The 72,089-nt window shown below is 35.5% G+C and overlaps 2 protein-coding genes across 2 annotated transcripts; one reads left to right on the forward strand and one right to left on the reverse strand.

Annotated features, from left to right (window-relative positions):
* Window positions 1–37,238: 37,238 nt before the first annotated feature.
* LOC143577844 (ABC transporter G family member 22-like) lies at window positions 37,239–43,634 on the reverse strand. Its single transcript, XM_077061570.1, has 11 exons — window positions 43,545–43,634; window positions 42,580–42,956; window positions 41,579–41,646; window positions 41,205–41,440; window positions 40,178–40,333; window positions 39,909–40,092; window positions 39,433–39,735; window positions 38,788–39,075; window positions 38,408–38,692; window positions 38,226–38,333; window positions 37,239–37,638 (listed from the first exon to the last, which is right to left on the reverse strand). The coding sequence occupies exons 2-11, from the start codon at window positions 42,947–42,949 to the stop codon at window positions 37,426–37,428; spliced, it is 2,211 nt and encodes a 736-aa protein (XP_076917685.1). The 5' UTR covers window positions 42,950–42,956; window positions 43,545–43,634; the 3' UTR covers window positions 37,239–37,425.
* Window positions 43,635–55,229: 11,595 nt separating this feature from the next.
* LOC143578784 (uncharacterized) lies at window positions 55,230–55,943 on the forward strand. Its single transcript, XM_077062264.1, has one exon. The coding sequence runs from the start codon at window positions 55,230–55,232 to the stop codon at window positions 55,941–55,943; it is 714 nt and encodes a 237-aa protein (XP_076918379.1).
* The last annotated feature ends 16,146 nt before the right edge of the window (window positions 55,944–72,089 follow it).

A 72,089-nucleotide genomic window follows, 5' to 3' on the forward strand; every position in this document is an offset into this window, starting at 1 on the left:
TATAAGCTTTTAAAAGTTTTTTTGTCAAAAAAACCCATAAATTGTAAGTACTTGATTTTTTTGTTTTGTGCTTTTCCCCACTAGGTAGGATCCAAAAACATATTATTTTTAAGAGGATCAGGGGTGTTCAGATTTCGATTCGCATTCGAAACATTCGAAGTTCGATTCGATTCGATTCAAATTCGATTATTAAGATTTGAATTCGGTTTTAAAAAAATTCGATTCGATTCGTATTCGAGTATATTAATCAAATACGAATCGAATAAGAATTTATGATTTATTATTCGATTTGATTCGAAATTGGAATTCAAATTATATATACATATACATATATGTATATATATTATTTTTTTATTCGTGTCAAATACATAATAAGTGTCAATTACAAATTAAATAAACACAGTAGGTCATATTATTGTTTCTTAGCCCATACAAATATATATGAGTGTTATTTACTTCTTGTTTTGAATATTTTGAATTTTAGACTATTTGTACTTTAGTTTTAAATTTATTATCATGTGGTATTGCAACTACTCTAAATTTATATGCTTGTTTTGCAATTATGATTATTGTTTTCAAAATTTTGGCATAGGTAAACTTGAATTAGATTGAATTTATTCGAATTAAAATCGAACTTATTCAAATTCGAGTTTCAAATACGAATTCGAATCGAATTTCGAATTGGACATATAATACGAATATGAATCGAATAGTTCAACTTTTAATCGAATACGAATACTGGCAAAAAACAATTATTCGGATTAGTCAATTCAATATATCATGAAAATTCGTTATTGGATTCGATGAACCCTTCTAAAGAGAAATACATGCAAGTCATACAACACCACCACTAGGACTAGCAAAATCAAAGTACAAAGTTATATACAACGCTTTTAAAATGGGGATGGGCCTCAAATTTTGTGGGCCAGACTTCAACTCATTGTACATGTGGGCCGGGCCTGTTTTGATAAGTCTGCGAATCCCCCCACACTTGCTTCTTATAATGCATCATAAAATACACAAACTAAAGATATGAATATGATCTACAACAAGCATACCAAGACAGTCTTTAAAATAAACACAACGTGTGCTATTTTCTAGTATCAAATGGACATTGCGATGTACTGGAGTATGCCTTGCATGTAACATGTTATAACATACTAAAAATCAAGAAATATCGCACCAAAAAGGATCCAGATTAAATTTTTAACATTTGAAAAATGTTTTATAGCATATTAAAGAACAGTGTATTTGATATATCATGGCATAAAAGATATTTTAGATATCACAAAAAAACCCTGACAATAACGGAAAATGAGTTGGTGTAGTTCTGGTTATTACCCTGCACTTGAGGGACAAGTAAAAATTACCCCTAACTAGGACCGACTTGGGTTTAAAGAACTCTGCATCGAAGCTGATAGGCTGATATGAACCGTCGTCCTTAATAGTAATTGTAAAGAATCCGACAATAATAAGTGATACGTGACTTGAAGACGTTTAATAAGGCTTGGGCGATTGGCCCACTATCTATGAGCCCAATACATAATGGCCTATATATAAGCCACTAGCCCATGTATCTCCATATATATAAAAGAAGATCACATCAACTTCTTTTTTACCACTAGTTTTCAATTACATACCATTTATGTATATTACTAGAAGTTAAAATAAAATAAAACATCTTAATTTTGAATAAAGACAGCTTTCTTCACCTCAAGATTACATTACATTTCGTATTACATATAACCAAGTCTGCCCGTCTATTGAGCGTGTTAAGTACTTAAGTGTTGAAATATCGGTGTCACCTTCGCGACAGATTGCACAACATAAAATGCTTAATGTATTATAGAAAACATATATTCTGCTTGGCCATTGTAACTTTGATTCAATCATGACCATGTTGGGTTCGGGGTGGTGTTCGAGTAGTTTATTGGCCCGGATACCAGTTGGAGCCCCTTCGAACTTGTTTCACATGTGAACACACATTTATAAGATAAATTCACCTTGAATATTTTCAACTAATAATAAAAAACCAAGACAGTTAAAACAAACTCAACAACCTTTTATAATAATTCTTTGCCAATAGCTTCTCTTTCTTTGACTTTTAATTCGAAAATAAATCCAAAGGTAAAGTTTGCAAAGCATTTGAGCTAACATGGATGGTAATTGGACGGATTTAGGTATTTCTAAACCCATACCGGATTATTAAAGCCCGTCCTAAACCTATTGATATTTGTCGGGTAATTACCCTTCGGGGTATCGGGTATACCGGCGGGTTTATTAAAAATATCCATAAGGTATACCCGGCTCAAAAGATGATCAAGTAATATAACTAATCAAATAATTAAACATTTCGTGGATCTAAAGATGATCAAGTATTCACTAAAACCGAACCATCTTTTCATGCTAACTACAAGGTGTAATGGCAACTTTCTTATCATTACCATCTTTCATTAGTCCTAAAAGGCTAAAACACAAAAACAATATAGTATCAACCACAGAAACAAATAATAAATAACAAAAGATTATTATTCAAACAAAAAAAAAAACAATAAAGAGCTCTTATCACTTGTATATCTATGCATAAAAAGGCTGGGATCAACAGGTTTCTGTTTAAAGGGATGGTCTTGTTGGCTCAACAACTTGCAAAATGCAAAGTTGTAAATACATAGTTCCCAACTCGTAACTACAAATATAAAGTTATTTGATTCAAAAGTAATCCCGGCCTTTAGGTATTGATTAGGCTAAGTACGGATTACATTAGTATTTGATTAGGCTTAAAATAGTCGGGTGTCACATTTAAAGTATCTCATAACAGTTAAAACTTAAAGAACACCAAATGGTTTTAATTCCCCTTCATAAATTGGTACTACTTGAATCTGGCAGGTTATCATTCAAAAAAATACAATAGAAACACACAAATATAACGACCATTTAAGGTCTTAAATTTAATATATAGAATGTTGAATTGGTACAATTTAAGCAAATCATAACACCTAAGTTTGTTTAATGCAAGATTCTTGAATTAAAAAAGGGGGGGGGGGGGGGGGGGTTATGAAGCAAGTTAACATTAGCACCAACCTTGAATAAAATATTTTAAGAAAAAAAGGAAGCAACAAGTTAACATTAGCGCCAGCTTGGTTCAATCCAAGCATGAGGGCTGAGTATATATTTTGTTCCTAGGAAATCCCTAAAACTTTCTTCTTCGACCTTTCTACCATCGAACGTGTGATACCTGGATGTTTCAAGAGAATATAACACTATCTTCATGTTCTTGGAGTGTAATCGTGGAAAATAAATCTTGTTCTCCATTTTTGGTGTTTTCGCTTCCAAGCACAAACATGTTGCACCACAATTATATATCATACGCCTTCCTAAACCATATACTATCTCCCATTCTTGTGCTGTCTGACTCAACTTGAACACCTCAACCGATTCTCCATACTCATCCACTCGTACTAGTAAAAGACGATGTTAATCACATTTCACTAGAAAACATTGTGCTTCTGAAGGACAACCACTCGGGGCTTCGACTACAACTTCCCAAAACCTATCCCCTTCCTCCCTTAACCTGTAAAGATCAAGTCTTCCCCCCGCCTCTAAGACATACACATCATAGTTATCAAATAATACTGGAAAAGAAACGGAACATGGAACGACTTCATCAAAATCCATATATGTCCCGGCCCAATCCGGTCTCCAGTTTACAAAGTGAACGAAAGCACCTACCGTGCGTTTTGCTGTGAGTCCAAAAACCATACAGTATTGGGAAGTTGGTGACGCTGAGAAGCAAATGCTTTTTATGTAACCATGTTGCGGAAACATATGGATATCATTTGTGAAGGGGTTAAACAGCATCATAGTGTGTGGAAAGTGCGAGAGATTATAGACCAGCAACCACCCATATATGGAACAACGTATTCGAACATCGCCAATCAGTTCTTGAGGTGTTTTCATAAAGTACTTGTCACCAGACGTCGGATCTGTAAAAGTGATGACGCCTTGCAGTGTGTCAAACATTATCAGCCATGGTGAAAGCAGTGAGTATGAGTGCAATCTCCTTAGTGATGTCCCGTTACTCCACTGAATCATAGGTGCTGCAAATTTACAACGTCTACATGTAGCACGAAAGTTAAGGTATTCGACACCAACACAGAGCTCCATAATCATCTTCAGAACATCACACGGGATATTGAAAAGGGGTGAATTCCTTGTGCTGTTAATATCAACCCTAGCGATGATCTCATCTTCTTTATCTTCTTCTTCTTTAGCTCTAGACAATAAATGATTGCTAAGATCTTAACTATTGTCATGCTAGCTAGAATAACACATACAATAAATAAGAACATACCTGCATTCCCACAATGGCAGATAGTTTTTTGGCACTAAACATGGCATTGAAGATAGGAATACCGTGTAATCTTTGAAGTTGTAGGAGGATATTACTTTGTCCACTTTGCCAAAAATGTGAATATGACCGCCTAACTCTGAAGAAAGTGTAGATCTGTGAAATAGCCAACCACTATGAGCAAAATCAATGAAAAATATCGTGTTAATGAGGTCTCCTGGTCTTCCCCAAGTCATACTAATGTCTAATTTAAACAAATGCACATCAGTAAGCGTTCCCATTGCTTCCGAACGAACAACTGCTATAACGAAGAAAAGCTCTGTACCTCCCTTCAGAAAAGGCCCAACGAAGAAACGCGTGTTGTGTGACATAATATTATCAGAGGGGGTATCTACAAATGGCAATAGAGTTATCACAACTTCTTTATCCTTAACCACAATGTCAACCTGTATAAGAGCACCGTAAAGGAGACTGCTGCTCAAGGCATATACCTTGCCATTGCAACAAGTTAAGGATTTTAAGAAACCATCTCTGTCGGTTATGCTCTTGAGCTGTCTAGCGTATGTCAGTTCCGTCCATCGTAACCTCTTTCTTTTATGGTCTAGCCGACAAAAAACAAAGGTCCGTTGTTTGGCTCTATTTAACAAAAGGACCGAACCGGTATCCTCTGGAGGGGACGGCAAACAACAATCTCCACCGATCGATTCATAGTCCCCGTCTTTCAAAACCAAAGGAGGAAGATATATGGTCTTTAAAGTCACCGGGTTCCAAAGATACCACATGACACCGTCCGGATGGCTGGAGAGAATCACCCAACCATGGAAACAACCTCGGATACGTCTCCCCATCAACGCAGGGATTCGACATGGATAATAACAAAGCGGGTCGGTGTCGACCTGGTATCCGTCTTCTTGCAGCCATGGATATTTAGCAGCCAATGGAAGCAATCGGTCACATACTATAAAAGAAGATATCTGCAGCTTCTGTTCCATCTAAAAGATTTAAAATCAGCATCCAGTTAATGAAATTGAGTGACGATTTTTATTATAATGTGAAGAAAGACTCAATTATTATCATAAACAAGACGCATAGATAATACCAGTAATCCTAATTGACTGAACAAATACGATCTTCGTGAAAGACTGGATTTTAAAACAAGAACCAAACCTGACTGACTATCAATATCATGAGAGCAAATCATACCATTAATTTAAACTTAAAATAGAATTCATGTTGGCAATTTCGAATGATCTTCCTTGAAGTGCAAGACAAGTAACTCGGCGAGGAAGGCACAAGTTATTTATAGAATATATATGGATCCTAATACTTCCTAATACATGTCGGTTTAGGTTGTTAGGTTTATTTAATTGTTTATTAAATTACATAATGTTTACGAATTCTAGTTAGACTCAAACGTGTCTAGGTTTGGTCTATATAAACCGTGTAGGGTTTCATCATTGTTATTGAGTTTTGAGTGAGTTTCTCAATAAAGGTGTTTGGGTGTTTAGCCAAATAGTAGGAAAAACCCCATACGAGATGTTCAAGAAAATGAAACCGAACCTCGAACATCTTCGCGTATTCGGGTGTGTTGCTTATGCTAAAATTGAAGCTAACCACTTGGAAAAATTAGATGATCGATCGAGGCATCTCGTTCACCTCGGAACCGAGCCGGGTAGCAAGGCGTTCAGGTTATACGACCCAAGAAACCGGAAAATTATCGTGAGTCGAGGCGATAATTTTAACGGAAAAATGGGGTCAAACGGGGATAAAACGACTGATATCAAGCTTGATGAAGAACTGGGTATGTTTGTGGTCATGTGGGGCAATATAACGAATATCGGGTCTGAACCAGTGACACCGAAATCAGCCGATACAAGCTGTAGCAACAGTAATGGGCCTGCAGAAAACTTCATCTGGGTTAAATTTAGCATACAATAACAACAGCGACACAACTGTCGCAAACAGCAACTACAGCAGCAGAACTGTCGCTAAATGTGTCGCTAACAGCAGAAGCTTTGTCGCAAACTGCAGAATTGTAGCTGTGAAGGACGATTTGCAAACCCCGGTTAAACTTTTTACTCGCCGTTCGGTCGTACACGTAAAATTTGGTGATTATGAGTTAAAGTCCAATGAAGAACTCGAAGAACTACTATCGAATGATGAGTCGGGTAGTTTTAATGAAGCCAAATTGAAACCCGAGTGGATGAGAGCGATATGGGTCGAGATCGTTTCAATCGAGAAAAACGAAACGTGGAGTTTAAAGATGTTACCAAAAGACGTTAAACCAATCGATTTAAAGTTGGTATTTAAAGTGAAAAGGAATGCCGACGGATCGGTGAATAAACACAAGGTGTGGCTTGTGGTGAAAGGATACGTGTAGCATTTCGGGATTGACTTTGACGAAGTTTTCGTCCTGGTAGCACGAGTCGAGAAGATACCGTTTTCAGTTGCTCTCGTGCGGATTAATTTCAAGGAGACGCGACTTGTGAGATTTTTTAAAGATGGAGGACCCACCAAGTACAATTCTGAAATGGGGGGGGGGGGGGGGGTGAATGTTGACAATTTCGAATGGTCTTCCTTGAAGTGCAAGACAAGTAACTTGGCGAGCAAGGCACAAGTTATTTATAGAATATATATGGATCCTAATATTTCCTAATACATGTCGGTTTAGGTTGTTATGTTTATTTAATTGTTTATTAAATTATCTATTGTTTAGGAATCCTAGTTAGACTCAAACATGTCTAGGTTTGGTTTATATAAACCGTGTAGGGTTTCATTATTGTTATTGAGTTTTGAGTGAGTTTCTCAATAAAGGTGTTTGGGTGTTTAGCCAAATACGGGTTATATTCATCGCGTTCCGGTACCAATTCTCTTTAATTCATACCTCAAATTTTACTTCAAATCCGGCACAATCAAAACTTAGGGTTTATGCCATAGGCATTTTTCAGAGACGGGAAGAGTTTCAGAACATCGGTGAATTATTTGTTTGGTCCTTTCATTTTTCATTCTTTTATTCCTTTTTTTTTGTTTTATTTATTAAAAAAAAAGTTTACCGACCCACGTCAGCTTAGAAAACGTTATCCGGTGGACCCTTTTGAAATATTTTGAGAGCACTCGTGGTGAAAAAATGACGTGGGTGGTAGGCTGACTTTTTAAATTTTTGTATTTTCATGTTAAACTATTATACACTTTAGTAGGTTTGATTTTTTAATTCTAAACGAAGTGACTGCGTAACTAGTTGTTCGTTTGTCTGTCGTTTTATTGTAGTATTTTGTGTTTAATGAGAAAATTTTATTTTCTTAAACAAATAAAAACCTATATGACAGTGAAATGACAAGAGATTTTTACTTTTTATTGAAATCATTATGGACATTGTATTCGACATTAATGTTATAGATGATTTAGTTTTAAATACGTATCAATATTGGTATAACACTATAATGTTAAATATTGATTACACGTGATTTGGTCTTAAATAATGAAACAAAATATTAAAAAGTTTAAAATAAGAATTTAATTTATTAAAGTTACTTATTTAACAAAATTGTGAAATTTGAAAATAATTTTGAAGTGGACAATTTGAATCACTAAATATTAGACACTTAAAATATAACTCATTCCAAACTTAGGGTGTGTTTGGAATTGCTTATTTAAGTGAAAACAGTTATTAACTTACGAATTTTTTAAAAGAAGTTTTTAAAAAAATGTTTAGATTATATGTTAAGAAAAACCAAAATGATTAAAAATGACACTCTTTTTTAAAAGGAGTGTAATATGTTTTGAGGGTTATAAGAGTGTAATAAGTAAATCAAATTCATTGAGTTAATATAAGTTACACTCAAAACGCTTTTATTTTGTCTTCTCCATAAGTTAAGATCTATAAGACCTTATAGTTTGTCAAACACTTTATTAACTTTTCAAAAAGTCTGTAAGTTATAAGTTGATGAAAATAAGGAATCTCAAACACTCCGTTAAAGTAGTATCAAAACCTCAACAAATCCACTTAGAAGCTTATTATAAGATAAACTCAGTTTTTATCAAAGTTTATTTATTTTTTATTTTTCTTAAATGTAACACATAAGATGGCCGGTGTCATGATGTGTAATAGCAAAATAATTCAATTGACCTAAGCGATCGTTTTATTGAAACTTCCCAAAATGCCACGTGTATTAGAAGCTAAGAAAGACTCAGTTTGTACTTATTAGTTTCTGGAACGTTGTTTTAATTAATATTTTAAAACAAGTCACTCATAGAACAAAGTGTTAACCTAGCTAGTTGGCTAGTTGGCATGCTAAGAGGAACAGCTATATTCTTGTAACAACCAAACTATATATATGGCATGTGGTAAACTGAAATGGCCGTTAGGAGGGGTTGAATGTAACTTTTGGGGCAAACTTGAAGAGTAAGTTTAAGATTGATCAAAGCCCTATTAACTCAAATAACGGCTGTTCAAATGAATCTTCACCGTGTTCGACGGCGGAGCAAACGAAATCAAGGGTTGTTTATTGTGGCATGGCGTGTTCGTCAAAACATATCGATAATCTTTTATAACTTGTGGATGCTTTGGACTAATGGAATAAATATTTGGGGGTTCAATTCCCATCAAGTTTTCAAGCTACATAATCTGGAGTTGTTAAGTTATTTTTTATACTTTGGCAGCGTATCTACTTTTACTCGTTGAATCTATGATCATGTATCACATAATATTATTGATGGGAAAAGGTCACACACAGCAAAAATTAATGATTTGTTTTTGACGTGTATGGCAGATTAAATAAATTGGTTATTTTTATGATTTCCTTTTTAATTTCAAATTAGTATTTCGACCCCCGACGCTACGAGGGGTTACAAAACCATAGCCGAAACTCAAGATTTTTGTGATCGAGAGTCAATGAATTTTCTCGACTTTGATTATCATGGCTTTGAAAAATGACAAAGTAATTCAAGGTTTTTGTAACTCTTCAACTAATAGAGTATAATGTAGGTTATAATTTATATTGTTGAAAAAAAAAACAATTTTATTATTCAACCATAGTGCATGCATATATACAAAAGGTTGAAATATTCAAATAGGAAATAAGTTTTAAGAATCCTTAATCAAGTGATCTATTTTCTTGTCCCGGAAGCTTCATCTTTGCAAATGCCTTAGTGAACAGCTTCATGCTTTTTAAATCCATTTGTACAATACAATGCATATGGTAGGATCAATCCAGCCCGAACTGACTTATTACAACATATGCCAAAAAAAATGCTCATCTTTAAACTGCCCATTTTACTTGTTGTCGATCAATCAGCATACCTTAAGAGGGCCTCCAGCAAGTAAAGCAAGTATGAGTTCTTTTATTTTAGAACATCCATATAACTGATGGCATTTTTTTCCTAGTATTCTTCTTCTAAAGCAGAATCTAACCGCAAGAAACTGTAATTGGTTAATCCAACTTCTTTTAATTTATTGGTGATTATTCGGTTGAAACCAAGTTTATCTTATTATCATTATTTAGTTGCTATGGTTATATTTATTGTTATTCCGATTATTTGTCAAGAAAATTTGGTTGGATTAAAAAGGATACAGTCAAGGAAATTTCTTAAGTGTGCTCGGGCTAAGGCTGTTTGGAGGGTGGTCTGCCTTTGGTGCTGTTGGACGTGACAATCTTTGACCCTCTTTTGCAGCTTTTTGAGGGGGAAGGTGAGCTGCTAATTCGTCCAGGAGAATTTTAAATGCCACCATACATTATTTGGTGCATTTGGAAACAAAGGAATGCGAGAACATTAGATAAGAGCTTATTTTTGGGGGAGGTAATGACGAGTGTTTATGGTTGGTTTAAGTCTAGGTCCTTGTTTAAAGAGATTGTTTAGCCACCCCCCTCCCAAAATACAAGTTTTGATCCCGCTATAAGTCCGGGTTAGATTATCCTAATTATTTTAAAAGAATCATAAAAATAACTATGTATGGTAATTGGTCTTAATGGGATCAATGAGTTGCAACCGGACCTAATAGGCCAAACATACATCATTAACAACTATGACGATTAAATAGTGTAGGTCCTCTAAATGGATCTCAAGACTTGACTCGGATCAAGCCGTGTTGTTGGTTAGCGGAAATCACCAACGACACTCGGATCTCGGATCTTTGTTTGTTTATGTAAAAGAGAGAAAAAGTGGAGATGGAGAGAAAGAAACTTTATTTCCCTTTAGTTTCTCTTGAATGAGAGTGTTGTGAAAGAGTTAGAAAGGTGGAGAAATGGGTAAGTGGCCCTTTATAGGGTCCCATTTTTCCAATACATACAAAATAAACGTACAAACTAAACGTACCGAGTACGTACTACACCGACTAAAAGCAAACTAAAACGACATATACAATCCTAAAAAACAATATAGAATATTGGCCCTACAATCTCCCTCTAGGATTGAGTATGTCGAGGAACCTTCGTCAAGTTCTTTGCTTCGTCTTTATTTCTTGAAACTTAGTACTTGTCTTGATCCAGGATCTTGAACCAGATTGGATCTTGAACAGTTCTTTATTTTCCAGTTCTTATCTTATTTTCTGGGAAGGATCGGCAACAGCAAATTTTAGAAACATCAAATGCGGGAGGCTCGACATCTAATTTTCTTTTGTTGACTTTCTTGAGCCGACTGGTTTCTTTCCTTGTCTTTAGATACAATCACTTCCTTTTTAGGTTCAACCACCAACTTTCACGTTCTCGTTTTCTTTTAAGTGCTTCAACATCTGCAATTCCAAGCAGACTTGATCTTGATCTACATGTCCATGTATAACTGCACAAAACTTAGAACGAATAAGATTCGTTCACAGACCCTCTCGAGGGTTAAAGAAGAATTTGTTCACAGACCCTCCCAATTTCATTCTCTCAACTTGTAAATGATTTGTTTAAGTCCCAGATTTCCAACGAACTTTGCATGAACGACCTTGACAACAAAACACATGATTTTGAATGAAATAAAGTTTAACAAAATATGTACGAACATAATAAAAGTTTAAAATCTTTTTGGCATTTTCATATATTTTAAAAATAACGAAAATATATACATAACATTTTGAAGTTGAAACTAAAATAAAACAAAATCAAAATAAACAATAAAAGATAGGAGTAAAGATGAAATTAATATTATATATCAATAATATTTACAGAATTTTCTAACGATTTTAATATTTTTGTGAGAAAGATCACAACATGGAATCATATTGATTTACAAAGCCCTAGATCGCGTTTCCATTTTGATATTATTATGTCACAATTCATCACAGACTGTAGATATCGTCCATTTGTTTAATCCGACAAGTGTTTTGATGCTAAAGTGATACGTTTAAAGTACAATTAGGCACGGTGCTTATGTGGTCCCCACTTAATCAGACATGTTACTGATTCCATCATATCTCGGGCTTACTTTGTGTTGACATATCACCTCAACTTGACTTAAACCTTTCTTATTTGATCACAGTACTCTTATTAATATACTTGACACTTTATGCTTTATTTTTGCACACTTGACTCAATTTAGAAAGATTAAAAGAAAGCAGAAGATTCAGGGCCATAACAATCAGGTCTTGTATGACTACAAACAGAGAAAGTCCAAGGCTTGAATCAAAATAAATGAAGAAATAAAGCAGAAGTTAAAATCATAAGATAGACTCTTTTTCTTAATTTTTCTTTTGTTTTTTTGTTTTTCTTTTTCTTTTCTTGACTCGTTTTCTTTTCTTTTTTTTTTTTTGACTCAAAGAGAAATTAAAAATTGACACATATTTCATAAGACAACTGTGATCAGGTAAAGAGAGGCTTGGGTATGACATGTATAATTACATTTCTGCCTTCATGAATATGACTTCACAGAATCATGCAACCGCTTCATAATCGTATATCCACTAGTACCAGCATGAATTTAGGTTTATATCACCCGACACTTACTTGTTTGTCAAGCCTATCTACACATCTGTGAGTGATTTTGTAGACTTTTGATATACTCTTTTCATGCGCTAGGATCATTGCATATCAATGTACTATCATTTTCCAATGGTTGGATCAGTTTCTCAAATTTTGAAAATTTTAATTATCTGACTCCCTCTAAGCAGGAGCTCCCTCTAAACGGGACAATTCCTTTTAGATTTTCTTAAAAGTAATATAAAATCTTTTTGGTAAATTAAATGATTTGTTTTTGCTTTTCTTAAGATGAATTGAAAATCTTTTTGGTGAGTTAAACTTAACTCATTTTCTCCCTCTAAAATTGTGACATATTTGAAAAATATTTACAATTTTAAAACAAAAGGATAGATAGGTTGTTTTAATCAAAATTGATCATGCCAAGCGATTCGACCAGAAATTAAAACCGGGCATGATCGATGGCTTTAATGAAAAGGTCAGCAAAGTTGTTGTCAGATAGACTATCTTAAGCATGCATTATCACATTGTATAACAAAGTTGAAGAGATTCAAACCGAGATCCAACAGCTGATGCTGGATTCATCACTTGAGAGAAGCAGTTGGACAAGGTTGGTTTGAGAAACGCTCGAAAAGTTGTTGTTGAACCATTTAAACAAGGCTTCCCTTCCATGGAGTTTGTCCTGCCATGTCGCTTATGAAAGACTCGAATCCGCCATCAAATGGTTTAGCATCAAATAGCAAGGGTCCGTCTCCCATCATATGCCGGGTGCAATCACTATCTAAGTACCTAATACTATTGATAGTCCTCCTTGATTGACCCTGCATGCACTAAGCGTTCAAATAGACATGGGTTCCCGGGATACTTTTATCCCGGGAAGGTCAACCGTAAATCGACCAAACTTGATTTTATTTCCTGAAAACCATTTATTGCTTGGTGGAGCCTCACTTGATGAAGAACAGTCCTTAGGAATCCAAGCAAAAACTTTTTCATTGGTTTTGGAAATTTTGGACTTTTCTTTTCTTGATTTTAAAACTGTTTTTGGTGAATCCTCAGACTTTACAGTCTTAGGATCCTTTTTGATTTTATCCTTTTTGGTTTTTCAAAAAGGTTTATTTGTGTTTTACTTTATTTACTTTGGATCTCACATCCATTTCACTGGGTTCACTATCAGCTTGATCAGTCCTTGAATCAGGGCTACTAAAAGCTCCTTTTGGGGACTGACTAAGCCGCCTTTGAATATCAAGCTGTTGCTTGAACCAGTGCTTGCAATGTCTTGCAAGGTGAGAAGAGTGACCACACACAAAACAAAACTTTCTCCTGGGAGTGCCAAAGAACTCATCTGAACTATAATGTGGTTGGTGTGGTGGGAAAGGTGATCCTTGGAAAGGAACATGATTATAAAACACATTTGTGTAATATGGATCAACAAAATTTTGTTGATAATGACCATAGTAGTTGTTGTCACAGAAGTTGTATGGCTGAGGATTTCTAAATTGATTGGTTGTTTGAGAAAATGATCATTTATTTGGTGGAACATATTTACAAGAAGTACTTGTCTTTTCATTTTAAAAAACTTTGCTTTTACTTGAATTATCCTCAATCTCACAACTTGATAATGAACAACTTGATATGTTCACCTGAACAAGCCTACTTTCGTTGACACATTTTTCAACAAAAGTTTCATCACAAACGGTTTCATAATCACAACTCGTGTCTGTTTCCACCGACCCACTTTCTTCTACACAACCAGCTTCAAAAGATACATTGATGTTAGATTTATGAGATGATTGAACTGGAGCAACAGTTTGTGGTACTGCAGGATCAAATTTCACAGGTTTTGGTATTTTACCAACCCCATATGACATTTCTTCATCGGGAGAAGTATTATAGCTAAAGTGGGGCAAACTGTTGTAGTTATCATTAAAAGGTGGTGGTACGACAGTGAATCGTACCCCAGCCTCGCTTTCACTTTAGTACTTCTCTGGGCTCCAATAAGATCATCCAATTTCTCATATGATGCTTCAAATCTTTCAACTTGTTTTTCTTTTTCCCTTTTATCAGAAGCATCAAGTTTCAACTTTTCAATTTCATCTTTTAAATCATTAATTATGTTTTTATAATATATAACGTCACGCTCCTTTTGAAAAATTTTAAGTTTAAGATTTGCCACATCATTACGATGAGTTTGAATCTTCTCAACGTAAATCTTGTCAGCCTTTACATATTCAGCATTTAACTCACGAAGTTTTGCATTTTTTTTCAAAACTTCATTCTGATGGTATCTATAATATGTGACCTTGTTAATGCAAGCTTGAGAACATAAATTGTTGTATACCTCATCAGCATGTGATGTGTCGGGAATGATAGGACATGCACGATTGCTTTCACCTGCAGCACTTGTCCCAACTTTATTTTCTTTGGACTGATTGTTCATTTGGAGCTTATCTTCCATTATTTCAAAAGATTTGATGGTAGAAGCCAACTTTGAGAGTGTCATGGTATACAGGTTTGTGGTTCTCTTTATGGTAACAATATTGTCGCTCCATGTATAAGGCAGTGAATTCAACAGCATGTGGTTGATTTCAGAGTTCGTGATGTTGACACTAGCAGCTCTGATTCTTACCATCAACTTTTCAAACCTTTTTACCAAGCCCAACACATTTTCACCTTGACGATGGTTGAACATATTGAATTCTTCTTTTAGCAGAGCCTTCTTGTTTTCTCTAATCTCAGCATTTCCCTCAACTTTTTCAACAAGTGCATCCCACAAACCCTTTGCACTTTTGTGTTCACGTAGAGTTTCAGTAATTTCATTTGAAAGACAAACAGTTAAAGTGAGGTATGCCTTATTATCTTGCTCTATTAATGTCTTATCATTTTTTATCATAATTTTTTTTTGCTACAGTACCGAGTCGCTACAGTGTTTCGAATGAGTTGCTACAGTACCGATTTGCTACAGTGTTTCGCATGAGTTGCTACAATGCACGCGGAATCCTTTTTTTTCGCATGAGTTGCTACAGTGCCGAGTTGCCCCCCCCCCCCCCCCCCGCCCCGTGATTGCTACAGTACCTCGGAAGCGACTGCTACAGTACCCGATGCGATTTTTTTTTTTGAGAATATAACACCCAACTTCCAAAAAGTCAAAAAGACTTTAGTCTAAAAATCAATAAATCGGCCTAGATCTGAGTTTTTAAGCCGAATCTGAGCTCGGACACAAAAACTTAGATTTGGTGATTCTCGTGTATTTCCAAGGTGTAAGGGACTCCAAAAGAGATGAGTAACACGAAATCAACCTCAAATCCAACAAAAACTAAGATCAAAACCCGAAAAGTTTGACCTGAAAACCATAAAAAGTCGAGCCGAAAGCTCTAATACCACTTGTAGGTTCTCTAAATGGATCTCAAGACTTGACTCGGATCAATCCGTGTTGTTGGTTAGCGGAAATCACCAACGACACTCGGATCTCGGATCTTAGTTTGTTTATGCAAAAGAGAGAAAAAGTGGAGATGGAGAGAAAGAAACTTTATTTCCCTTTAGTTTCTCTTGAATAAGAGTGTTGTGAAAGAGTTAGAAAGGTGGATAAATGGGTAAGTGGCCCTTTTATAGGGTCCCATTTCTCCAATACATACAAAATAAACGTACAAACTAAACGTACCGAGTACGTACTACACCGACTAAATGCCAACTAAAACGATATATACAATCCTAAAAACAATATATAATACAAACTAAACGTACCAAGTACGTACTACACTGACTAAATGCAAACTAAAACGACATATACAATCCTAAAAACAATATATAATATTGGCCCTACAAATAGTGTTACTTGATGAGCCCACTAACACATTGGAAACCTAACAAGGCCCAATAGCGATGAAATCATGAGAAGAAGTTTGTTACAGCATTTACAATATGAAATCCTCGTCCTAATTAAAAACATTAATTTATATTTATCTATTAATTATGTTCACCTTTAAAAAATCTCTAACATCCGATCCTCATCATGTATATTTATAATCAACTAAATAATACATTTTTCTACTCACAACTACATTAAAACATGAGATATATAGGAGATAAATAATGAACCCATTAGAGTTCACATAATTAGTTTTTGATGTTTCAGGGTATGGGCGCTAATGTGGACTCCAATATAGGAATGATAACGAACAAAATCTCGTATTGTTCATATAATTTGTGTACGAAGAAGGAGATGAAGTCTCCATTGCTAGTGCTCTTAATACGCATTTGGTGTTTTTAAAGTTGTTCTAACATTCATGAGCATGCGTATTTATTTAAAATAAGTAAGTACATAAATGTATAATGATTATTGAAATTTGATTATTTAGATTATCAAAAATGAAATATTAAAATATAATGATTAATACTGTTTTCGTGGCTCTTATAGAAATTATACTTTTGGATATTGCTTTTTGGATAGTTTAGGATGGTACATTTTTGTTTGTTTTGAACTTTTGCTCATCATCCTTGCATATTAACTTTTGATAATCCTTGTTTGCCACAACTACACATTTTTTTCGTAAACAACTTTCTGGCCTACTGCCCAATGCTCTACGAATACAAACGAACAACCACCCAAGTAGTTACGCCGTGTAAATATGTAGTCATAAAAAAAAATTCTTTAATTAACATAAGTTTTTATCATATCATGTATTGTATCCCCTCTTATTTTTAATGTTTATGAGTATGATATGCAATTCAAAACAATCTCTATAACAACATTTCTTTCTCAATCTGAGACACGATTCTACTTTTTCTCTTCAAACCGATTTTAGAAAAGTTGGCCTTTTCCTACACAATAGACCTTTTCTATTTTTGTTCCATTGCTGCAAGCTTTACTGAACATTAGTTCTCATAAACATAGAATTACAAAAGCTGTCAAACCAGAGGTCGTTCCAACAAACTGAATGAGACGAACAAGACTTATTAATGCTCATTCTTTTTAGTTCAACGTCTGAGCAAACATGACTGAACAAATTATTTTGTTCCCATGTACCACCAATAGTTTAGTGAGAAAATATAAAACATAACACTTTGAACAATATTTCTAATCAATAGTAAAACTAGAATCGATGTGGCTAGTGTATTTGAGTATTAATTACTTCATTGTTCATGATTGTTGAATACTTATACATAATTTAATTTTATGCTTTCTTTTAATCATGCATTTTCATTGTTTGGAACCTGATAGATCGATCGACCGATGATCATCAGATGATATATCATCTGTCATCACATACTCAAAAGATTTATTTCAAAATTACTTCATAAAATTATGGGAAAAAGTGATCAGTTTACAGTTTTGCAAGTTATTTAATACAGTAGCTAGATAGGGAGATTAGCATGATCAAAAAGTTGTCTAATGAGATCCAGTTCAATATATCCACAACCTGAACAAGAGACGAGATCGAGCATGGCTTAATAGTTTAAATTCAACCGATCGGTCGGACAAACAAGCATCAACACACAAACGATCAAATATATAATAAGTAGGCTTCTCATTTATATATATATGCTTTTCATTTAATTTACAAACCACACTATAAGGATCTATATATGCTCCTATATACAATAATAATCAAACCAAACCATATCCATGATCATGCTTCTTCTATATACAATATAACCAAACCAAACCAAAACAACCCATATCCATGATCATGCATGTATATATTAATATGTATATATATGCTTCTTGTAGATACCTTGATAACCTCCAAGACTGATCACTGACGTGCATCATTAAGGCCGGCCGCTGGTGGACGGGGCATAGCTGTCGTCGTCTTCGTCGTCACCGTCAGTGTCGGACCCAGGATTTTTTGACAACGGGGTCCCGTTATTTTTGGCGTTCAAATTTTTGGGTCCGTCGTTGGTCGGGTCGGGTCGGGTCGGGTCGAGTCGAGTGGAGAAACATAATAGAAAACAATATCATTATAATAAAACACACACAATACGATGTCATTCGAAACGATAAGAGAAAACATTACAATCATGATATGAACAAGTTACATGCTTCTATCTGCAAAATCAAAGCTTTGCCATTACGAAATAGAAAGTAAATAAATACGGGCTCCAAATATTTCTTTTGCTACTAATTTAACATGACTAAACCCATTTTAGATATTTACCGCATTTCTCACAAAATTCTTCATACTCGTAAATAGCTAGACCATCTAAGTTATGCTTAATTAACTTATTATGTTACAACTCTATTCAACAAGAGTCTAGTGGTCAAAGCCAGTTTCGACCTGAACAAAATTAAAATTTTGAAAAAAGAATCGTTTTGACCCGAGCCAAATTGAAACACTCTTAAATGAACCGTTTTTGCACGATCTAAACTGTGCTACTCTCCTCAAACCCTAACTCCATAGCATGGCTCTTCTCTAAATCTATAATATATATATGTGTATATATATATATATATAACAATACCCCATCTTCAAACCCTTTTCCTATTCTTTTCAATGATTCTTGCATAACTAACCTTAAAATTAAGTTTTTGACATAACAAAGTCGTAATCTAACAATAATATACAACATACAGTTACTAATCTAAGTAAATAATTGCATAAAATCAATCAATTGGATATCTTTATTTTATGGAGTAAGTGTTTAAAATTACCTGAAAGTTGTGGCAAAATCAGAAATCAATGAAGACAGAGGAGCGCCAAAGGGATGGATGGTGGCTGAGAAGGGCGGCGGCGGCAGGTGGTGGGTTGGTGGCGGTCTTGCGGAGGCTTGAGCAGTGTTGAGGAGTTGAGGTTGAGCAACAACGTTCAGATCTGTTATGGTTGATGTTATAAACTTAAAAAACCCTAATTATTATATTGACTATTTGACTAAAAAAGAAAATAGCAAAAACATAGAAAAAACGGATTGTTGATGAGACTTGAACCTGGGACATTCCACACCCAAAACAAGGATCTTTCCCAGCAGAGCAGATCTGTAACATTGTTATGGGGTCCAAGTGATAATTTATATGGGGTCCTTCAAAAATTTTCTATATCGCTTCTAAATAAATTTTAAAAAACATTGGTGTCCCAGGACCCCGACGGCTACTATGTAGGTCCGCCCCTGGTCACCGTCTCCTTTCTTCTTTTTCTTTTCCTCCTCCTTCTTTTTGAGCTCCTCATCCTCCTTCTTCTTTCGTTCAAGCGCGGCGATCAACTCTTCCAGTTTTGCGGACAGTCTTCGTCTACCTTCGGGACAAGCTAGCACGTGAGCGTGAAGTGCTCTGACGCACCGGTTAGTATAGGGGCACCCAATGGCATGAAAGTTCCTCAGAGGAAGACATTCTTGATCGTATGATCTTTTGTTGTGTGATTTCGAGCTGAAGTGAAGTAGTAATTAGGTTGTGGAAATGTGTGCCAAGTGCATCTGTTTATATAGACACTGGAGGAGCTTCATGCTTTATCCATTTTTAGTAGTAACCAGCTCTAGTTGCTTAGTGAACAAGAGAAAGTAACTACTTAAAAAACCCTAGTTTGATCTTTGATTTTTTTATAAATATATAATTAATAAAATTATTTAAATTTCACTTAATTAATTATACCTAGGTAAATCAAATTGTGTTACTTTTTTTTAACTTTACCATCTCCTTTATTTCTAATTTCTAACACCCCATTATAATTTGGAAGCAATATATGAAACATGCAATTCTTATCAAGTAATATCCAAAGATGTTATTTGTATGTAGGATTTTGGTTTCATAACCCAATCATTAAAGATCATGTGTTACAGGCGTCAAGTGCAAGTATTTTAAATTATGAGTACACTAAAAATATGCATGCCTAACTTGTTTACCACATATATATATTCCATTAAAAAACAACCAACCGATTTACAATGAAGTGACAGATAAGCGGGCAACAAGCTGCGCCGTAACCCTCTTTTGTAATAACCAAACGTACACCAACTAGTTGGGTTTTGGGTAATTAGTACTTATAATCAAAATGTTAACAATAAATAAATAACGCTTATTTGGTTTTTGGGTAAGTCACAAATCCAAAACCGAACCATTGAATCGATTGTTTATTTAGTTTCACCTAGCTAATTATAATAACCAAACTAACATTGTATAACTTAATATGAATAGCTACATAGTAAATAAATGTGTATTTAATTATCCCAAATAACAAACACACCCGGTATATATAGTATAATAAATGTTCCTTTTTTCCTTTTTCTTTTATCTCTTTGTAATTTTTTTTTAAAGACAACTTCTTGTGTCTTAGACTCTTACGCTATCATACTCTTCAAAATTGGAGAGCCATGTTGCCCCACTTCAGCCATACTATGTTGTCTTAACCAGACTCATGTTGGCTTCAGAGTTTTAGCTTGAATGTTTCTCCTGGGAAACTATACCGCCGGCTGTCACTTGACAATCGTTGTACCGTCACAAGAGCAGAACTTTTTGGCGTAACACACGGTGGAACGAAAACAAAGGTAGGTTGGGATTCAAACTGATAACCTTTGCAAAAGGCCTAATTAACTCAAATCATTATTGTCATATATAATCCACAAAAAGTAACACAAGTGGGGATCGAAGAATTTCGATCTCCGCTAAAGAACCCAAGCCTCCTACCAGTAACGCAGAAGTAGTGTTTTAGATAAACAATTTGTTTATCATAACTATGTAGAAAAAAAAAACATAATAACGTTTTTTTAACATAACAAATTATAATAACCGAAATAAATATAACAGGTATTGTATCCCATGATATGCAATTTCAAGCTAAGCAGTTAATGCGGAAAAATATCGGATATCGGTCAAGGACATATATCTGAGATATCTGTTATCGCAGTGAGATATCGGTGGAATATCGGCAATTTTAATATAATGTAAGATTCATATATATAGCAATTTAACACTAATAATTTAGTATAGTCTTCTACCATTAATAAATTAACCTTTTGCAAATTGCAAAACACTAACAATCGTAGCAAGTAAGTGTAAGACCAAAAATGTGACTTGCGATATCAAAGTATGAAACCCGTTATATATTTATGGTCAAGAAAATAATGTCAACGAGAGATCCGGACACGAGACGAGAGCTTCGGGCACGCGTTTAGCTTCAACGGAAGGAAATCTTTTAGAATATTGTTTTTGCTATATATATGTGTCACATGTTGCATATATGTGTGTTTTTTTTTTGTGTAAACAACCACCCAAGGGGAGCTCACCTTGGGTGGGATCGGTTCGTTTAATATTATGAATCTTTTGTACCGGTTACGAGACCGTTCCTTGATTTAATCGTTATATTATTTATGTTCGGTCGTTTGTTTCACCGCACCCGTCTCAAGCAAAATTATCAAGAACAAAGCCGTTCGTTGTCGGATCCGATTTCGGGACTTACAATTGTCGAATCTTATGATTTAACTTTGTTCTTGATATTCGGGTTCTATTTCCGCTATTACCCGAATTGAGACGTTAATTTTGTTGAAGATTTGGAAATAAAATTTGATGTTTGGAAATAAAGTTTGAAGATTTGGGAAATAAAGTGCTCGAAGTTCGTCTCGTGTTTCCAGATCTGGATTCTCAGCTAAGTTTGAGGTTCATTTTTATGGTTTTTCTGAAGGTTTTTTTTGGGTTTTTAAGATGAACACGAAGAACAGTGGGTGTGTTCGAAAGAGTCGATACTGATAAAAGTCAGATCTGTTGGTTATGCTTTAAAATGACAAGAAAAAGGGGTGTTCAATGATGGGTGTTGGCCGGAGAACAATTTTCCGGCCAGAAAGGTTGCTGTTGGAGTTTGGTGACGACGGCGCACGGCGGTGGTCACCGAAATTCATTTTTCGGTGGCTGAAAATAAAATGAAAGTGTGATAACGGAGGCCGCTGTGGTTATGTGGTGGCGGAGGTGACAGGTGGTTATGAAGGAGGCAGCGATGATGGTGGAATATGGCGATGGCGGCGGCGGCTGTAGTGGACGGTGGCTGCGTTTAACGGTGATGGCCGGCCACCACCAATCTTGGTCGTGGTGTCTGTTATGTAGGAGGTGGTTATGGTGGCGGTTGATGGCCGGAACCTCATTTTTTCGGTCGGGGGTGACATGTGATAGCGTTGGTGATTGTCGGAATACGGTTTTCTTTTCCTGCAGAGGATGTCCGTGACCATGTAAGTGTATAACGGTGGTTTATATATGGTGGCCGGCGACCACTGATGAGAATGATGAAGCAGTCGGATATTACGATTTTCCGGCGAGCTGTTGTATCCTGGCGGCTACATTGATGGCAACAAAGTATTTCTTTGTTTTTGTTCAACGTGCCCTAATCTGCCATAATTGTAATATGGAGACTTGGGCCTGGGCTAATTGAATATATTAAGAAATGGCTACCAAATGTCTAAATGTCGGCTGCTGGGTTTTGTCTATTATGGGCCAACTGGGTTCATTTTAGATTTGGGCTGTTTAAAATATTTTTGGGCCGAGTAAGTCGTTTACTTATGTTCGGGTTGACCAAAATGAAGAAAGTCAAATTGTTTGGGTTTCGTCTTGTTTAACCGTGTTCAAAGCTCGTTATTTAAGGCGTTCGAGAAGTTAGATCCGAAAGGTGAACTTCGAACAAATTAATAAGCTTTGCCATTTGATCGTTGTCCCCAGTATTTCGTCAAGCTCTTCTGAACCTATATTGCTTAAGATCCGAGATGGATAAAGAAGCGAGAACGTCTTCATGAATGAATTAGGTGGATCATACCTTGAGGGGGTGATTGAAGAAGCTTCGGTTATCGGGTTGATTTGCGAAAATGAGAGACACGATTCGACGATGTTTTGAGATCACAAGTCAAGGGGGTGATTGTAAGACCAAAAATGTGACTTGCGATATCAAAATATGAAACCCGTTATATATTTATGGTCAAGAAAATAATGTCAACAGAGGTCCGGACACGAGACGAGAGCTTCGGGCACGCGTTTAGCTTCAACGGAAGGAAATCTTCTAGAATATTGTTTTTGCTATATATATGTGTCACATGTTGCATATGTATGTGTTATTTTTGGTGTAAACAACCACCCAAGGGGAGCTCACCTTGGGTGGGATCGGTTCGTTTAATATTATGAATCTTTTCTACCGGTTACGAGACCGTTCCTTGATTTTATCGTTATATTATTTATGTTCGGTCGTTTGTTTCACCGCACCCGTCTCGAGCAAAATTATCAAGAACAAAGTCGTTCGTTGTCGAATCCGGTTTCGGGACCTACAGTAAGAATTGATTAAGACTGAAAACACTAACATTTAACACTAAAAGTTGATAATTAAGACTAAAAATACTGATATCGGGAATATCGGTGATATATCGGTCAAATATTAGTCCAATATCGTTGTATTATCGGTACCGATATTCTGACTGATGTATCGCCAATTGACCGATAACCGATATATCACTAATATATCGGCGATATATCGACGATATCGACCGTATACATTACTTACTTTTTTTCTCTTCAAACCTTTAGCTATTTGTTTGTACCATGGTTGTTGCAATCTTTACTTTACATTAACCACTAGAAAATCGACGTGGCAAGCTAGTCATATGATATAGTTAATTACTTCCTTGTTAATGATTGTTAAATTCAGTCATTATATATAATTGTTTTATGCTTTCTTTTAATCACGTTCATTGTTTGGACCATGGCCCGATTCGTGAAAATGAGAGTATACTTAACCCCATGATTTTTGTATACAGATGACTTACGAGAGTGACTGTTATTGAGCTAAAAAGTAATTTAAAAACCCTAGTTTCATTGTTCATTTTTGATATTTTATAAACAATTAATAAATCATTCTAATATCACTTTATACCTAGCTAAATCATATTTGTATCTGTATTAATTAATTAGGATATATTTTGGTTTCATAACCCAATCATTAAAATGTGTCACAGGCCTCAATTGTGCAAGCATTTTAAATTATAAGTGCACAAAAAATATGCATGCTTTAACTTGTTTTACTATAAATTCAGCTAGTTGGGTTATATATTTAAATTTAGTTATCAAATTAAACGCATGTTTAAGATCCAGGAAATAAGCGCTTCTTTGGGTTAGTCACAAAATCCATAAAACAACTGAATCGATTGCTGCGATTGCAAGTTTATCTAGCTTCATCTTAATTAATAACTAGTAGTTTTGTCTAGTGGCAAAGATGTATGTCTTAATTTTACAACCTAGTAGTTGTGAGCTCTATTTAATTTCACTTGAGACATGAGTGAAAGGTGGAAAAAATTAGCCTTTCAAAAAAATAAAAATAAAAAGTAAGTAATAACTAATTAACTATCATTATATATGAATATATAGCTCATAGTAAATAAATGTGTATTTAATTATTAGTTAACCCAATTAATAAACATGCCGATAAGCTAGGCTATTTATTTTAACGACTAACGAATCCTCTAAATGAGTCACTAGCTAAATTCACTATATGGAGAGACACTCGTCTTTGATCCGTGAAGAACCCTCACCTAAGACCAATGTCCGTGAACACTCATCCGAAAGCACGACAGTGTTGTGAGATAAATCTCGTTCAGTTCAAGGATCCAACTAGTGAACGTCATCTACTCGCTTAATCTTCCATCATCACCCGGTACTATCGAAATTAAATGATGAGGTCAGTAATAAGCAACATGTAATTAACACTAACTTTTATTCCTTACCTTGTCAATTTTCATCACCCACTCTACGACCAATTAACTCATTGAACCATAAGCTAGGCCATACATTGAATTATGAAGAATTTGTAAATACTAAGTCTTTTACATCATATATAATTTATGTGTTACTTTCTCAAATTTGTGCATTCAATGACATCACAATATAACCAATGGACTGTAGACAGAGAGGCCGGGCCGAGGTTGCGTCTAGATATTAATTGAGGATGCTTATTCTTATTGATCTTGATTCTAAAATATCATTAAAAACAATATTCCCTCTCAAATTATAAGACTCATTTTCAACTTTAATAATAATCAAAAAAATTATTCATTTTTGTTTTACCAACTAAAATTGGCTGACGCCTATTTCTCTATACATTGGATCGTTAGTTTAACATTCTTTTTACCAGTTGATATATTGTAATTGGATGCGATAATATATACATAACTTGGTTCAACCCAAAAACCGAAGATGTAATTTAAATACACTTTTATTGGTTTACATTTGGTAAATTAAAATAACTTAATTTTGATCAAAGTGAGTTTGTGTCAAAACACGGTTCTTTTTTTGTTTTTTTCTTTTAAAGTATCAATGTATTCATTATGAAATTAGTCGTTTTAAAAGAAGTTAAAACTTTTAAACTAATTACTAAAACTTTTTAACTAAGAAAAAGTGTGTTCAAAAAGGAAACATTTTACATATTCATACAAATTAATTAAAAAAAATGATTTTAATTTTCACATGATAATGATTTAATGATGCAGTGGCACATGATCTCTATTTATCCTCTCTTTATCATGTCTTAATTCCCCTCTGACATTGTTTGAAAAAATCGTCCTCCGTAATGATGACACTTTTGTAATACATCCATTTTGAGGAAGTAATATGAACAACCTTATCATTTCCAAAAGAGGAAAAGCTTACTAATAATATAACCAACCTATTAATTTATACAATACATTATAGAACTACAACATTCTTGTTTATAAACAAGAGCCACGCAACCTAATTGGATTAACATTTTATACAAATTGATATTTGTACTAATTAACAAAACGAAGTGAATAACTTTTGTGCAAATCATCAAGCTAAAATTTAACTTAACACTATGTAATTGTAGTTGTATATTACATCTTTTATAATTTAACTAACCATGAGTCTTTAACCCTTACCGCTAGGTAAAAAGCACTTTGCTAATTATCAAAGTAAATGAAATAATATATTTATATACATTAAACACAATAAATTGAAATAAGATTGTAGTAATCAAGCAAATTATTCAAAAGAAAGAAAAAGAAAAAAAAACATGCGTAAGCAAATTATTATTATTATTATTATTAATGTAGATTTTTTTATATAGTTTTGAAATTAATATAACATAGGAGACTTTGATTTAGACTAAGGGTAGTGGGGCTTGATCCAAGCACAAGTGATCCAATATATTTACGACACGTAGGCGCTGACGTGGCACAGGATCAAGCCCTAGGATCAAGCCCCAGAGGGTGTAGTGGTCCAGGTGATCCGAGGCTTGATTGATTTTTTTTTTGTTAAACACAAAAATACTAAATTAAAACATTTCATTAAAACATAAATAAAAGGAAAATAAAAACATAAATTTAAAATGCAACAACCTCTAAAAAAATACATAAAAATTGCCGTTTTATTTTTTTTCGTTAATTCCTTCCGAATACGATCTTTTTCTTCCTCCATTATCGCTTGGTCAGATGGCGGTAGGTGGCTAGAGTCTTTGGATAGAAAAGCCAAACTCTTGAGCCGGTTTTTTGTATGTCGAGCTTCACCAATCGAGAAGAGACCACTTGACAATTCCTTAATTTCCTTTTTAAAGTCGTCATCACCAACCGGTTTTTTCCCACGTTCCCTACCCGGGGGGCAGCTACAACCTTGGTCTTTCAAATGACATTCGGACAAGTTTAGGTCGAATTCAATTTGATTCTCCGACCCGCTCGAAGAGACGTATGTGCCGGACGAACTAGTTTTCGTACGTTTTGCCCCTTCGCCAAAGTCATCCGCACATTGTTGCATCCATTTCGAGCACCTCCTTAACAACTCCCACAAGTAGCCCTCGTCAAACGTCTTCACCATCCCGTACCTCCTACATTCATCACAAGTGAATTGGTAAGCCGAGAGATCATCAGTCCCACTCGGCTGCATTCGGACCGCATTTCGGTTATGTAGGTTGGTAAACAATCCTACAAATTTACGAATATTGGTCCACCGACCCGATATCATATTTACGGTACGATCCGTACTCCCCACTTGCTTATAAAAACATTCCCGAACCTTGGCCCAAAAAACTCGATGTCTTTGAAAGTCGGCTACAAAATAAATAACAAAAATTGTAATAATTGCATACAAAACTAAAAAGATATATTGAAAAATAAAATTCGAAAAATAATTTACCCGCATTCCGATCTTGGGATATTTCAATCCAAGCATTTGCCAACGCGAGTTTCTCTTCTTTAGACCACGGAGTAACCTTCCGCTTAACCGGTGCTGATGAACCACCCGCTTCTCCGGTTTTCTTCCCCTTACCTTTGTGAGATCGTTTTGCGGGTTTAGCCGGCACCGGTTCCGGCTCCGGCTCCGGCTCCAGTTGTGTGTCCGGGACCTAATATTCGGATTGTGACATATCGGAGAACACGAAATCTTGAAACGATTCGTCGTCCAAGTAGTTCAATCCTTCGGAAAATTGAGGGTCGTTGATGTTACCGAAACCCGAACCCGACATGGTGTGTTATTTTTATAAAATGGGGTTGTTATTTATAGTGATAGTGGTAGGGTTTGTAAGTAAAAATTAAATTATTATTTTTTTTAAAACTTGGCCAACGGATCTTTTTTATCAAACCAATGTCCAACGGCTAATTTTTGCCCCGTGGTCTGGCTCGCCTGGGCCGTTCGCGCCCCCGAGAGGGTGGTAGTGGTGTGCGCGATCAAACCCCTTAGTTCACCCCCCCCCCGTTACCCTCAGCCTTATAATGATCTATACGAATTGTGAAACGAGCATTGAAAATTTGGAATTACGTGTAAGTGGACTAGTGCTTTTTAGTATATATAAAAGAAAAATAAACTGCCACACTTTAGAGAGAGGCAAAGTAATCCCACCATGGTTTTGATTTGAGTCTTTGGATCCTACTCAATAATGTTTATAAGAGCAACTACTTATAAAGCGATTAGCAAAACGCATGAGGTATTCAAACACCAACACTAGGACATTATATCCGGACACCTTCTGATATCTTTAAAACTCGTATAGGCCTATACAGGTCGTATAAATGTCATATGTTTCAGATGACGTTGACGAAAACTTAAACGAGTTGTCCATGAGTAATGATGAAAATTTTGAAAAATCTAAAAAAACAATAACAATAATGAGATATTATGGCCAGCATGAGGCAAGGCATGTACGACATATACGAGACACATGATTTATCTACCATAAACTATACATGCCCATAGGTTTATGGTTCAAATGGTGACGCCAGTGCTTGGGATTTAAGAAATATAGTTTTTTAAAGAGTATTACACAAAAGCATGTCACATAATTAAAAACTATGTCATCTTTGCAAGTAAACTAACATGGTTAAGGTCTGGTTAGCTTGAGAATGCCAACAAAGTTAAAACAAAAAAGCCATTTAAAAAAGATGAGTGCGTATGTCCGAATCCTGCGTGTGCCATTTCCATCCCCCCCCCCCCCTTCTTTTTGATCTTAAAAAATAATTATAAACATTTTGCACGGTTTTATATTATGAAGTTTTTAAAAGTAGTAAAGTACACCTTAACATTTTTGTGGTTGCGTACGTCGATGTACAAAAGAAGTCGCCACTGAAATAAACCGATTCATGTTGCAACATGCGGGTTTATTGTAACATAGTATTAATAAAAACTCAACAACAAGTTACATAGCTTAGAACAAGACTTACAAAATAACTACAATGGACAAAGAGCTGCAAACAACAATACTTAAAAAAACATCTCAAAAGGATTTCCAATCCAAAACTACCAATTAATCAACTTCCATCTCGTTCTTTGTTTGATCCAGTTGAAGGCCACTAGTTTGATATCATCCACAAGTGTGTTTGTCGATAAGCTCTCCATTTCCCCACAATTTTGATTACTCAAAGCGAACAAAATATTCGGGGGTCTTTTCGAAAAACATATAGGTTTGTTCTTTGCAAAAGATCGCACTTTACTTAACATTTAATTGAATAAATATATTAACTATAAATCCAAAATCGTTTCATTTCTCGACATTCTATTTTATAACATAAACTAATACATGAAAATATTATATTTGATTCCTATAAGAAAGCAACCATAACATATAAATGTTACATTGAAACATGTCATGTAAGTAACTTCATCAAAAAGATATTAAAAATAATTAATTATGAGGCCACAACACACCATTAGTCATTTTCAAATGAGCTTTCACAATTATAATGTCTATCATTTTCATATGAGCTTTTACCCCACCACATTATCATGAACTATTACATAGGCTTAGGTTATTAAATTAATCTTTATTTTAATAAAATGAAAGTTCAAATGCTAGAAATTAAAAAGAATAGTCATTGAAATAATTTATAGTTTGAGAAATATAAACTGTAAATACTTCGATTCTTTTTGTTTTGTGCTGTTCCAGTGTTCCCTACTAGGTAGGATCCAAAAACATAAATTTTTTAAGAGGATCAAACACTGTGGTAAACTTTGCCTGTTAAAAAGAAATACATGCAAGTCATACGATAATACCTAGAGTCTAGACTAGCAAAATCAAAGTACAAATTTATATACAACGCTTTTAAAATGGGGATGGCCGGATGGGCCCCAAATTTTGAGGGCTAGACTTCAACTCTGTGTACATGTGGGCCGGGCCTGTTTCGATAGTCTGTGAATCACACACACACTTTCTTCTTTTCTTATAATGCATCATAAAATACACAAACTAAATATATGAATATGATCTACAACAAGCACACCAAGACAGTCTTTAAAATAAAAACAACGTGCGCTGTGTTCTAGTATCAAATGGACGTTGTGATGTACTGGAATATGCCTAACATGTAAAATGTTATAACATATTAAATATACCAGGAAATGTCGCACCAATAAGGATCCAGATTAAATTCTAACATTTGAAAAATGCCTTATAACATATTAAAACAATGTATTTGATATATCGTGGCATAAAAGATATTTCATATATCACCAAAAACCCGACATTAACGGAAAGTGAGTTGGTGTAGTTCTAGTTATATTATCCTGCACTTGAGGGACATGTAAAAATTACCCCTAACTAGGACCGACCAACGGGTTTGGGTAATTTAAAGAACTCTGGATCGAAGTGGATAGGCTGATATGAACCGTCGTCCTTAATAGTAATTGTAAAGAGTCCGACAGTAATAAGTGATACGTGACTTGAAGACCTTTAATAAGGCTTGGCCCACTGTCTATGAGCCCAATACCTAATGGCCTATATATAAGCCGCTAGCCCATGCATCTCCATATATAAAGGGAATAGAGGGAAGCCCAAAAACGCGTTGTTGAATTAAGAGGCGGGATATTTACTTATGAACCAATGATCTCTCTTGTCCACGGCCGATGTAGGATTTGCCTAGGGTATTACATGCAAAATCCTTTTTAGCGATTTCACCATGCACTCTTAAGCCATCTTGATCATCTTTAAACTTGCAACTTTAAATCATACACTCTTAAGTCATCTTTATATTTTAAAGAAAAAAACGAGTCATAAAACATATTTTATCCCAACTCCATTCCTGATAGGCATGCCATTTTACTTTGCAGATCAAATAGACTAGAAAACATGTCCTTTATTGGTAATCTTTCAATCCAAAATATATCACCTCAACTTATATTTTATAACTACTATATAATACATTGAAAAACATTTTATAGTTTAGCAATGTATTTAATAGAGTTTAGATCACATCAACTTCTTTTATACCACTAGTTTTCAATTACATACCATTTATGTATATTACTAGAAGTTAAAATAAAATAAAACATCTTAACCTTGAATAAAGACGGCTTTCTTCACCTCAAGAATACATTTCGTATTACATATAACCAAGTCTGCCTAGCGAAATAGCTGTCTATTGAGCACGTTAAGTACTTAAGTGATGAAATATCGGTGTCACCTTCGCGACCAGATTGCACAACATAAAATGCTTAATGTATTATAGAAAACATATATTCTGCTCGGCCATTGTGACTTTGATTCAATCAGGACCATGTTGGGTTCGGGGTGGTGTTCAAGTAGTTTATTGGCCCGGATACCAGTTGGAGCCCCTTCGATCTTGTTTCACATGTGAACGCCCATTTATAAGACAAATTCACCTTGAATATTTTCAATTAGTAATAAAAAACCAAGACAGTTAAAACAAACTCAACAACCTTTTATAATAATTCTTTGCCAACAGCTTCTCTTTCTTTGACTTTGAATTCGAAAATAAATCGAAAGGTAAAGTTTGCAAAGCATTTGAGCTTTGAACATGGATATTGGCAATTGGACGGATTTAGGTATTCCTAAACCCATACCGGATTATTAAAGCCGTCCTAAACCAATACCGGATTATTAAAGCCTGTCCTAAACCCATTGGTATCTATAGGGTAATTACCTGTCGGAGTATCAGGTATACCTGCTGGCTTATTAAAAATACTCGTCAGGAATACCCGGCTCATTAGATGATCAAGTAATATAACTAGTCAAATAATTAAACATTTCATTGATCAAAACATGATCAAGTTTTTACTGAAACTGAACTATCTTTTCATGCTAACTGCAAGGTGTAATGGTAACTTTCTTATCATTACCATCTTTCATTAGTCCTAAAAGGCTAAAACACAAAAACAATATAGTATCAACCACAGAAACAAATAATAAATAACAAAAGATTATTATTCAAACAAAAAAACAATAAAGAGCTCTTATATTGTATATCTATGCATAAAAAGGCTGGGATCAATAGGTCTCTGTTTAAAGGGATGATCTTGTTAGCTAAACAACTTGCAAAAAACGCAAAGCTGTAAATACACAGTTCCCAACTCATAGCTATAAATATAAAATATTTGATTCAAAAGTAATCCCGGCCTTTAGGTATTGCCCGCCCCAAACGTTTTTGGTTTTCCCATCGGGTTCGAGTTTCATTGCCCCCTAGCTTTGAAGTATCTCATAGCTGTTAAAAGTACACCAAATGGTTTTAATTCCCCTTCATATATTGGTACCACTTGAATCTGGCAGGTTATCATTAAAAATAAAATATAATAAAAACACACAAATATAACGACCATTTAAGGTCGTAAATTTAATATATAGAATGTTGAATTAGTAGAATTTAAGCAAATCATAACACCTAAGTTTGTTTAATGTAAGATTCTTGAATAAAACTTATAAAAAGAAAAAAAGGTCAAAAGCAACTTAACACTAGCACCAACTTGGTTCAATCCACGCATGAGGGCTGAGTATATATTTTGTTCCTAGGAAATCCCCAAAACTTTCTTCTTCGACCTTTCTACCATCGAACATGTGATACCTGCGTGTCTCAAGAGAATAGAACACTATCTTCCCGTTCTTGGAGTGTAATCGTGGAAAGTAGATCTTGTTCTCCTTTTCTGGTGTTTCCGCTTCCACGCACAAACACGTTGCGCCACAAATATATATCATACGCCTTCCTAAACCATATACTCTCTCCCATTCTTGTCCTGTCTGACTCAGCTTGAACACCTCAACCGATTCTCCATACTCACCCACTCGGACTAGTAAAAGACGATGCTCATCACATTTCACTAGAAAACATTGTGCTTCTGAAGGACAACCACTTGGGGCTTCGGCTACAACTTCCCAAAACCTATCCCCTTCCTCCCTTAACCTGTAAACATCAAGTCTTCCCCCCGCCTCAAGACATACACATCATAGTTATCAAATAATACTGGAAAATAAACGGAACGTGGAACGGCTTCATCAAAATCCATATATGTCCCGGCCCAGTCCGGTGGTCCACAGTTTACTAAGTGGGCGAAAGCACCTAACATGCGTTTTGCTGTGAGTCCAACAACCATATAGTACTGGGAAGTTGGTGGCGCTGAGAAGCAAATGCTTATTATGTAACCATGTTGCGGAAACATATGGATATCATTTGTGAAGGGGTTAAAAAACATCACAGTGTGTGGAAAGTGCGAGAGATTATAGACAATCAACCAACCATATATGGAACAACGTATTCGCACATCGTCAATCAGTTCTTGAGGTGTTTTCATAAAGTACTTGTCACCAGACATCGGATCTGTAAAAGTGATGACGCCTCGCAGTGTGTCAAACATTATCAGCCATGGTGAAAGCAGTGAGTATGAGTGCAATCTCCTTAGTGATGTCCCGTTACTCCACTGAATCATAGGTGCTGCAAATTTACAACGTCTACATGTAGCACGAAAGTTAAGGTATTCGACACCAACACAGAGCTCCACAATCATCTTCAGAACATCACATGGGATATTGAAAAGGGGTGAATTCCTTGTGCTATTAATATCAACCCTAGCCACGATCTCATCTTCTTTGTTTTCTTCTTCTTTAGCTCTAGACAATAAATGATTGCTAAGACCTTAACTATTCTCATGCTAGCTAGAATAACAAATACAATAAATAAGAACATACATGCATTCCCACAATGGCAGATAGTTTTTTGGCACTAAACACGACATTGAAGATAGGAATACCGTGTTATCTTTGAAGTTGTAGGAGGATATTACTTTGTCCACTTTGCCAAAAATGTGAATATGACCGCCTAACTCTGAAGAAAGTATAGGCCTGTAACTTAACCAACCACTATGAGCAAGATCAACGAAAAATATAGTGTTATTGAGGTCTCCTGGTCTTCCCCAAGTCATACCACTCATGTCTAATTTAAACAAATGCACATCGGTAAGCGTTCTCATTGCTTCCGAACGAACATCTACTATAACGAAGACAAGCTCTGTACCTCCTTTCAGAAAAGGCCCTATGTAGAAACAAGAGTTGCAGGACGTAATATTATCAGAAGGGGTATCTACAAATGGCAATAGAGTTATCACAACTTCTTTATCCTTAACCACAATGTCAACCTGTATAAGAGCACCGTAAAGGAGACTGCTGTTCAAGGCATATACCTTGCCATTGCAACAAGTTAAGGATTTTAAGAAACCATCTCTGTCAGTTATGCTCTTGAGCTGTCTAGCGTATGTCATTTCCGTCCATCGTAACCTCTTTCTTTTATGGTCTAGCCGACAAAAAACAAAGGTCCGTTGTTTGGCTCTATTTAACAAAAGGACCGAACCGGTATCCTCTGGAGGCGACGGCAAACAACAATCTCCACCGATCGATGCATAGTCCCCGTCTTTCAAAACCAAAGGAGGAAGATATATGGTCTTTAAAGTCACCGGGTTCCAAAGATACCACATGACACCGTCTGGATGGCTGGAGAGAATCACCCAACCATGGAAACAACCTCGGATGCGTCTCCCCATCAACGCATGGATTCGACATGGATAATAACAAAGCGGGTCGGTGCCGACCTGGTATCCGTCTTCTTGCAGCCATGGATATTTAGCAGCCATCGGTAGCAATCGGTCACATACTACAAAAGAAGAAATCTGCAGCTTCTGTTCCATCTAAAAGATTTAAAATAAATATCCATATTTTATTAAAATGTAAAGGAAGCCTCAATCTGTATCATAAACAAGATGCATATAGATAATAGAAAACCATGCAACAGTAACCTAACAAATTGTATTATGTAAAATACTGGATTATTAAAATCATAAAGAGCAAATTATACCAAGAATTTAAACAAACTTAAAGCAGAACTCATACCTCAAAACTTTACTTCAAATCCTTCGATACATTGAATCAAAATTCTGAGAGATTTTATTCTAGGGTTTATGGTTTCTGTTAATTCAGGGACGGAGGGAGTTTTAAATTAACGGTATTTTACTTTGTTCCTTTTATTTTATTTGAAAAAAAAAATTCTAAATAAGTATTTTAATTTTTTTAGCCAATCAACCGTTACACGTAGCATTTGTTAAGTAAAACCAATGTTGTTGCGACGTAAGAGCATTCACAACTACAAAGATTTACAAACTCTCGTATCAGCGTCACATCATTTTTTAAACTATTCTTAACAAACAACATACCTTTACTTTATTCGGCAACAACAAACCTCCACAAACACAACCACATCATCACCTACCTTTTACAATTAATTTATATTTAATTAAATTACTTTTATAACAAATATATATTTAAATGATACATCAAATGTTTAACAAATATAAATTAAAAAAAGCATTTAAAAAATATAAATGTAAAAATAAAGCATTTAAGAAATAATATACGTTATTAAACATAAAATAAAGCATTTAATGTATGTAGCGTGTGTTCATTTATAGAGTTTATAACATCTTTAATATTGCTGTGGAAGTTGAAATATGCATTAAGTTGTCATTAATTAATTATTATTCTTTGTTATTAATTAGTTTATGGAACGTTGTTTTTGTTAACATTTTAAAACAAGTCACGCATAGACCAAAGTTTTAACCAGCTAGCTGGCATTTGAAGACTGAAGAGGAACGCGTAATCGCGTATATTCTAATACCTCGTTAAAACATATTTCATCGTTAAAATGAGAAAATTCATCCATTAATCATTTTTTTAATAAGAATCGCTTGAGAATCAAAACGAGTTACAAGCGACCGACTCAATAAAAGAAAACATTATTATTTTAGTTAGTCAAGAATCACACTAAGTTCTTGCAGCTCCAACTCTCCTTAAACTATCAATCTATCATAATATTTTGTGTTGAAATGTAAGAACTTATATAGCTGCAATGCTAAGTACTTATATAGGTGCAGTTTGGAGCTGATGTGGCTTGTGGAGCTGCTTGGATATTATTGGAGGAGCAGGGAGCTAAATGCAATTTGTGGAGTATATAATATAATGTTTCCCTCTCTTTATATTATACTAGATTTTATCCCCCGTATTACGGGGGTTGTTTTACATTTTTCGTTTTTAATATTTATATATGTATATTTGGATTTTAATTTTCTTTATTGCAATAAAGTTAATAATATACTTAGGGTTTGATGATGAAAGGGTTTCATAAATAAATGGTATGTTATAACCCGTTTAAAAGCAATCTGGATTTGGTGACCCATGACCTGCTTATGTTTTTTACTATAAAATTGTTTATTAATTATAAATAATATCTTTTTTTTAAATTGGATATTAAATTTAGTATATTCCTATTTTATAGGATTTTCATATCAAATAATTGGTAACATTAATTTTTAATTTAATGAGATGTTATAACCCGTTTAAGAGCCATCTGGTTTTGGTAACTCATACCCATGAATTTGGGTTAAATCAATAAGAAATCTCCATTTAAAAATCAAGCAATCTGGTGGCTTCCATAAAAAAGGGGAGCGATCACATCGCGACACGTAGGGTTTTAGTGTCTTCGTTTATATATATTATAGATTATTTACAGTTAATTACACGGTTAGTTCTTGTGGTTTCTCAAAAGTAACACATGTGAGCACCAAGGCTTTCAAGTAACATGCTGGGTTTTATGCTTCAAAATTTAAGGCAAATTGGATTTTAATAATCCCAACTTAGAAAGTAGTTGTCACCGGTCCTAACTTTCACACCATTTGTTTTCATTGGACCTCCGTTAAAAAAAAACTTGAAGACGTTAAGTTTTTTCCAAATTTCAAACTGATATTTTAGGGCTTTTGATCGGAAAAAGGATACGAGTAATCGATTCGTATTCTCATTCCAATCAAATGCCCTAAAACATCAATTTGAAATTTAGAAAAAACGTAAGGTTGTTAATTTTTTTTTAACGGATGTTCAATGAAAACAAAGAATGTGAAAGTTGGGACTGATGACAACTATTTTCTAAGTTGGGATTATTATCGGCCAATTGCATTAAGTTTGGAATTATTGAAATCCAATTTGCCAAAATTTAACTATGAAATGCGTAACGGTATTTTCGTCAAACAATAATTAATGGTTAATAATTAATGGTTAATGTATAATAAAATACCTAATGGAGCTACAAGTAAAGGCGAAATGGGGATGATTTTGCCCCACACTCGCGGGCTTGGTCACAGAGGAAGGGCAACGCCATGATCACCAAGGGCCCAGCCCTGGTGCAGTGTGAGCGAAACTGATGTGACCCGTTTTTTGTGAAAACATTGATCATAGCGGATAGCCTAAATGTTTAGAAAGAAGATCAACAACATTAAATTCATTCATTTCTTTGTTACACCCCTAATGACCAATAGCAAGTAAACTTGTCCATTATGTTACATTCTACTTGATTATAATTTCAAAACTTCACTTTCATTCACTTCATACTTCAAAACTTGTCCATTGTGTTACCTTTTCCTTTGGTATGAAGTGAAAGAATAAAAATCTACTTTATGGAAGTTGACCATCAATATAGTCAACGAATCTTCATTCTCCTCAAAGACAAGTATGCCAAAAGCCGGTAACCGAATACCATAATTCCTAGTGCAGTAACTTCCTTCAAACCACTATCTAGTTTTATTCCATCAATTACAGGACTTATGGTTTCATACTGTACTTTCAGAAGTAATCTGTATGTGTGATAATTGAACGACAAGTATCGTAACCATGCAATAAATATCGGAACATTCTGCAAAAATATTATCAGATCAGTACATACTCTTTTTGCTGACCACGGGAACCCGTTAGGGAAAACTCATGGTCATGGGCCCCACCTAGAGTGGGACTAGGTAAACCGCAGCTTACACTGGGTACTAGTAACGGTGTGCATTGGTCGGTCTTGGGTTCAAACAAACCAAAAACCGAAAATTCAGATCTTGAGTATTTTAAAAGCATTCGGTTTTTGTTTTTTGGTCTTACCATTTGAGCATTAAGTTTTTGGGCCGAACAAAAATGGTCCAAAATAATAAATTTGAGCCTAAATCTTTTTGTTAATTATAATAAGTTGATTATCAAGTATCAACATATGGGCTAAATATTTGGGTTATTATCTATTAAATTCTTAAAATTACTAAGTTACACACAAAACCGAAAATCTTTACGAAAATATAGAACCAAACCGTTGGCTTTTGTTTGGGTTCGCTTATTTCGGTTTTTCCAGGTACGGGCCCGCTTTTTCTATTTCATGCACACCTCTGACGGGTAGGTGGTCTAATTTACGTTATAAAATTTTATCCTAGTTAGTTAGTTAGTTATTTTTCTTTTATTAGTGCTTACCTTCACAAAATAACCACCAGCCAACATGAAAGCCATTACAGTTACAGAAGCTAAAGTCGTTGCTTTCTTTAAGTCGGTCAATGTAGCACCAATAGCCAACCCGAGCCCCTGCCATTTTTGTTTTACAGTTAATAAACTAACTTATAATTATATCAGACTCTCAGTTAGTAATAATGGCATACCTGAGCTGCAACTATACACAGGAAGACAATAACCATGGTTAAGAAAAATGAGTCGGCGGTTAGTCTCAAGCCCGCCATGAAGTAAACAACAAGGAGAAAAAGCATTGGGAGAAACAGATCAAGTGGAAGATCACTTGTTGTTCTTGCCATAAAATATGCACTTAATCTGTACATATCTGCTGCTCTTTCCTTATTTAACATCGCGCGTTCTTGTGGGAATGTGAAAATTGCTGTGAAAACCGGAAAAAATGCCCAAAAAACAGCAATGAAAAACAACAATCCTGCCTGCAAATAAGAATGTAGACTTATGATTTTGATTCACTCCATATATTCATTTATTATTATTATTATTATTTTTTCTTTTTGTAAATGTTTCTTACTTGATTATCAAGGTCTTTAGGACTGTGAACTTCTGACTGCCACCATAAAAGTCCTAAAATAACTGCAGTGACAAGAACTTGTGTGATTCTTAACCAACTAAAATAATCATGTTTTCTTTCCTTAATTCCTCGGCGAAACAATATCGAGTATTGCTCTCTCCAGCTAGCTCCCCATTCACGTTTCATTGACTCGACGTTTGACTTGAGGTCTTCATCGACTGGTGCACTGATCATAAGTTGTTTTTTCGTTTCTTCAGCCGCTCGTGTCTCATAGGCCTCCACCAAATACTGCAAGTAAACTTCAAAATCTTTTAACTTATTCAAACTTATGTATGTTTTGCATGATGGTTTTATTTGAATTTTAAGTAATTTATAAGAATTTGAAAAACAGTGTAACCCATACATTTTATCCTAATTGGATGATAATTAATTACTAATAACAAAAAGAATTAGCCCAAATTCATTATTTTGGGCTTGTTTTGTTTGGTCCAAAATTTTTCAAGCCCAAATGATAGAATGTTTTCAAAAACTCAAAAACCGGAACTTTTCATTTTTTGAGTTCGTTTGAGTACAAAACCGGCCCATGCATACCTCTAGTTTATATTAACAGGTGCATGGAAACTGAAGGTATGTTATGTTGCTTACATCATGTACAACAGATGGAGCAGGCTTTCCATTTTTTGTTTCTCTTCGTGAGTCTCCTACGCGGTCCTGTAACTCTGAAGGTACAGAAACTTCGTTCATGTTTCCGTTTGCAAGATCTAGCAAAAACTCTGCGGGATTCATGGCGATTAATGGAGAACATCCTATTGATGAAAAATATGCCATTGCTTCTGATGCTTTCCCATAGTAAAGCAAGCTGCCTTTGCCAAGTAGGATTAGTTTATCAAATTTGTGGAAAAGCCGGCTCGATGGCTGGTGAATCGTGGTGATCACAGTCTTCTCTGTCTGTAATAAACATGTCGATTTGCGTTATGTTTTATCTTAAATGGATCAAATAAAAATTTAACAGCTTTGTGTTACAAAGTAATTATTTTTAACTTATTTTAACATAAGTGGATTACAAAGTGTTTGTGGGTCAACTCAACCGGGTTTGACCGTTGCGACCCGCACAAGCTTACCTCGGCTATGTCTTGTAACAGTTCAATGATTCTCAAAGCAGTGGTGGAGTCCAAGCCGGACGTCGGTTCATCAAGGAACAGGAGAGAGGGATTGATTATTATTTCAAGTCCAATACAAACGCGTTTTCTCTCTCCACCCGAAACGCCCCGAACAAAAGTGCCTCCTATCATTGTATCTTGACATCTGTTGAAGGTGTGAAGTTGGTTAATTAGTCTGGTGTACTTTTATATGTTTTAAGATTCTCATATAATGCTTTGCAAAAGTTTACCTTTCTAATCCTAGTTCACGAATGACATCGGCCGCACGTTTTTCTTTTTCTTGTTTGGTTAACTTCTTTGGTAGTCGTAAACGAGCCGCATATGTTAATGTTTCCTTCACCGTTAGATGAGGAAATAAGATATCATCTTGAGTTACAAACCCGATCCTGCACGGCATTTGTTATTAGTATTTGGTACAGATGGCAATCATGAGTCATGACTAGGGTGTGCGATGAAACCAAAATTACCATTCTGTATCCTATATAACCAGCGAAAGCAAACCCAACCCAAACCGACGGTTTGGTTTTAAGACTTTTTTGAAAACCGAATTTCTGGTTCGATATCATTTTGCATTTACCCAAAAACTGAACCAAACTGTAAAAACAGAACTGACTTTTATAACCTAACAGAACCCATATAAACCGAAAAAAATAGACTTTTGCTATTTATTTATGGATTATAATATATATTTTTTATTATTGTTAAGTAATTTATAAAAGTTTAATAAACTATGTAGCCCAAAAATTTTAAACCTAAATGTGTAATAATCAATTAATCATTAATTAACGAAAAATTTATGCCCAAGTTCAATTATGGGCCATTTTTTTCAGCCCAAAAATTTCTTGCCCGAATGGCAAACCATAAAAGCTGAAACCGAACCGAACTCTTTGTGATAATTGAAAACCAAAAAAGAAACAAATGGTTTTCAAGCACCCAAAAACGAATTTTTGGGTTTAATTTGGTTTGAGCCCCATCACGACCCACGCACACCCCGAAATTCATGACTTGCTCTTAAAAGAAAGGGTTGGTCAAGGCAAAAATACTTTTTGAATATGGGTTCATTAGGGTCAACTTAGATTAGACAACGGATCAACTGTGTCCACTCAAATTATACAATGTGTCAAAACAGGCCGCATTATTAACTTAAAAAGGGCTCAAATGGGCTAGCACCCCATACTTAGTAATGGACCTAATGGCACATCTAAACACAAGAATCTGGAGTACAGTCAAGAATCTTCAGAACAAAAACACACAAACCTGCTCTTTAGAAACTTGGAGTACGGCTTTTCGTTATAAGTTATTGATCCTCCAGGGGCAGGATCTGTTAACCTGCCCCCAAGTAAGCTCAGAAGCGTAGTTTTCCCGCTTCCCGAAGGTCCCATTAATGCCAAAACTTCACCAGGATTCACTGCACCACTTATTCCATTCAGAATATCCTTCTCTACTGTAGATGTCATTCCTTTAATCACTACCTTGTATGCCACTTCTGTAAACTGCATAGCATATCAAAATAGATGACTTGTGACATTTTTGTTCATTTTCTCAAGTTCTTTAATTATTTTTGTATGTTATTATATGGAACTAGTCTTGTTCATGGTTTTATAAAAATGTTAACCTTTTAAGTTTAATACCTTAAGATATATTGGCAAGGTGGGTTCTGTCTGAAACTTCTTACGCGTTCCAGCTTCAATGTCTTCGGCTGTTAGAAGCATATTAACATCATATGTTTGTAACCGATTCATGTTTTCAATATTCTAAATACTATCATCACTTTGTTACTAGTTTTAAATATTGTCAAATCCATTTTCACACAAGTAGATGTGGGACCCGCACAAAGCCGACGGTAGAGGATAAAAGGATCGACGTTTTGAATTTTGATACAAGATTTTTATAACTTAAGCTTTGTTTTGTAGCTTACAAATTGATGCATGATGATAATGATTATGCATGTTGGGGACCAAGAGAAAGTAACTGCTAAAAGATATCAAGATGACAATAATAATTCAAGGCACCCATTTCATTGATGACTAATTGACTATGCAGTAAGATAGTGGGCCATGATATGGTCCACTTTCAAGGCTATGGGGGCCCATCAATCTACTTTGGGCCTGTCAAGTAGCTAGCTGGTTACAGTTGTATAGTAACGGAATGGTGACACTTGTTATTTGTTTGCTCTTTAAATAATCAAAATAAACATTATCAGTTTAGTGTTTCATTTTCTTTCTTTTGAGCTACTTTTCAGCTGCTTCTTGTTATATAGGTATTTGCTGTCTTTTTGCCAACAAAAAGGTTTTCATCATGTGATCATATATCAAAAGTTATTAACTTCATGTCATTTCACGGCTTCACGCTACAATATACTAGACGTAAAAAGTTTCGTTTATATAATTTCTGTCTCTGTAAAGAAAATACTTCATTTTGAATACAATTCGGTTTTCATATTTTGATAAAAAGAAAAATTAAGCAATGTATTTAAAACTTTAAAATTTCTCTGTGTTACCCTACCACTAAAAGCATGTTACCCTTATGGCATTGCCTTAGGCCCTTAACTAGTTGCATCACATTACTTGCTACTCACGTCATGTCTTCTAGAAATGAAAAGTGGGATGAATGAGTTAATGAATATACTTACCAATGTCTTCATCACTGAAAGGTCTTGAATCCGCAATCTCATCTGGAGGCATAGTGAATCCCGTGAACGAGAACGAGAACCCTAAGCTAGCACTAGAAGCTCGGCTTAAGGCGGCCCCACTACCGACATCATCAAGATCAAACTTCATTTGGGCACTTCTTGTCTTTCTAATGTGTGTATTGTTTTTGCTACTGCCTCCACTTCGGCCGGGGGATGCAAACACCATTTGTCTGCTAGACTTTCTTGAATGTGTGCCGGTGCTACCACCGCTGCCCACTTCTGCACTGCCACCACTAAAGGTTTCACTTATTTGGGGAAGTTGATCGGATTGTGTTCTCCATAACCCTAAACTCGAAGTTGGTTTCTCCATAGTTTCCCTAGTTGGTTATCATCAATAACATATATATCACATAAAATATATAAACAAACAAAAACAATCCTACTCAGTAAGATCCCACTTATCAAAAGGTCTCATCCTGAGAGGATGAGATAAGATCATAAGAGCAAATCCAAACGCACACACTTAAACCTCGACACAAAATAACTTTTTTTACATACATAGAAACACAATATCATGTGAACGCTAACCATTAGTATATATATACAAGGGAAGGTGTGTTTATACAATCTCTATGTCTATTCAAGTTATTTATTTACAATCTTGATCATGTTTAAGACATAAAACGAGCTACTAAAGAATTTATAAAATCTTTAGCAACATTATGCCTTAAACATGATCAAAGATTTAAGAAAAAGAAAATATTTTTCAACTTACGTTAACATGCTATTAAAACTGGCAACTTGTAACAGACAAAACCACCTCTCTTATTGATGTCAATACTTTTTTCAGCTCCGAATAGTTTGTTCGGAGCTCGGTTTTTTATTCCATGACTGGTTTTAATATATATATATATATATATATATATATATATATATATATATTTGAAGTTCATAGACCTCTTTACTTACCAAAGAGAGAATTGAAGGAATGAAGACTTCTTGTATCAAAGTGAAGGAGAGAGAGAGAGAGAGAGCAGACCAAAGTGAAGTTTGATTCACTTGTTATGCAGCCACCTCCAACTATGCCCTTTTATATAAAGAGTTAATGGTCATTTTCGTCCCTGTGGTTTGCTACTTTCGCCACTTCAGTCCAAAGGTTGCAATTTTGTCAATTTAGTCCTCATAGTTTTAAATATTGGCCAATTACGTCCCATCCGTCTAACAGCATCCAACTATGCCGTAAGTTTAAGGGTATTTTTGTCTTTCTCCTTTTAATATTGAGTTAATGGTCATTTTTGTCCCTGTGGTTTGATACTTTTGCCAATTCAGTCCAAAGTTTGAAAATTTGTCAATTCGATGTTCAATTTAATTCAGTTTTTTTTGTCTATCACCCGGAAGAGCATAATCCAAGCCCAAAACCATTGAGCATAAACCAAAACAGGTCTGCATTTACTCTGTCGAAAACAATATTCATACTCATTCCCCTCGTATTTAGTTTCTAGACGGTTCCTAAACTCTCCCTCATGGTGGAATTCCTTGAAATCGAATTGTACGGAAAAAAATAAAAATCGTTTCTTTGATGAATGCATAATAATTAGGGTTTAGAGATTAACATATCTTACCAAAATCTGAGTCGAAGTTAACTATTATACATTAATCAAAGAAACGATTTTTAGTTTTTTCTGTACAATTCGGTTTCAGTGAATTACCTTGACCACTTTACCATTAAATTCCACCAAGGGGGAGAGTTTAGGAAACGTCTAGAAACTAAATACGAGGGGGGGTATGATTATCATTGTCAACAGAGTAAATGTATACCTATATTGGAGGTTGCTCGATGGTTTTGGGCTTGGATTATGCTTTTTAGGGTTATAGAAAAAAAACGAATTAAACTTAACAATAAATTGACAAATTTTCAAACTTTGGACTGAAGTGGCAAAAGTATCAAACCACAGGGAGTAAAATGACCACTAACTCAAAATAAAAAGAAGAAAGACAAAAATACCCTTAACTAACGGCATAGCTGGATGTCGTTAGACGGATGACACGTAATTGGCTAATATTTATAACTATGAGGACTAAATTGACAAAATTTCAAATTTTGGACTGAGGTGGCGAAAGTAACAAACCACAGGGACGAAAATGGTCATTAACTCTTATATAAAAGCCTAATAATGGCAACTTTAGTGAAATGACAAAAATGACCCTAGCACATCTTGAGAAAAAGATGAGCTTATAATTTATGTATATGATTAAGAACATCACTTGACAAGATGTATAAATGCATATAGATATTCATGATGAAACATTTATTGTGACACCGAAGGCGAAACTTAGTTGTATAATTCGCTTTCGAATTAATTTCCCGTACACGTGTTAAGTGACCAAATTCAATTTTGTTTTATGTTTGCATTTGTTTGACGAATCCGTTTCATCTTTCTTGGTTTGTTTTGAGATCGATTGAGAAGTCGGTTTTTCAAACTTTTGGCAATAAATTTGGTAGGGTAAGTTTGAAGCTTCATATAGATGGAGGTGGAAAGATACATTAGCCATGATACTCTTAGTATTGCATGCCCTTCAATCTTTCATATTGTGAGGCTGTCATTCATTCTCAAGTTACCTTTGTCTTAGGGTACTAAAAATCTTTTGGAATTTTTCTTAAAATCATTGCATGTACACTCATACATCATCATCATTATTAATTTAATTGTTATCATGATATATTTTTATTATTCATTTATTGTTAGTTGATTTTCATATTCTAATAAGTAAGGAAGCACGACTCTTTTATATTTTATTAAGATCGAAACTACACCAAAACAATAACCCTTAACCATTTATTTATACTCAAACTCTAACATCAAGACTTCTAACTAGACTCAAACTAGGAAATCAAATAAACTAATTAAAAATAAACTTTATCTCAAACTCTAATGACTATCTTTATAACTCCATCATCATTTATTCTTTTTCTTGATTATCTTTGTCACCAGCTTTTAATCTTTAACCTTCTTTATCGGTTTAACAATTTAACCATTTCACATGTTAACAATTAGGATCAACCCTTCAAAACGTTCACACCAAAGATGACCAAGCCGGCGTTGGGTATTCGTCAGACTTTGCTGATCTTCGCTTACAGAAGAGAATCATTTATTGATCATTTAAGTAGTGTGTAAGCAAATCTTTAAGAAAAGTAGCACTCACATATTTTTCACATTTTGGAAATGGATGTGTTGCCACTTATTTCACTTATCCTGCCTATTAAAGTCTTTTATGTAGCACGTACAATATAATACAAATAGCTTTTATACGTAGTACATTACAATACGAAAATGAGACAAAATAGAATACCAAACGAACAGCATATCTCTAATTCCTCATGAAATTTTTATTTAAGTATACTTATTTTATTTATTTATTTTTCTTCTAAAATAGGTTGGCGAATTTCTAACATCATTTTATCGTCATCTTGATAAGAAAAAGTATTTTGATTTAAAATAAAAATCAAGGTAGATTGAATCAAATGCTGCCATCTGAGCTACTTACTCTAGACACATAAATACAACCCCTCCAATTATTTGGGAGATTTCTCATTATTAACAACGAACCCATCCAATTATTTAATTTGTAAGATAAGTATACAATGGATATCGTACTTATCAACTATCCTTTCTCCTACACATCATGTTCTAGTGGTCTAAATGTCTAGTCGTAGCCATCCTCAAAAATCCTTAACAAATTTTGGTGTTCGGTGAGAAAAATTTGGGACTTAAGTAAAAGAGCTTTTTTTTTTATTAAGTCTAAACAATTAAAATTTAAATAAGTTTATTTCGTTGTGCCAATTTTTTTATATAAAACTAGGCTTAAACAAATTGACTATTGAGTAATTGGGTTTAAATATTAAGAATACATATTTTTTAATATATATATATATATAAGGGAGATTTCAAATGAGAACCCCTTTGAGTTTTAATAACTCGAAAGAACTCAGTGTAACGATTTTTTTTACACATGCGTAATATATGTAGGTTACATACACGCAAAATAATTACCGAATTTTTTACGCATCGAGTCGACATTTTACACATGTGTAACGGACGTAAAAGTTATTGTAATCAGTTACATATATATTGTCTCTCCTACTTTGACTTTTTTGCCAGATTTAATCTCAACCACATATTCCAATTCATTTAATTAAATGTGTGGCATAGAATGAGAGTTCTTAAATTCTTATAATTCAACATAGTTCTTAAAATATCATTCTCATATATATATATATATATATATATATATATATATATATATATAATTTTTATAACAAAATTTCGGGCCTACCAAAATGATTGGACCTACTGGGAGCCGTGCCCTCCCCCCCAAATAATAATAATAATAATAAAAGAACCTCAAAGTAGATAGTGGGAGTTTGGATTTAATTTAAATTGAGTTTGGAACCCTAAACAAACTGACATTGATAAGCCGTAGAAAGGTGAGGAGACGCCAAGTCATCATGCCCCTTAGGCCCTTATAGGCGACACACACGTGCTACAAATGTTTAGAAAAAAAATAAAAATAAAAACTCTCCTCTTTGTTTACACAGTATATTACACTACGCATCTTTGTGCATAACTATGTATGTGCATGTGGAATGATGATTTTAATATTTGATGGTATGCTCAATATTTATTTCTATAAATAAAAAAAAGTGACGTATACAATCTTTTGGAAAATGACACGTGAAATGCACGTATGTTCAACTTTTTTGACCTACCCTTTCTCTAAGAAAGAAAAGGTAACATCTTTTTCACTAACTTTATTTTATTTTTTTGGTAAATATTGTCAAATAACTTTAAATTCTGACTCCAGATTTACTCTTCTTGTAAATTTTATTTGCATAAAAGTTTTTTTTTATGTTAAGAAAAATAGTAAATACAGCTTTTATATTTAAAATATAGATAATACCTAAACTGATAAATATCCTTCTATACGATTTTTACTAATGTACATCTCTATTGAATTTATCAAATCAATTATCATTTTCTCTTAACATTATTTTGTATATATATTAGTCCCGTAAAAATGTTGTTTCACTTAATAGTCTCCACTAAATATATCAAATTAAAATACTATTTTGTTAGTATTAATTATTTTAATTATTATCATTGTAAATATTATTAATATTTTTTTATTTTTAATAGTATCAATCTTTCTCACACACACATTTTTATATATAGTTTTAAAAGTATAATAATGCATCGATAGTAATAATGATAAATATTATTATGATCAAGGAAATACATACAAAAAAAGAGAAAAAAATAAAAAATAAAACATTATAGAAATAAAAAATAAAAATAAAAATTTTAAAGAGAGACCACATGTGACAATCCTCGATTTCGGGTTAAATTGTATTTATTTTGTATTTGTTTTTATGTTGTAAACCGACCCGATTTATATCCCGAACATTTCAAATATATAAAATATTGGATTTTATGTTACTAAAACATTCCCGCTTGTCTAATTTGAAAAACCCCTTTTACGGATTCGAAAACGGACTTAAAACGCTCAAGATACATCAAAAACGAACTTCCGGACGCGAACCGACGGGCTGACCAGCAGCAAATCAGCAGCAGACCAGCAGCCCATTTTTTTATTTTTTATTTTTTTGTTGTTTTGTGACTTGTCTTGACCCCTCTTGCATGCAAACCTTGGTATCACACCTCATGCTTGAACCTTTCAACCCACTCTATATATACACCCCTATCCCCTTCATTAATCCTTGCTCATTCATCTCTTTCTCTTCCAATTCTCAAGCATTCAAAGGTGTTATTCATATTTTTTTGGCAGTTTGACTTTCCAGAGTCAAACTGACAGTCAAACTGCCCATAGTCTTACATTATAATCAACTTGTTAACACTTATTTATACTTGAAGATTGTTATACAACATATATATATAATAGCACCCTTTGTACCTTCGGTGGGCATTTCTCCGGTCTCGGTCGGTTAAGTGTCCGGCCCATAAGACAAAGCTACATGGAGGACTCGTAGTAGTCCTTGATTATATATATTTTCCGCATCTAACTATCAAACTAGTTATACTTGTTTAACTTCTGCTCATCTTAGTTTTATTTTACATTTTGAGTTCCATGGTTATGGGTTTATAGAGACTAGCCTCGGTTATTCCGTAAATAGCTCCAAACCGGAAGCCGAACTCTTGTTTACTAGTTTGTTTAAATAGTTGTATAAACATGTTTTATGTAAGATTTGAGTTTCTAAAATCATTTTAATTAGTTCCATGGTTATGGGTTTGTAGAATCTAACCTCGGTCTTATCCCGAAACAAGATCCGAACCGAAAACCGAACTTTCGTTTAAAGACTTTGTTGTTGACTTTTTGTATGTAAAACTTTGGTATTATTATTTATAAATTATTTTACAAGTTCTATGATATTTGGACATGTGGTAACCATTCTTGGCCTTATTCCAAGATAAAAAAAACCGAACCAAACCGAACTAAACCAAGTTTACTCGCTTAAGACACACAAGTGTGTTTTTAACCATTAAAGCTTATATATTTCTTTAAAAATACTTTATAAACTGATTTTAATTATTTTCACAAAGTACTCGGAATGTTGAATCCAACTTGATCTTATAACAAAGTTTGGACCGACTAAACCGAACACTCGATTAACGGACGTCGTTAGTTCTAAAACAACAGAACTACATACTTGGTTAAGTCTCTTTAAGATTTATTGAGTTATCTCATACATTTATTATTTTGGGAAAGTTGACTTAGGGTTTGGTCAAATCACCAAGACCCGAACCGACCACCCGAACACTCGTTAAAACCCGTTTTAGTATCTATATTATAAAGGGACTTGTTTTCTTGCATTTTTACCCACCTTATTACTTAACACAAGTTGAGTAAAATTAAGGGCTAGATACTTTAACCCGGTTTCGAGCAAACTTACATTTTTAAAGGACTATTATTATAATTTCTTAAATATTTACATTTTAAACCTTAAACTTTAAATTGTTTAAATTTCTTATCATTTATTTTCATTTAAAGACTTCCAAGACAACTTTTCTAATACAAGACTTCTTCTCCTTTAGGCTTCGTTCATTAAACTCATCGTTCCGGTTAATCTCCAAATCATCAAATCTTTCAAGTTTATTACTTGAATGTGAGTACTTTCATCCCTCGTTTTCACTCTTTTATATTTTGGGGGTGACATTGCAAACTTATTCAAATCCAAATGATTTATACTTGAGTCTTAAACCACAAACTTTATTGTATACTTCACTTAAATAAATGCTCGATTTGGTGATTATATGCTTATATGCTTAAGTGCTAATGTGTTTACCGCTTTTGGATGGTTGATTCATAAATCCGAGTATATCTGGCATCCCCTTATAGAAATGTGTCATTAATGTATTCTTATTAACGATTTCATACAAAATCCGAGTATATTTGGCATCCCCTTATAGAAAGGTGTCGTTAATGTATTCTTATTAACGATTTCATTTATCTAAATTGTTGCTATTATTTATTGTTTTGTATACAAGTTGTGGAATTTCATATTATATATCTATTGTTCAAAAACTATGAAATTGCTCACCAACCTTTGTGTTGACAAAATCTATTTATGCAATATTACAGGTTTGACTTTAGGTTGACTCGAGGACTTGAAGAAAAAAAAACGTTATCGAGACTATTAGGATATTAGCAAAACGAACAATATATTATTTACTATGATTTGAATTTGGTTATTGTATGAACAAGTTATGTGACTCTTTGTTTTTTTATGAATTTAAATGAGTTGATTAAATATTGTCACTTAATAGTGTCGTGTGCGATGAACAATCGGTTGCGCCCCGACGTTTCCGTCATGGTCGGGGTGTGACACCACAAAATTTAAAAAATTTTAGAGAGTAGTATTATGTCAAATAAAATTGTTGAAAGAATTCAAAGTTTAGGAAGGAGGATATGATAAGTAGCTAGAGAGGAGGCATATTTAGCCTAACCCTTATTAAAATACTAGCGAGATGCTAGGATGAAACAAGAGTTAACTACATGACAATAAGAGTATTTTTAATTAACTCGGACTACCTAATCGTAGCTTTATTATGTTTATCACTTACCCACAAAAAAGAGTAATTAATGATTGAATCAACAATGTGATCTTTCTTCTTTCTTCACTTACAAAAACGATGACATTCCAAAATCTCCAAATCACCATTAAGTTGTTAGAATAATACCATATATAACATTTTCTTCTTACCCGAACTGGAAAACGAATCAATCAAATTCAAAACCTCTTGGACATAAATGGTTTGCAACAGTGATAATTCAAGCCATTTAGAAATAGCATAACACACCCGAAGCAATCTCGCATATTCCAAACAAATGATCCAATATTGACTTCTCCAAAGTGTCATGGGAAGGGTAAATAACCGACGATAAATCAATACACTGAACCGTTAAAATTAGATTGAATAGGGAGACTGTTTGAGATCCGTCCGCCAAATAAATTAGCTTAAGTAGGAATAAGACAATTCCATTTGATAGGAAGAGCCCCTTTGAAGAAAAAAACATAAAATTATTGTGCTTTCGCATCAAACTAACTAAGAACGTTTCATCAAAATCCTGAATCTATGGATCTATGTTATTATTATTTATTGCCTTCAATAATTCGTCTGAGATAAGATATAATTGTTCATGTTCAGCTTCTCCCTTTGTCTGTCTACTCCACGCCAAATACAGTACCCGTCAACACCCTTGCATTTCCAATTCATAGGCTAAAGGGTATACATCACACCCCTAATTTCTCCTCATTCGTCACGTCTGCCTCACCTCAGTGCCAATTCAGTCTTTCCTCCATCATTCAACCTTACCCATCAACTCCTGGTATAGGTCATTCTCCATCATTCTTCACCTTTAATATTATTTAACAAAATAAATAATTGAAAAAGAAAACAAAAAAACCTTTGGTTGAGAAGCGAAATAGTGTGACCATAGTTAGTGGCCTCATTTAATGCGTGAGATCAGAGTGAATGCGTAACCAAATGGGTACATAGGACCATTTACCATTCTTGGTTGAACCATATATGTTAGCCTTACAAGTTTTAATGGTATAATAAGCGCTACATGCTAGAAAGCACGAAATTCTATAATCAAGTATCCAATCAAAATATAGAATTCTCCTCACTCCCTACAAATGTATTGAATTGTATTTTATTTATTTAAAAGCATAGTGAATAACCAAAGGTTATTACGGACTCTCGGTCTGCTTTCCTAAAGAATCGTCTTATTTTGGATGGGCCTTTAGTCATTAATGAGATTTTATCTTGGGCAAAAAAATCATAAAAAGGGTTTTTTGTTCAAGATTGATTTTGAAAAGGCCTATGATAATGTCAACTAGGAGTTTGTGGACAACATTTTGAACCAAATGGGTTTTTCGGTGAAATGGAGAAATTTTGAGTTCAAGTGCTCTAAAGGTATGTGACAAGGGGATCCTCTATCGCCTTTTCTGTTTCTGCTTGTTATGGAAGCCTTATCTTCCATGATCCGAAAAGCGTGTGCGGAGGGGCTTTTCAAGGGTTTTCAGGTTCCGAATGGGGTCTCTTTTTTCCCATCTTTTGTTTGCGGACGATTCTTTAATTATTGGATATTGGGACGATGAGAACGCTAGAAGTCTTGCTCGGATTCTTAGATGTTTTCATCTTTTCTCGAGGTTAAAAATCAAGTTGAATAAATCAAAGCTTTATGGTTGCGAGGTGGATAGTAACGAAGTGGGTAGAATGGCTAATATCCTAGGTTGTCACACCCCAACTTAGGGCCTAGGCGTGACACCCGTAATTAGTACCTGTTTTGAAAATATATCAGAGTTGCGGGTTATTAGCGGAAGTCTTTTGATTATATTAATTTATTTTGAAAATCTCTTGAATAATAAATATTCAAGTATTTGATTTACAAACCTTTGTTTATTCTTGTTTACAATATTTTATTTATTAAAAACTGAGCCATCTCTATCTGCGAGCAACTATCTCCAAGAGTGACTCTTATCCCTTGCTATCTGTGCTATACTTCCTTTCCTGTAATGAGGGGAAAAAAAATACGTCAGCTATATGCTGGTGAATCGTTGACTCTGAAAACATTTGACTGACAAGATAGTTTTTGGAACAAACTCAGCAGAAACGTCTCTTATTTCTAGGAACTTGTGCCACTGCCATACACCCATAATTATGGTTCTCCAATAACTGATGCTCATTGGAGAAATTTCGTTATGCCTGTTAGCCTGCGGCCACGTAGCCTTGATTGATAGGTTAACAGATATGTTTGGATCCAGACACATGTGTACTCGGTCTGAGTTGCTTTTATTATTTACCTTGTAACTTATGGATCACGTAATCCCTTAAAATGTAGAGATCACGTAATCTCATATTTGACTGACTGTTTAAGATAAACAACCCGTTTATCTGACTGTAAAAGGTTTAACGTATTCACCTGTGATTGTGATTGTCTTTTCTGAATGATGTGGTGATCTCGTTTGAAAACCCTTATGAATGAATGATTGATCTATGTAATAACATAAGTTTATATAAATACTCGGATCGTCTCTTGATCCAGCTACAGACCTTTAGTCTGCTTTTGATAGCTTTAAACCTTAACTGATCATTTGTTTGAATAAAATATTTAGACTCATAATCTTTTCATTTGTTTACAAATCATGTGTTGAGTTTCTTCTTCATGAAGAAACATCAATTGATAGGTTTCTTCGTCAAGAAGAAACATTGAATTGACTATAATCCTGGTATGTAAAATCTTACATTTCTTAGTTGTGAAGAAGCTACTATATCTGCTTGTATGTAAAAGCTTATGTTTCTTAATCATGAAGAAATATTATTTTAACTATAACCTTTACATGTATAAAGCTATTATAAACATAATCATGATCAAGGTTTTGGGCTATACCCCTAACTATGGTCTAAGCCATATAATATAATAATAAAATAATATTTAGGCAGAACCCCTACCTTATGCGGTATTTGGAGTTTATATGCCTAAGCTTGTATGAGCAGCGCTTCTACTTCTATCGTGTATCGAGGCTCAAATCGTCGGGACTTCGGAACTTGGAACGTATTACGAGGTCGGCACACTTCTCGAGACTAAGTGTGTGTAAAAGTGTGTGGTTTGGTGTGTGAATGAAATGCCGTATCCCTCCCCTTTTATAACTGATTATGGGAGCCATCGCGTAGCGCGATGGTCCCTTTGATTAGTGCATCGCGTAGCGCGATGTCAGACAAGTGGCGCGTGGCTGCTGACTCAGCCCTAGCGTCTGCCACGTGTCCCCTGATCGCGACACGTGTTGCTGCGTCATCGTGCACCATCGCATAGCGCGATGGTTTTGTTCCTGGGCTCATCGCGTAGCGCGATGGGTCTTGAAATTAGATTTTTAACTTTTGGTCCCTCGTCTTTGATAACCTGCCACTTCTTGATCATATTTCCATTTTTCCAAAATTACTAAAGCGGCCCGCGGCGATGCGAGCGTGCGGAAGTGCAAAGTGCGCCATCAAAAAGCCACATTACGCCCATCGCCCGAGTTCGAGTCCGTGCTCGTGCACGTCGGGTGCTTCGCACCCTCCGCTAGGACTATGGAGAGTGGTTAGCCACATCAAAACATTTTTATGGAAACTTGCTTCCTTATAAAGAACTCTCATTTCTTTGTTTGTGTCCATGTGGGATGAAAAATCCATTCCTTATTTATACCCATGGAATGCTTCCCTTTTTCTTCCATCTATCCATGTAGGATGGATTTTCCTACTTCTTTAAACATAAGATGCTTAATCTTTCCTTATCTCATTTTCCCATTACTTGATTTTGAGGTTATTTTAATCCTCCAACTTTCAAAGTTGACATTTTTAGTCCAAAATATATATGGATTTTTCTAGGATGTTACATAGGTTGCCCTCCGGGGTCGATTCCTTTTTCTTACCTTGGTTTAAAAGTGGGGGCTAATATGAATAGAGTTAACAGTTGGTCGCCGGTTATGGAGGTTTTTGATTCCAGACTTTCGAAATGGAAAGCTTCCGCTCTTTCTATCGGGGGGAGGGTGGTGCTAATTAAGTCGGTTTTGGAAAGCTTGCCTATTTACTATTTGTCTATTTTTAAAGCCCCGGTTAGCATGATCAACATTTTGGAAGGAAAGATTAAAAGATTTTTGTGGAGAGGGTCGGAAGAGGTTAGGAAAATCCATTGGGTCGCGTAGGAGAGAGTAGCTTCTCCGATTAATAAAGGAGGCCTTGGCATCTCAAAGTTGAAAGATGTTAATCAAGCTCTGCTATCCAATTGGTTTTGGAGACTAAAAACCGATCAAGGTTGTCTTTGGATGAAAGTTGTCGAGTCGATCCACTTCTCCACTAGAAGCTGGGATTTTTTTCTAGTCAATAAAAAAATTACGGGAGTTTGGAAAAATATTGGAACTGAGGTAAAAAGCATAAAGGTCAGAGGATGCAGTTTGGATAGCCTGATTAGAGGAAAGACGGGGGGATGGTAAATCCATAAGATTTTGGTTAGATTGGTGGCATGATCGAGGCCCGTTAAAAGATTTGTTTCCAAGGCTTTTCAAATTGGAAAAATATAAATTGTGTGTCATGATCGAGAGGGTTAGGAGGATCGACTCCTTGATTGAATGGATGTGGGGTTGGAAAAGACAACCGGTGTCGAAGGAGGAACTTTTAGAATGGGAAGAGTTGTTCGGTCTGCTGGGTGCAGCTCTAGGGTGTGGAGGAGCCGATAGGTGGGTTTGGAGAGGAGATAGTGGGAAAGACTTTTCGGTGGCTGAGGTTAGAAGATTAATTGTGGAGGATCGGGATGTGAGTAACAGATACGTGCTTGACTGGTCTAGATGGGTTCCGAGGAAATGCCAAATATTCATTTGGAGAGCCGTTTTGAATCGTATTCCTACTTTGGAGGCTCTTCAAAACAGGAATATCACGGTCGACTCAGATATTTGTCGGCTTTGTAGTTCAGCTAAGGAGACAGTTGATCACCTCTTTGCTTGTTGCAGTGTGGCGGCCATGGTTTGGAGTTGGGTATCGTCATGGTGCAAAGTCTACCAGTTTTTTGGCTTTTCTATTAAAGATTTAGTGGAATTACACAATATAGTTGCTTTGCCACATGCGAAAAAAGAAGTGTTACAAGGCATTATTTTTATTGGTTGTTGGAGAATATGGAAAGCCAGAAACGAGTTGATCTTTGAAAACAAATCGGTTAGTTTAGAAGAAATTATTGAGGATATAAAGGTTTTGGGGTTCATGTGGTATTATAATAGACCGAAACTTAAATGGGTCTCTTGGGTAGATTGATGTTTCTTTACTGTTATGTAATTCGGTCGGTGTTCTTGTTGTCTTTTACGCCGGTTTGCCTTCTTCTATAATAGTTACATAATAGTTACCGTTCAAAAAAAAAAGCATAGTGAATATGCTAATGCGAAAAGAAACAAAAGAAAAGAAAAGAAAAGTTAAATTTGATACATCCATGTTAATATGATAAATGAGTATATCAAATACTTTAAGCGTATATGTATATTTTTTTAAAAATAAGAAAGTACTAAAGATACAATAAAAATAAGGATCTCCTCACTACCAGATATGTGACTATCAAAATTAGGGCTATAAACGAACTGAACGAACACGAACAAGGCCTTGTTTATGTTCGTTTGTTAAGAAAATAATGTGTTCACGAACATTTACCGAATGAGATTTTATGTTTATGTTCGTTCAGTAAGGAAATTAATGTGTTCACGAACGGTTCACGAACACAAATAAAATCGGGAGAGCCTAGAGATTGAGGTCGATGTATTCATCAATGTGAATAATGAAAACCTGCAAACGAGTCGAATGAACACGAACAAGGGCACGTTTGTGTTCGTTCATTTAACTTTAAAAGAACACGGACACTTAATTGAACAAATATTTATGTTCATGTTCATTTATTTTAAAAGGGACATTTGTGTTCGTTTGTTTAAAATCTAAACAAACATAGCTGAATAAAGATAAACGAACATACATGAACAAATGTAAATGAACACAAACAAACATAAACGAAAACACTTAAATAAACACAAATTAACAAATATAAAACATTTAAATAAATGACCTATCTAGATAACGTTTAATTATATTCTATTAATACATAAACGAACATAAATACACAGACATAAACGGACATAAAAAAAACGAACGTTCATGAACATAAATGAACGAACGAAACATGTGTTCATGTTCGTTCGTTTATTAAATAAACGAACTTCCCACCGAACGATTCACGAATAATTTACCGAACGTTCGATTCGTTTAAAGGCCTACTCAAAATGGTAGAAGGAGATGCCATTTGTATAATTGTATCTATCCATGGATTTGAGGGGGGGTTTTTATTTTCGAATAATATGAATAATACTATATTATGCTGATTTTCAGAAACGATCCAGAATGGATAAGTGGTAGACCACCAATCATGTCTTGTATTGTGAGGGGTTGTGAGTTAGTGACAAGTGGTCACTGATGAGCCTTTGGATCGTATTGCAAAATAAATAATTTAAATATCAACCTTTTATATTTTACTTTAAAATCAGATTTTAATACATTGTATGACAGTTATACATGCTCACAAAGTAGTTAATACACTCTTTTAACTTTTTAACTTTTAGTTTTGTTGTCAAAAACAATTAATCACGTTTTAACGAAAAACTGATACAATTAGCCATATTACCCGTATCAATAATCAGCCAACATGTTACACGTTGGATTATTAAATTCAATTAGCCTTGTACATGTAATTAAAGGAAACTCATTACTTTTATTAAACATGACTCAATATTTTGAAGGAAGATAAAGGCAGTATGACAAGGTAATACTTACTCTTTATACACTGTTAGTTTGGGTAAAAGATAATAACGAGTTTGATGATAACATAGAGGCAAACTGATATATAACTCGTATGGTTTCTATTTTCGGGTTGGCTTGGGTAGTGAAAAAAGTAAATTCAAACTTGAGGCCCCATTATTTTTTAGAGTTTACTACGTTTGGTTCATGTTTGATTCTTACACTCCAATCACAACTCTCGGTTCTCAGTCTCCCGTATTTTCTACTGGAGTTGCGTGATTTTGTACGTTTTATGAACCGTACTATAAAAGAAGTTTATCTCGACATGTTATATTCCTAAGTAAAAACATTATTTTAGACTCTCAAGCAGAACTCGCCATGGCCAGATCCCACACCCTACACCCTCTCATATCCTCTCTCCTCCGGATTTCCTCTCTTCCACTGCAATCTTGTCACCAAATATGTGTATTGTGTTTTTTATTTTATTTTATTTTTCATAATTATGTTTATGTGTATGGTTTTTAATAGGTGGAACTATGGATGATGATTCCAAATTTGTGTTTTTGTGCTTTAGATAGGTTTTAGGTTACGGTGTTGGGTATTGGGTGGATAATGATGGGTGAGGTTCTTAATTTTTATTTTTATCCGCGAGCACACACTCTCTACTTTGCATCTGCTTTATTTCTAAAATCACCAAACGGTAACTTCATATGATTTGAACCCACAATGAGCTGTAGGTTGGGGGATTATGCCACTTTATCTAACGCGTGTTCGTGAGTGTTTGGGCCGCACTGAGGATGATAGCGATAGCGATGGATAATGTTGAGCATTGTTGTCACACCCCAACCTAAGGCGGAATATGACGAGACGCGACATAATTGTATCATAGCTCAAAAGACACTAAAATAAATATACGTGTCAATATCTAATTTATTTGTTTCATATAATTTAAGTACGCAAAAACACAAACATTGTCTCGAATTAAATAATCATTACAACTTAAATAAATAAGAACAAAATCCGTCTTTATTACACATGCAACCTAAAGTCCAATCTACTCTTTAATCTCTTGCTTCATCCAATATAGCTACCTGTGCCATGCGTGAAAATATGTAGTTTGTCAACATAAAGTTGAGCAAGTAATCACGGTTTTTCGAATACATATAATATTAAAAATGACAATTCCTTGCGATAAATATGAACTACTACAACTAGCATAACAATAAATATAAAAATTGTCTTTTCACTCGAATCACATAGATAGCGAGCTACTCCAACGGCGTATGATCATACTAATGATGATTAGGATGAGGATGAGATACCAACCACCATAACTTAAAAATAAACACATAATCACATTCGCACGTATAACCAATTGAGCAATATCATATAAACGCAAATAATGGAATTGTAACGTAAAATAAAATGATTGAGTTTGTGAACGCGTAACGCCCCAAAATATAAAACGGTAAAAAGAGGAATGTGAATTACTTACCTTTAGTGAGTGGATTAGTGAGGATGAGATAATATTAAAATGTGAGGATGGACACGTTTCAAGCCTTCGTGATATATCAACAAAGATGCCCTAGTTGTTAACGATAGTAAAATTAATAAATGAGGAACGGAAATAGTAAGACATAACGATTTGAGATTTAATGGGATATTATTAGTTTCAACGTCATTATTGTGATTTAATCGGTTTGAAAGATTTAGGAGTCGTTTAAGGTTTAGATTGTTATATATATATACACACACACATTATTTATTGTTAGTATAATTAAGATTATATTATTAATATTATTAATATTATAATAATTATTATTATAATGTACATATTAACGAAAGTTTAAACGAGAGGTTCATATTGAAAGAGGAAAGATTTCGGTTTGTTAAGCGAGTGTTAAAAGAATATTGGTTCCTTAATCTTTTATTATATTTTTCATGCAAAAGAATAATATAAATCATTATTAAATAAATTATACATAATATCTATATACAAGTTTAATGAAAAGCATAATTGTATATATATATTAACGGGAAAGATTATTTGATCTTTTAATGAAAAACATAATTGCATATACATTAACGGAAAAGACTATTTGATCTTCTAAATTAGTTCGGTTTAGTAGTTGCGAAAATAAATACCATATCATTTATTAATAAAGATATATAATGAATTTATATAAAAATATATGTATACCATATCATTTATTATGAAAGATACATATATTATTAAAGATAAATATATTTGTATATATTATAGTTAATTCAAGAAATGAGGGTTTCACGACGAGGAAAAACAAGCGTATGGGGTTTGGTTTCGCTAAACTAATGTTTATTAAAAGTTATATATTTAATTTAATGGTTAAAAAGTGATTTAATATCATTAAAAAAATAAAATTGAACAAAACCGGGCCTGGGTGGGTTCGAACATGTTTACAACAGCAGACAAGTTTAATATAAACCCAATAGTTGTTTGGTGTTCTTCCCCAATTATAACCCTAACATTTAAATACGTTCAATTGGTTAGTGTTGTTGGGGATTTCAATATAGCAACCTGGATTATTTAGAGAGTCGTGTGATAACTTTCAGATTAAAAGTTATTTTGGTGGTTCTTCAAAACACTTTAATCGGATAAAACTCTAAATTGAGACAAGAATTTCGTATGGAATTTTTGTGAGGAAGATGAACCAGAGCGTCTGTCGATCAATCCAATAACGTATATATCACCAGGGCAGTTGTATTCAAGATAACTGCTTCAAGCAGTTAACCCCAGCCAGGGGCGCTGCCCCTTGGACCCTGCTAGGGGCTGCCGCCCCTAGAACCCCGCAACCGGGGGCGCTGCCCCCGGACCCCCGTTTATTAGGGGCTTCGCCCTTAACATCACAGTAAACTAAAGCAAGTGTGTACTCCACATATCCCCGAACTTGCTTAATGTTTATTATGATTAAATTGATCAACCAGTTAATCCAATTACACCAAAATACTAACAAGTGTTGGTTACAATTGATTTAGGGGTTTTATTTATGGGTTCAAAACGATTGTAAAACATATAAACAATACCTTGTATGTTAACGAATTGAGGGAGAACGGCTACTTAGGGTTGCGGTTCTTCCTTGAGATCGAACAGGTCGTGGACGGCTTTGTTAATCGTAATTAGGTTAGGGCTTTGTATCTCGATGATGTGGGTATTGTTTGTGCGGGTTTAATTGTGTTTTCATCGAGTTTATATAGTGTAATGAGATCCATTTAGCCGCGGTTATTAAGCTTTTCAAAACGAATTCGTTAGCTGTCATATACTACAATTAGAGTGTCGATGAGATTAGTTATTGATTGCCAAATGATTTAGGATGGTTAATTTTGTTAAAAATCCCGTGGATTACGGGTCAGGAATGCGTGGATTAGGGTTGGCGGCCGATGGATGGGAAGAGGTTAGAGGGAACATAATTTGGTAATTCAAATTTGCAAAAAGGTCCTTGAACTTTGCGGTTGGATGCACAAGTGGTTTAAAGTAAGTTAGGGGTTTAATCTTGTATATTTAGATAGTCTAACAATAACTAAATAAAAGAAATATTTAATTAAATGCAATTTTTATAAAATAATCGAAACTAATTCGGACGTCGTGAAATGATCGATATCAAATTTATTAATTTGATTTAATAACAATAGACCGAAAATAAAAAAAAAATTAAACGGATCAGGTTTTAAGGTTCGAAATTTAACAAATGTTACAATTGTGATGCTGGTGGTGGATGGTATCATAATGGAGGTGTTGGGTGGGTGACGGGTAGTAAATGGTGGTACTAAAGAATATAAAGTAAATAAATGATACACTATATTAGAAAATGTTATTAAAAAAATTTAATGACAAAAAATATCATTTAAACCTCTTCTACAAGACACATGATATGCTTACATTGTAGGGGTACATGTCTCTTAAAAAAAGGTTTTGGATTCAATCACATGAAAGGAGTTTATTATAGTGTAATTTAGGAGTTAGTAGAAGTATAGTAATATTTGTCGTTTATAAAAACTAGCATAAACTCATCATTAATTATTAATAATATATTTAATATGTCTAACACCATAGTATAACTCATAGAGTTTTTTTATTTTGCTAAGTGTTATGCCCAGAACAACTAATTATTTGTTTAAGATATATCTACACGTAAGGTATAAAGTTTAATGAGAAATCTTAATTTTTAATAAAAGCTCAAAATATATTTAGGAATCAAATATAATTAATTTAAAAACAATAATTTTTAATATCAATTAGTATATTCTCATTATTCAAATATTTATTTTACAAAAGTAAGAAGTAAGAACTAAGATGGTAACCCTTTTTTTTTCATGATAAATCTTTTAACGCAATATGTCTCTTTTTGTTTGTAAAGCATGCCATTCTTTCATTAATAAAACCACTACTTTATCTTTTACAAAACATTATCTTTTATGTATGTGTTAGGCTGAGGGGTGTGGGGGGCGCGAGAGGGGGCGCGAGTGGGGGCGCCAGCCAATAATATTGTGACGTGTGGCAGAGAGAGAAAGTTGATAAGATGGGTGTTGGTAGTGGTGCTCGCGCCCCGGGACATGGTGTGGAGGGGCGCGAGAGAGGGCGCGAGCGGTTTTTTTTTTATTATTTTTTAAATGTAGTAAATAAACGTATTATTAAAAAAACTCAAAAATTATTTAAAAAAACACACATTTTTTTGAAAATTCATAATAAAAAAAAACATACTAAAAATTAAACAAACAATAATATTTAATAATAAAACTAATCTAATACAAGATCATCTGGTCGCCTCGCCCACAAATGTTCAACCAACTCATGTCGAAGATCCCCGTGTATCTCACGGCTCTTGATATTTGCTATGTTATGAAGTTTTTGTTGATCACTGATTGTGGACGGTTGTGGCGGAATGTCACCTTGGTAGTTTTGGCATATAGCTTTGCCCTCGTCTTCTAACGTCATGTTGTGTAGGATAAGACACGTGTAGACGACGTCCATTATCCTCTCCCGAGTCCAATAACGTATCGTGTTCGCCATAACATAATATTGTTTTTTTATAGCTCCAAAAGCTCTTTCAATATCTTTTCTAGCAGACTCTTGCTTCTTCGTAAAATACTTCCGTTTGTCGGCGACTGGATCTGTAAAAGCTTGAACTAACACAGCCCATTCGTTGTAAATACCATCGACCAGATAGTACCCGTACTTGAAGAGTTCTTCATTTGCAACAAAAGATTGAGGTGGTTCAACCCCGTCGATAAGGTCGTTGATCAAATGAGACTGATCGATAACATTAAGGTCGTTATTTGACCCAGCAACACCAAAAAAAGCATGCCAAAACCAAAGATCTTGTGACACCGCCGCCTCAAGTATGAGGGTCGGCCCTTCATGATCACCACGGTGGAACTGACCTCGCCAGGCCGTTGGACACATAGCCCATCCAACATGCGTACAATCGATGCTACCTAGCATCCCAGGAAAATCATGTTTTTCTGCGTGCACCTCATATATGCGTTGGATGTCATACGTTGTAGGTTTACGCAGATATCTCCGAGCGTAAGTCGATATGACTCCTACGTACAATATATATTAAAAAATGTAATAAATATTTAATAAAAAGTAAAATTAATGTTTTTTACCTTGGCAGAAAAAATGAAGGGATTCACGTGCAACCCTTTTCGACATCTGTAAATACTCATCCAAAGCGTCCGACGAGATGCCGTACGCTAATTGACGGATAGCAGCCGTGCATTTTTGAAGAGGGGTAAAACCGGGAAGACCCCTAGCATCCTCCCTTTGTTGGAAAAAGGGATACCGTGCCTCTAAATCACTCGCTATACGCGTGAACAATTGCCTGCTCATTCGAAAACGAGTTCGAAAATCCGACTCCGCGTAAACCGGTTGAGGGCTAAAATAATGCCTCATCAAAGTATCGTTAGCACCCGATCGATCACGATCACGAGGTGGTGCTCTAACCCTCGGGAGTCGGGGTTGATGGGCTTGATTTTGCAAGAGATTGACCACGGTTGCGGTCAAAACTCCCCCTACATGAAGAAGCAAATCATCCTCTTCGGAGGAGTCGGAATCAGACGAGTACGACGACATAATTTTAAAAAAAAAAAAATGGGACGATGGGTTGTTTGGAGATTGAAGTTGTGTTTGATACGGTAAAAATGGGTTGATTTAGGGGTATTATATAGGATTTTGTAAAGGTTTTTTTAAAAAAGTTTGAAAGAAATGGGTAATATATAGGAAGTGTTGTATAAAGAAATGGGTAAGTTTGGTGTTTTTTGAAGTTGTGTTAAAGTGTTGTATAAAATGGGTAATATATAGGAGTAGAATATTTTTTTTTTTTTTAAATTTAAGAGCCAACGGCTCATTTAAGTGTTCAAACGGCTCTTTTCACCATTCCCCATGCCCTAAACGCCACACATGTCCCGCGAACCCCCTTGCGCCTGCCTCTTTTTCTGCGCTCGCGCCCCTCTCGCGCCCCTCTCGCGCCTCGGTGGTGTGGTGCTCGCGCCCCGGGGCGCGAGCGGCTGTCCTCTTGCGCCCTTTCTCACGCTCCACACCCCTCAGCCTTATGTATATAGTTAATGTGGATGAGTGTCGAATAATAACATTGTTAATGAGACCATGATGAAGCAGATTCCAAAATGTAGATTATAGGAACCATTGGATGACCTTCTCATTTTTCTTACACATAGTGGGATTATTACTTTTACCATTAAATACAAATTAGTCAACTAACCACCAGTGAGTTGCTCATGCGTGAAAGTTACAAAGTACAAACGTCAAACAAACCTTAAACTCTCGTTTATAACCACAATCGTGTCGTGTGACCAAGAGTCCAACTTAGACTTGTCTTTACGATAAACAAGACGTATTCCTATACGTGTAAGAAAAATGAGAGAAGGTCATCCAATGGTCCTATAATCTACTATCTTGGAATCTGCTTCGTCATGGTCTCATAGACAACATTATTATTCGATACCAATACCCGTACACATTAAATATATGCGTAACACGTACATGAAAGGTCATCTTTTCAAACTTTTCCTTTGTAGTTTTAAACTTTTAATATAAGTTGCAGGACTTAAAATACAAATCCATCAACATGGGCCAAATAATACTTCATTTAAAATGTTATACACAAGATTGATTGGGATTTTTAGAGTGGAGGATGAGGTGTCACGAATAGAGAGGTTGAAGCTAAACTGGAAACAATGTGTCCCAATGGAGACAAAGTGGCCCCTAAAAGTGACAAATTCTTGGGTGTCCTTCCCAAATTAATGAGCTTATCTTGTGTTCCATTTTCTTTTTCTAAGTTTTATGGTAAGACGATTTTTTCATCATTTCCATGAGAGGAGAAATAGAAAAATGGAAGTAAATTAATATTATGAAAAAACGGCATTTTAAAACATATAATTATTGGGTTTGATTCACACGCTTCGACGGGATGCAACGCGAATTTGAATAATATCGATTCGGTTTGTTACGATAGCGATTAGGTGCCAACACAAAACCAAAAAAAAAAATAAACCCCGAATATCAGTACGGATGTTGTGAAACTTCTCCAAATCTTGTATCCACAACGTATCCTTGTTTTGCGTTCGACTGGTGATCGGATCCTCCAATATGTGGACATAAGTGCGAGCAACGGCTCTTCCTTGACACACGCGGGGGGGGGGGGGGTCACTTTTACATAAGATAGGGTTTATGATCCAAGCATTTACCTTTTTGGGTCGTCTTAATTCGGGTTGGGTCTTGGGTAAAGCTTCGGTTGGGATGAATTAACTTGAATTAAGTGGAAACTGATAGTTTTAATAACCAAATGATGATGGTGCTTACGGAAAGTGTGGTTGGTTCGGATTGCTCAGCTTGAATACATGCATAGATGGGATCCAAAGGGCACGAGTATATTTTCTTTGTAAAGAACCAAAGAAGTATGGTTATATTTTGTAAAAATCTTGTGTTTATAGATGTAAGATTAAACTTAAAAAAAAAACCTGACTTCGATTTAAAAAATGATGATCAAAACAGTCATGACAGTTGAAACAACACCACCACACGCATCACCATCTACAAGTAGAGGTGCACAAATCGGTTTTTTTAAAAAAACCGGTTCGGTTATTAACCGGACCGGTTTTTTTTGGCCCGGAAAAAAACCGGTTCGGTTAATAACCGGACCGGTTAATAACCGGTTTTTGTCTGTCAAAACCCTAACCGGTCTAACCGGTTAGAACCGGTTAATAAACCGGTTTTTTTATTAACCGGTTTTTTAATAACCGGTTTTTAGGTTAACCGGTTTTTTTTTTTTTTTTAAATAACCATTATTTTTTCACAGTATAAACAAACCGGTAACTACAAGGCAAACCGGTAACTACAAGGCAAAACGGACTGACCGAAGCCATTCTTTGCTTTCGTTGTTAGGGTTCTTTGCTTGGAAGATTAAAAACACATAACTTTCATTTATAGTTTTTACATTAAAAATACAAACATTAAATCGTTATCGCATATTCGTAACTCAAAAATACAAACATTAAAGAATGCTTAGACACGATTACATGAACAACTTGCTGTTTCTTACTCATTATTTGCCTCCATGTTTGCTGTTTCTTTAACTAATTTTCTTCGCTACCCGATCCCGAGCTATTCCTTAGGTAATCGTCGTACGCGGCTTCTTCATCGGTCATTGGTTGAGTGTGTCCTTCATTGACCTCGTCTTCATACAAGCCCGCCTCATACTCCATTTCCCCCTCGAGTGAGCGTTGATGTTGTGCCCTATCTAAAGAGTCCAAGTAATCCTTGTAGCAAATCGACATCTCTATAGCTGGTGGAGTGAGTCGAGTCCTCCTAATCGATATAACCCTGCCAGAAACAGAAAAAGCAGACTCCGAAGCTACCGTGGAAGCTTGGACCGTTAGTAAATCTTTGGCCATGGCGGCGAGGATCGGAAACTCATCCTCCTTACCTCTCCACCAAGCCAGCAAATCAAGACTTCTAAATTCATCCGGAGTCATGTGTTTCACAAAGTTGGTACCACCATACCTTCCAAGTTCACTGCTTGGGGTGTTTACCTTTTGACGTTTACCGGCGTCTTCCCAAATCATGTAGTACATCCCCATTTCAAGGTCGGTTTGGGATTGGGATTGGGCAACAGCTCTTAACGAGTCATGAATTTGGGAAGACGACCCGTATTTTGTAAGGTAAACATCATACATGTTTGACAAGGTGGTGTTGAAAGCATTCTTTAAAGTTTGGCTATAATAGGGGTTTTGATCGTCGTTTAACTCTAGCTCATCACAAATTTTTTCTATTAAAGCTTCAACACCACCAACATTGATGCAAGGGTTTAACGCAGCAGCACATGTCAAAACAGCGGGTAGTTCTTGAAAATATTTTCTAAATTTTTCTTTCATTTTTACACCCATATCAAAATAAGGTGCACCCCTACAATGAAGTTCACTCAACTTTGTGCACATGACAGCAATTTTTGGTAAAGCAATGGGGCTTGTTGGATAGTAAACCCCGGATAAACTAGTTGTGCAAGATTTAAAAATTTGAAGGACCTCCGTAACGATCTCAATCAATAACCAGTTTCTAGGATCGTACGGTGCACATTTACCCCTACTTGACAAAATTTGATGAAACGCAATTAATGATTCTTTTTGTTGGATGGCTTTCTCAAACATATCACTAGTCGAGTTCCATCTTGTTGGACAATCCCAATTTGGCCCCAACCATTGACAATTAGCTTATACACAAAATTTTTTGTATCTTGAAAATGTTTTATTGTTGCTAAAAACATCTCGTAACATTCTTTTAAAATTGTTTCTTTGCGTTTCGATCACGTTTAACCCATCTTGCACGGCCAAGTTGATAATATGTGCAATGCATCGGCTATGAAAAAACGCTCCATCACAAATTGGTTTATACTTTAATTTTAAATGGCCAACCGCGGCCGTATTGTTGGACGCGTTATCAAACGAAATTGAAAAGATTTTATGTTCAATCTTGTATTGTCGAATGACTTTATCCAAGAGTTTAAAAATATTTCTACCCGTGTGCGGGTAATCAAACAATTGAAACGCAACGGTTCGTTTCATCATTTGCCACGACTCGGGGTCAACCCAATGAGCCGTCACACAAATGTATGAGTCGGGCGAACCATGAGGTACCGACCACACATCCGTTGTTAAGTTTACACCAGTTTGTAAGTTTGAAAAGTATGAAATTAGTTCGGATTTAGCGTTTTTCCATGCTTTAAGACAATCTCTTCTAAGGGTCGAACGACTTACGTGTTGGTAGCGTGGTTGAACATACTTTTGCATCATCTCCGTGAATTGAGGGTTGTCGAAGTGGTTGAAAGGAAGTGTTTGTTGAATCACAAAGTTTGAAAACTTTTGACGTACCGCTTCAAGGTCGTACGTAAACACCGCTCCTTGATTCGTCATCTCCGGCTGCGAACTACTTCCCGATTCGTCCTTCAAGGCCTTGCAAAAGGGCCTTTGTACATGCGCTTTTAAAGTGGAGTTTGCATCTTTGCCATAAAACTTCAAACAATGTTTGCATCGAGCTTTTTGGCTACCGTTGACATTTCGCATAGGTCGAAATGTTGCCAAACATCATGGTTTCGTTTCGTGGGGATGACCCGAACGACCGTTTCTCCCGTGTTCGAGGCACCCATGTTGACGGATGAGGTAGCACTTTGGGAGGCCATGATAATCGACTACGAAATAAGAGCGTATGGAGTGGTAATGTGGTATAATTGAGCGTGAGATAACAAAATAATCGCGTATGAAATAAACGTTTAGAGCGTTTGGAGTTGTATAATCGAGTGTGATCTAACCAATACCCAACCTAAACTATATATAGATGTTTGTGGGGGTAAAATGGTAAAAAAAAAAAAACGGTCAAAAAAAAAACGGCCATATAGCCGTTATACAACGGTCAAAAACCGGTTTTAACCGGTTAACCGGTTATGGAGAAACCGGTTAACCGGTTTTTCCACAACGGTCAAAAACCGGTTTTTTTATAAACCGGTTAACCGGTTTTTCCATAACCGGTTATTAAAAAAAACCGGTTTTTCATTAACCGGTTTGTTAACCGGTTTTGGATCTAAAACCTCTAACCGAAATACGAACCGGCGGTTTGTAAACCGGTCAAACCGGTTTTTAAAAAACCGGTTTTCGTAAAAACCGGTTTCCGGTTTAAACCGGCAAACCGGTTCCCCAACCGGTTTTTTTGACCATCTCTATCTACAAGCCATTGAATCACACACGTGGACCAAGTAAGGCGGGTGCAATGTCCTACGGCGTGGCTCAATGCCACCTCAGCCCAAACGTAAATCACAACTGCCCTTCATACCCATCGGGCTAAAAGGAAGGGCATCTCCACATCTCTCTCGCATGTGTTTATGTATGCTAATATAATTTTTAAATAGCATTTCCTCAAATAGTTTGTTTGAAGCCATTATAGTTTTCTCTAGTTTTATCTATTTTCTGTCTTATTTACAAACAAAATATATATATTTATATTTTATTGTCAAGGATTGTGACGCCATAAATGAATTATAACTTGTCTTTATAAAAATAGATATTAAAATATACTGATAAATTATTATGGTCTATTACTGTCTTTGAAATTTTATTTTTGTTTGTACCATATGTGACTAGTGTATTGAAAGAGAGGAGAGATAATTATATGGCAATCTATAATTCTATAGAGCAGTACATTATCACACTTTAGGTATAAATCCGGTGTCGCTGATAGACAATAATAGATTTCGTGTTTTGTATTGGGTAACCCTCTAACTAAAATAACGCATATCAAAAGGCAAGTCTAAGCTTCAATATGCAAGCAAAGTGAATATAACATCTTTAAATTAGTAATGTGGCAAACATTTGTACGTGTGTCAGCTTAACCTCTTTGGTGACCTAAAACGATGTTGAAGAAACACTAATCGACCCCGGGCAGATTACGAATAATCTGGGGGTTAAATAGATGTTTCCCACGAGGGGTTAGACCCGGCAAAGATGGTTCTTCAGATAACCTGCAAAACAGACACCGTGAGCTCGTCACTGAGAAGGGGGGTACCTCCTTGTGACCACCCTCCGGCGTGAGAATCAGACTAGATTGCTCTTGAATATAAGTGTATATTAAGATATTGCTATGGCAGATATCAGGTATAAGATATAAGATACAAGATAAGATAAGATGATCATACCATTTGGGGTATTTATAGCCGAAGGTAGGTTTCCAAGAAGGTATAGCCGGCTGAATAGTATTCCTGTTCTACCAACTGTGGCCTACTCACGTGCCATGCTGGTAGTTGGTGGGTAGGCAGCGGCTGACAGTGACCAGGCCTGCTGTGTACTATTCCTTTTCCACCAACTACAGGCTATGCACGTGGTATGACAGGAGTTGGTGAGTAGGCAGCGGCTAATAGTGACATACAGTACAAGAGCATGCTGCTCGCCATACTGTTGTCAATGAGCTGTCGTATCTCTGGTCAGATCTTTTGCCCATACCTCGTCAGGTACAGTACAAAAGATCCTCCAGTATCGTACGGACTGGCTCACTTGGGCGGGAGTATTCCCCCTCCCGCCTTTGTGCGGGATTGTTCCCGGCTTTGCTCATTCCTTCTTCAGGTGACTACTGAATTATTTGAGAGCTAAGTGCCTTGTGCGTGTAGCCTTGCTGCGCGGGTGGCCTTCCCTGATGGCTTGTATCCGCAGCTGCGGGAACAGGCGGAGTACTTCACCATTGGGAGGCATTTCCTGCGGGAACAGCTTGCGTACTGCGCGTAAGGACGTCACGTCTCTGAGCATGGTGGGTCCTGCGGATCCAGTTGGTTTTCGCGCAGACGTCTCTTTTCAAGGTGAGTCCTGCGGGTCTAACTGGGCTCTGCTGGGACCTACCTCTTCAAGTCCCCCCAGTCCAATGTTCTTCTCGTGAATGTTTAATAAGTGAGGTGAACTTTTGGACTTAAGCAAAGGGTTTTGAAAAGGGTTTAGTTTTAAGGTTTTCCATGGGGATTCTTCCCGCGGAAGTCCTAATGTCACTTGCAGAAATTCCCGACTTTCCTGCTTGATCTTTGGGTATGATGCGGGTAGGTCTGTAACCTCCTCGCAAGTCAGGAGCGTTGAGTCCCACTTGTGTAGATTCTCCATGAGGTTTTGGTAGTTTTGAACATAGTGATCAATTATGTTAAAACCACCAATTCCATCTTGAAGCTTCAAACAATGTAGTTCTCGACGTTCCCGCTATGCGGGGATGTTATTCCCGTTTCCGCAAGCATTGCCCAGAAGATCTTTCTTGGTTTCAATTCACTGCGGAGCGCTAGGTATGTGAAGGGTTTTGCCTTGACACTGTACCCGCACTCGTCTTACGGTTACTTTACTTCCAAGGTATTCCTGGCGTCAATTCCCTGCGGGTGCTCGGTATGTGAAGGGTTTTGCCTTGACACTGTACCCGCACCCGTCTTATGGTTACTTGGTTGCCGAGGTATTATTGACTTCAATTCCCTGCAGGTGCTAAGTATGTGAAGGGTTTTGCCTTAACACTGTACTCGCACCTGTCTTATAGTTACTTGGTTGCCAAGGTAAGGGGTATATTCCCGCTTACTTTTGAATCTTTTTGAAATTTTGAAATTCGAAGAGTTGGTGAAAGGATAAGAACAGTCCAAACTGTTGAAACGTCGTCCGACGGTTTCTTCTGACTGTGTCAGGACGTGCAAGAAGTTATGGTGATGTGACAGTACATGGTCATTCCAGACGCTTTTTCAGGCGCGTGGGCGCGATTTTTCGGGCGCGTGGCCGCGAAATTAATGGCACGCGTCCTTTCAACAGCTGTTGCCAGCTTGCACTTTGCCACGTGTCATAGTTTCATTGCACCTGTGATTTCTCTCTCTTCCGCATTAAATTCATCGCATTAATTGCGATGAGTATATAAAGGGAGAGAGGGTCCTTTGTAATTCACACTTTCACTTCTCTTCTTGTAAAAACTTTTTCCGGCGAATACTTTCTGCCAAGCACTCTCCTGAAATCATTCATTTACCTCCAAACCATGTCTTCTACTCACGATTTCGAAGCTGCTGCCGAGGAATCTGACGTGCACGTCGAGATCCTGACGTCTACGTCTGATAAAGACGATAAGAGCACTGCTGGCGAATGCCAGTGTGCTCTTCCCACTGAGCTTTTTCAGTACATCGTCCGGAAGTTCATGCTCGAGCCGTTCGAGCCTGAGTTTCCGGAGCCACACCAGACGGTGTACGATGCCCCGAAGGGCAAGATAGGGGTGTACGCTGCATTCTTCGTTTATGGGAATCTCAGGTTCCCATTGACGAAGTTTGTATACCGTGTCTTGGAGAGGCATAGTGTGCATCTGACGGAGGTACACCCGATGGCGATCGCCAAGATCCGCCACTTTGAGTGGGTGTGCCTCATTCTGGGCGTGGAGCCCCACGTTGATCGGTTAATGACTTTCTACTCCTGGAGGTGCATCCAGGGGTGGTACACCTTGGTCAACCGGATCAAGGGGCTGAAGATCTGCGCAACCGAGCGCAGTCTTCGGTCGTGGAAGAGGGAGTTTTTTTATATCTCCGCTCGCGTCGTCCC

Source organism: Bidens hawaiensis, unplaced genomic scaffold (assembly GCF_021521415.1).
Source record: "Bidens hawaiensis isolate Kalapana, Puna unplaced genomic scaffold, B.hawaiensis_p1.1 tig00001461_1, whole genome shotgun sequence".
NCBI classification, from domain to species: Eukaryota; Viridiplantae; Streptophyta; class Magnoliopsida; order Asterales; family Asteraceae; genus Bidens; species Bidens hawaiensis.

Bases quoted from the DNA above. Each gene is read 5' to 3' on its own strand.
- LOC143577844 (XM_077061570.1), bottom strand. From the start codon at position 42,949: ATGGAGAAACCAACTTCGAGTTTAGGGTTATGGAGAACACAATCCGAT. The intron at 39,736-39,908 runs GTAAGCTTGTGC...TGTTTATTACAG, and splicing joins TGTTACAAGACATAGCCGAG to ACAGAGAAGACTGTGATCAC. The intron at 38,693-38,787 runs GTAAGAAACATT...TCTTATTTGCAG, and splicing joins CTAAAGACCTTGATAATCAA to GCAGGATTGTTGTTTTTCAT.
- LOC143578784 (XM_077062264.1), top strand. From the start codon at position 55,230: ATGATCGAGAGGGTTAGGAGGATCGACTCCTTGATTGAATGGATGTGG.